At 38.7% G+C, this 72,089-nt stretch overlaps 1 protein-coding gene and 3 long non-coding RNA genes across 5 annotated transcripts in view; 2 read left to right on the forward strand and 2 right to left on the reverse strand.

The window, feature by feature from the left end:
• The window catches only part of CAMKMT (calmodulin-lysine N-methyltransferase), a 223,457-nt gene extending 219,481 nt beyond the window's left edge, over window positions 1-3,976 (forward strand). The window contains exon 11 of the mRNA XM_054064258.1: window positions 1-3,976. This exon is cut by the window's left edge and continues 3,950 nt beyond it. The gene's annotated coding sequence lies outside the window, so the exon portion shown is untranslated.
• A 16,426-nt stretch (window positions 3,977-20,402) lies between these two features.
• LOC128851795 (uncharacterized) lies at window positions 20,403-57,767 on the forward strand. Its single transcript, XR_008449246.1, has 4 exons — window positions 20,403-20,582; window positions 32,939-33,047; window positions 53,703-53,828; window positions 54,052-57,767. It is a non-coding gene; the product is annotated as an uncharacterized LOC128851795 (long non-coding RNA).
• LOC128851796 (uncharacterized) lies at window positions 30,116-46,929 on the reverse strand. Of its 2 annotated transcripts, none has more exons than XR_008449248.1 (5): window positions 46,797-46,929; window positions 36,090-36,596; window positions 34,762-34,899; window positions 33,938-34,081; window positions 30,116-30,623 (listed from the first exon to the last, which is right to left on the reverse strand). It is a non-coding gene; the product is annotated as an uncharacterized LOC128851796 (long non-coding RNA). The 2 variants fall into 2 exon arrangements; XR_008449247.1 differs by lacking the exon at window positions 46,797-46,929 and adding an exon at window positions 44,097-44,200.
• A 9,000-nt stretch (window positions 57,768-66,767) lies between the features above and the next one.
• On the reverse strand, window positions 66,768-70,761 carry LOC128851797 (uncharacterized). Its single transcript, XR_008449249.1, has 3 exons — window positions 70,522-70,761; window positions 69,602-69,715; window positions 66,768-67,881 (listed from the first exon to the last, which is right to left on the reverse strand). It is a non-coding gene; the product is annotated as an uncharacterized LOC128851797 (long non-coding RNA).
• Window positions 70,762-72,089: the final 1,328 nt, after the last annotated feature.

A 72,089-nucleotide genomic window follows, 5' to 3' on the forward strand; every position in this document is an offset into this window, starting at 1 on the left:
TTTCAATATTATTCTCCTCTGCACTGCAACAGCACTTACTTAGCCCAGCCAAAATGAAATCACCCTGGTGCAAAACCCCACAAAGCTAAAAGAAAACCAATACATGACTTAGTGAATTTGCAGCTGAATGTTTCAATAAAGGGGATGACTCCTCTAAATCATGCCTATTAACCATAGAAGGGGACCTGAGGTACACACAGTGTTGCTGTATCCTTTGCCTATAACCATTTAAAAAGCAGACAGTACACTCTAGAACTGACCCCAGATTTTGTGAGACTAAGTGCAGCATCTCTGCAACATCCATCTCCCTCTCCAACCTGTGGACTCTGTTCAAACAGCTGAATGTAGCAAACCTAACTTTTATTTCCCATTTTTTAAAGGGCTTAGCCTATTAAGGCTCTTTGCTTAGTCAGCATCTGGCTTGCTGCCAAAAAGCCCAGCATTTTGTTGTGGCTGGGTAAAAGCTGGATATTTTCCATCTCTGTCCAACAGCGGCATTGGATCTTCATTGTCTTCTTGTGTGTAAAGTGTGTGTAAAGTAGAGGGAAGATGCATGGAGCAGTAGTCCAGATGGCATTCCACAGCCTGAGAAGAAACATCTTGACCCTCGAATCTGGGTTAAACTCAACAGATGCCAAGCCCCCAAAAACAAAGAGCTGTCATGGCTGACGACAGCAAAGGAGCGATAGGCCTTCAGTAACAGAACGTATCTTTTATTTTGGATGCATTTCCCTGCAGAAACCCAACACAGTGTCACTTGTGGAAGACTGCTGATTAAAAAGATGTGGAAAAACAAAAGTAATGATTCTCTGCGTTAGGCACCTCCCGCCTTCAATTGTAAAATGTTGCCCCTGGGTGATGGGTTACGCTGGCAGAAGAGGATTTGAACGCTCGGCCTGTGTTGTGCCCTGCCAGAGCATGCATGCTAAAAGACCTGTTATTTTTTCCTGACTCTGACTTCAATTAATGTACTTTTAAAATGATTAAACATATCATGCTGTGACTTCTAAAATGTCAACAAGCTTCTAAACTTGGGAGACAGGAATGTAATAAAATAGATAATAGGAGATTCAATAGTTAATAGAGGCCCTGAAGTGTGAGTGTATACAGTAGCTGTATATTGGAAACTGTGCAAATGAAGATGGCTTAGTATTGCAAACTGAGGAAGAAAATTGTTTTTAATTAGCACCTTCATAAGAACTGCTGATTAATACTGTTTGGTTTGGTGAAAAGCTTTCAGCTGAGTAATTTGTACAGCCATTACAACAGTTTTGTTAGACCAGGACTCCTGTTGTTAAACACAAACAGCAGATGATAATGGTGGAAGATGAGTTTGTCATGTAACAATTTACCTTATTGAAAAAAGCTTTATATAAAACCCAATACAGTAGGTACCAGCAGAAATCACATATTTAAAATCCTTTCAAGATTGCAGTGTGCGATGCTGGTGTGTTTTTTCATGGACTAGAAACAGATTTTATATCATTTATAAAATTATATATACAATTTAAAGGTGTTGTAGCATGGACAGACCACTTTACTGGTAATGCTTTACATCAGGACAGTAAAGTGCTGGTATATTCAAACACTTCCTAAGTATATAAAGTAGGTCTAAAAATTGAAAGGTAATTAAGTAGTATTGTTCACATGCAAATGTATGTTTGTGCATTATGCACTGAAATTACGTCTGCTGTTTGTGCAATGTCTAGCATTTATACCTAAGGTTTTAAGGAGATTTCTCCCAGGTTAGCTACTGTTTGCTGCTTTTGCTTCCTGTTCTTTTCAACTAACAACAAAAAATTAAAACCCGTTATCCATGTCTCCGTAATGCAGGAGCATATGTGTTTTAGTGGCCCAGATAGGAAATTTAGTGCAATCTATAGAAACAGAGGGATTTTATTAAACGTGGCAACAATGAAGGAATATCTGAACTAAATTATGACGCTAACCAAGGATGGTAAGATCTGTAAATTATTGGAGTGCTATAATAGAACATGAGAGTTTTCCTTTAGACAGGCCTTCGGGGTAATAACAAGGGTTGAGACTCACGACAGTGCCAAATAAGCTTTAGACAGCATAATAGTCTGCAAAGAAAAGCCACAGAGCACTAATGTAAAAGAAGAGCTGTCCACCACATGCAGTAAAAATCACCAAAGGTCATTTTATGGTAGCAATTGTGACATAAAATTGGTGGTCATGCTACATGTCTAATACTCAGCACAGCTTTATAAATGATGGGCCCCTAGCGATGGCTGTCATTAAGTGCTTTCATCATAATAAACTTTAAACTGTTGGCTTTATGAATCGCCAGCCAGCTTCAGCTGTTCGTTGGATGGAGCTTGCAGTGCCTTAAGTGTGACAAGGCCTATTAGGAACTGCAACCATGTTTCAAGCGTACTTGGCTTTCCCACTCCTGGGGTGATTGCTGCCTATTAAATGGCATCTGGGAAGATTTTCCTCCAGCAATCTCTGATCAAGAGCTTTTTTGGGCTTTGACCTGCATTTCCTTCAAGACTTTCTCTGAGGAGTTTTATAAGAGCAAAACTCCAGAGGATTTATAGCCACTTCTGATTAATACCTTTTCAGTTTTTCTAGCAACTCTCCCACTGCTACATGGAGAAAAGCTTTCATTGTTCCTAAGGTGCTTATTTGTGACCTTTTCTCTGCTTTCTGATTCCCTCTAACATGTTCTCAGTGAAATCCTTGGTGTGCAACCAAGACAGTTGCTGAAGTTGCTGAAGCTTTGTGTGGAGTGGCTTTGATAGTTAAAAAAGAAAATTAATCTAGAAGGAACTCCTCCCATTTCTATTTCAACAGTGGTCTTGCAGCTCACGGTTAACAATTAAATGCCAATGGTAGCGATTTGCTGTCATAAATAGTGTACATGCCATTTAAGGTAGAGAAACTGCTAATTCCTTAGGACTCCTGCTGAGAGGAATGCTGCTACATAATTATAACAAATTTCTTCCTCAAACCATGCCTCTCAAACCCCTGCACGGAGAAATAACCTCTGCAGTCCGTTCACAGGCGAGGAAGTGAGCTCTGGCATAGCACGGCCGCATTCTTCCTTCCAGCAGCTTCCTTTCTTTGTAAGGAAATTGCCTCAGTCCCGCATTTGTTTGCAGCCCCTCACTATGTCAAGGCGACATACGCAGAGGAGCAAAACCTGATGTGTGCCCAGCTTTGAAAAAGGTCACGCCAGCACCCAGAAATGCACAGCCGTCTCACTGGCACAGCAAGTCTCGGTGGAGACCCCTCATCGAGCAGACTGCCAAGAGCTGAACCTGCTCTCGACTTGGCACAGGCTCGAGGCACAGCCCCCAAGGTGGCACATTCCTGGAGCACGGAGCATGCCTGCAATAACTGTACTGCTGAAATATAAAGTTTTGCATATAAAGATTTCATGAACTAGATTATATTTTCATCACCCTTATGCATATGAAGTCTTTTAATTTCTATAAATCTTACAGTGAGTTGGAATTAAATCGTATTAGTGTGAATAATAAATGTTTAGGGATCACTCATCTAAGAACTTGTAGTATTTAATTTACAAGGACTATACATTTTTCAAATCTCTTAACACAGAACTTTAAGCACTTCTTGAGGTTTTTTTTTACAAAAGAGGATCTGGAAAGCAAAAATGCTCTATTTTTCCCAGGATCCTGAATGAGTGACTTAGGAGGTATTGTAATTGCAAAAGCTCTCTGTGTGTAAGAACCTGGCTAATACTCTTATTAGCATCTTTTTTAATCCAGGTAACATAATAGTCAAAGTGTCAGATGAATGTCTCAGAGGTGGACTATTAAAAAATAAATTGCAAAACCTTTGAGAGATTAGCATTTGAATCCATCCAGGAGCTCCTTCAGTTCTTGGGTGTGGATCAGAGTCCTTAAAGCTAAGTTGCTATCACAAACCACATCAGCCTCCAAGTTACTCTGAATGAGAAGACAGCAGCCACAGTTATTAGACTTAGCCCTAGACTTGTTTCCTCTGGGAAGCAAATATACAAAATGAGGTTTTCATTGTGAGAAGAGCTTTCGTTTTCTGAAACCTTTCATTTCTGAAGAAATTTGAAAAGCCAACAACAAATAAAATACATCAAAACAATATTTTCAGAGGAAGTATATATTATTTAATCCATAATAATGATAGTTAGTCCTTAAACGGGGTAGCGCTTTGCATGTTCAACATGTTTTTAGAGTCATTACTCAACTAGCACCATGGGCTGATAGAATACGAAGTGGTTTCCCTTTTCCCATGTCAGGAAACTGAGGCAAAGACATGAAGTAACACACAGAGAAAGACTCCGTGGGAGGCAAAATTGCATTTATAGTCCAAGTTTCACTCAACAACTGTTCTTACACAGAACACCTTCATCCATCTGGCAGACTTTGTTTTTATGCTCATTGTTGGCATACCCCAGGAACTGCATGTTTTACATCATCAAATATCATTTGAAATTCCTTGAAGGGGTTACTGTTCTTTCTGATGGATGGTACCAGTACTGGATTTTTCAACAGAAGTACTGAAACACAGACAGGAACCTATGGTGTACAAGAAGTATTTTAATTTGTCATCTCCCTTCCTCTAACGCATTTTAGCAATAAGCTGCTCATTTTCAAAAGATGGTAAGAGCACTGAAGAAAATACATAGAACTCTGTCATATTTCTATAGGAGAAAAAGGTTGCTTATTTGTTTGGAGGGAGCACTGACAATTGTTCCTACAACTTCTTTTTTGCTGTTTTACTCTTTGTAATGTTATGCTGCTTGGGGGGGGAGTGAGAGGTTTGTGCCTAGCAGCATTGACTCTACATTAACTCTTTCCTGTCTCATCAGGAATTTACAGAAACGCTTTGGCCATTTTTTCGAGACTGGTACTTCCACAATTCTGCAGGTAGTTGCTTTGCTACTGGAAGCTTTAGGGATGAGAACCACACTTAAAGAATTTTGCAGCGTTAACTTCAAAAGGTCACAGCACAGGCCTTAGAACTGTGTAAGCGTATTCAGTAAGTGACGCTAACAGTTAAAATGATGACACAACAAGAAGCAAAGTGGCTATTTAACCTTCTGTTCCCATTACAGGGAACACCAGTGGCTCAATAGATCACTACGGAAAGGGCAAGTGTGTTTTTCACAACAGTACAACAACTTGTGCCAGGTTAGGTGCATCGGTGCTTTTCTGTGCCCACCCTGCAGGCAGATAACTGTGTGGGGAATGGAAAGGAATTATGTCACAGGCACCAACACCTTGGGCATCTGCCAGCTTATGTAGTGAGGTAGAAATATTAGCAAACGTGGGCAAAGAATCCATTATGGAAATAAAGGGCATGGGAGAGCACAGAAACAAAAACCACATTTTTGTGTGGTTTATAGGCTGTAGAGAAAAGAAATGGGAGGGAAGAGACTGGATTCTCCTCATCTGAGGGGCAGATGCTCACCACAACAAAAACCATTTGGGAAGGCGTTCAGCTCTGTTAAAAGAGCACTTTTGAAGGACCTTCAGAGTTATTTTCAGCTGCGAGCAAAGTAGAGGAATATTGCCACCGGGTAGAAATTGCTGCCAAACAATGATCGGTAAAAAGGATGCCTACTGCTGAACCCCAGCCTGTTTTAGATCACTTTCGGCCTGCTCTTTCCTTTGTTGTAAGGCCATATTATGGCAATAATGATTACAAAGCATGGATGGCATCCCACCCTGCTCCTCCACACCAGGGCAGCAAGAGTACAAGGCTCGCCTCTGGGGTGAGGACTGAGCATGCGCTGCTTAACAGCACGGGGAATGCACACCTTATCTTGGATCATGGCACTCAGAAGACCCTGTTTGTGCTCAAAAATCAGGAATGAGAGCAAAACAGTTCCAGTTAGGTTCATCACAGAAAGGGGATGGTGCATAACCCTAGCAAGCATGAAGATCAGATAGGCCTTGAGGAGGAGCAAAACAAGTGCAGCAAGGAGTGCAACTAAAACTGAATGGCATAAAAACGTCTACCGAGTGAACATAATCTGTAGAATTTTGAAGCTTTCCTGTGCTTGATAATCACAGGCACAGGAACCTGCAGACCACAGATCCGCAAACATTGAGGAGCCCCTAGTTGTACTGCAGTGCATCTGTGGGACCATGCTGTGTGTCTGCCCTCTCCAGGAAGGGTAAAAACTGAAGAACCAGCAGGACACGCTGAGTGGTGGGAAGTCTCAGCCTTGCAGTGTGTTTGCTTGCCTGGACTCAAGAGCAAAGCGTAAAGACAGAGTATAATAGTGAGTGACGTATGGTTTTGCCTTTCGAGCAATCTACCTCATGCTAATGAGGTGATTAGGAATGTGTTTTCCCTAGGTAACCACGGTTGCCAGCAGTCAGGGGGCATTTTGTGGCCACACAGCCATGCTCTTTCTGCTGCTGGATGAGATTCCCCTGTCCCAGAGCCACATTCCATTTTAGCTGGTACTCCAACACACAGCACCTCCCACCTGCACCAAACAGGGTCAAGCCAAAATGAACATTGCATGAACAGTTAAGATCATTGTACAGACAGATATTTGAGTTGCAGAAGCACTATAGATTTTCCTACTACTATTTAAAGGCTCTCATGTATGTAGCCTTAACAATAATTTGTTTATTCATCCGTTCCAGTAGCTTTATTCCTGCTGATTTCTCTCTAAAGGGTGATGTAATGCACATTTTATGAGCTATAAGACAGCTATGGCTTAAAATGAATCCGTATGTACCAGAATTTGGAGGGGGGGAAAGGATTTTTTAGAAACTCATAAAATCTCCACATCTAAGTCGTTGTTAAAATTTCCCTTAGCTGGTTTCTTACCTTTTCATAGCATAGAAAGAAGAATAAATTTGGTACTTAGTGACAGATCTGGGCATGTTTTCAGTGTCAGGAACATGGAGGGAAATCAGAATATTCAGAAATCTGTGAGCTAGAGGACAGCTTTTCCCAAAGTGTTGAAAAAAGCTCTTTCAAATGAGGAGAGAAATTTCACTTTAAACATTTTAAATATATTGATGTAGCAATGTGGTGCTCTGCAATGCATCTTTTATGTTTAAAGTGGAGTCATTTGTATATTCCCAGATTTCTTTTAAAAGCTGACTTCCAAAGGCAGGTGGTCCTGCAGTAATATTTAAAAATACTTGTGCTTCCACGAGGGATGTCTGTAATACTTTGAGCCACAAGCTGGCTGCAAGCTCAGGCTTGGTGTGGCTGCATTTATGTTGACCTCAGCATGCTAAGCCAAGGAAAACACTCTAGCTACTTGCACTTCCTGCCCTGGCTCTGGCCATCTGTATTATGACCAGTAAAAGTCCTATGGTTTGGCTTCAAATGTCCAGCCTTGGCCTAGATGAGCTTTCTTTTGCAAGGAGGAGCAGCCTAAGTGCATGCTGCTTATAAATCCAAATCTTCCAGTGGGTAGATTCAGGACTGATGAGAAAGTTGTGTCTCCACATGCTTTGGTGGGACACATGGAAGGCAATGACACAGTTCTTCTATGCCATAAATCTGTCCTAAGCAGTACCATCATAGAATCATAGAACAGTTTGGGTTGGAAGGGACCTTAAAGATCATCTAGTTCCAACCTCCCTGCCATGGGCAGGGACTGAACCTTCTCTCTTAGTGTTCCCTGAAGGTTGCTTCTAGCCTGTGTTTGAACATATATTCTCCCAAGGTGGGCTTGAGTTTGTGTACAATATAAACGTAATCAGTCACCTGCAGGTTCTCCTGTGCTGGTCCTGTCATTTTTCTCAACAAGTTTAGGTGGGATTTAACTTCAAAACCTCTGCCCTGTACTGGTATAGGGAAAGATATTTACCCTCCGAAAGGAAAACATAGTTGTGCAAACCTCCGTACTAGCTCTTAAAAGCTGATAAATGTCTTTAAACCAACCTGAAAATGTGAAGCATTGGAAAGCATTACACCAGAGTCCATTCATGCTGCTTATACAGTAAAAGTTTATTTGTACAAACAATTGTAGTGTCTATCTCATTTAGACCTTGTAGGACCTTCCAATATGGCCCTCTGACTCCATGAGAATAGAGGCAATTCTCTCTGGGCAGCTATGTATTACAAAGGAAGCCACCACCACTATGAGTAACATTATCTTCACAAAAATATCCCCACTGTTGCCCAAACCTTGACCTACTGTGTAGTTCTTTTTCTGTTAACATAACTCACTTGACATCTTTACCTTTGTATACCACTTTGCTATGATTCCCTATGACCCTTTTAAAGAACTACACTGGTGGTAGAGCTTCATTGCAAAGATGAACTGCAAAGCATAGCCAAATTTGGAGGGTCTGGACGCAAGGACAAAGGGTTACTATTTCGTATACAGCCCGCTCCAAAGAAATAAAAATAAAAGATATGTGGCAGTGGCAACAGCGTATACCCTCTGTCCTCTGTACGATAATTAAGTGAGGCATTCCACACAGAGCTGCCCTTTCTGAAATTTCACTGGTTAGTTTTATTGCATCAGGGAAAGTAAAACAACAGCACTAAAAATTGTGTTTGATTTTTCTACCCTTCTAACATTAAAAACCAGCTACTTCTGTCTTTTTTTAATCTGAAGGATCTAGGAAGGTTTGATGCTCCCAAGTCCAGACCATGGTCTGACATGCATGATATCACTATGCAGTTTTCTAGGGTCTTGCCAGGGCCCAAGAAAGATCAGAGCAGAAAAGTATCAGATGCTACATTTCCCTTCCTTTTTCTTCCTGGTTATAGTTGTGATATTTTGGCTTTCAGTCGGTCTGATCCACCTCTGTTTCCAAGCTGCTTGCATTCATTGAGAACTATGGGCTTTTATAACCTCCATCAACAGGAGAAAACAAAAGAGTGTTTTTCTAGGGAGGCAGAATGGTGGTGCACAGGCAAGACCAGTTTACAGGATGTTCTACTATAACTCAACGAACAAGAGATGGAACATACAGAGATTCTTGGATGCTCTCACTTTGCTGCCTCCTCAGTAAATCCTTGTACTCCTCAAGGGCAGTGAGGAAAGTTGCATCTCCTTCTTTCAACAGGATAACAGCCATGAGGTTATCCATACTGACCTGCCCCTTCTGACCTTTTAGTCAACTAGCAAGCTTTATTTTATAAGATGAAGCACAGTTTATTTTACTCTCCTGCTGTTCACTGGTACTTAGATAGCTGGATAACTTAAGGACTCTGGAGCACAACAGGAGTTACAATTCTGCTGGTGAGTACAGAAAACATGCACACCCATGCTGTGGTTTTCTTTTCCAAATCCATCAGACACTCATGTAAAAGATCTGGAGTAGCAAGGTGTTTGCTGTCACCAGCTTCTTCACTTGTCCTTTTATGTGAAGTCCTGCACGGTGAGACAGGACCCACACTCTCCTTGGGACCTGCCATACCTTTAGGGTTCTCCATCCTACTGAGGTCAGGCCTAGCCTGAAAAAAGGGCACATCTCAGGCTCATTGCAATATCAAATGCAAATGCAGAGCCCTCCTCTGGAAAATACTATGTCAACATTAACCAGCCAGTTCTTAGAGGGCCTCCCAAGTTGCGTGAGTAACCTTATCAATTGAATAGGAAGAAGTTTCTTACATAATTTGCCCTATGTTGTTGGGTCAGAGAGAAAAGCTGAAGGGTTTCTGGCTTGAGGCTCAGGACCTGATCCATCACACGAGTTTGCAGGTTTGCACAGTGGACTCCAGTTCCCTCAGGGCTCCGCCCTGTGTCCCTGCAAGCACAAGTGTCACACCCTAGGAGTTGAAGACTGTCCTGTACCCCACCGCTGCAGATGGGTATATCATGTATATGTCCCCAAATGCATGTTTGGTTTAACTGGACTCTACTTTGCTGAGAAGTGGGAGGGTACAACCTTTTCTGTCTTTGTTGTAGGACACAGACCCTTCCCTTGCCATGGTCCCTACAATACAGCTCCTCAGGCTGTGAAACCGGTGACATAGCCTAGTGTGGTGCGGGCTCGGATGTCAGGAGCTCTGTTTAGCCCTCCTGCAGGCAACATTGTCCCCACCCCATCTATCCCTAGCACGGGCCTTTGTTTGCACCCCATGGGAGGAAAATAATCCCCTTGCCTCCTACCACACCTGGATATAGCCTCTAATTTGGCACCTTGAAAAGTGGACCAATTCTCTAACACTCTTGTCAGGACTGAAGCCAGGGTGAGTGCAACTAATTCTCACCCCCCTAGTTAGGAGGTGAGTTAGCAAGTGGAGACCTCACTTGTTAGAAAATTCAGAAAGAGAGAGAAGAAGACAGAGAAAAAGAAGGGGGGGAATAAGACAAGCAGAAAGTGGGGCAGAAGGGAGAGAAAAAAAGAAAGAACAAAACGAATTTACTCTCTGAAACAGAAAAAAAAGAAAGCACTGAGCACTTGATAGCTGTAACTGGGAGAGAGGCTGGGAACAATCCCTTTCCTCGCAGGTGCAGGGCAAAAGAGGCTGCCCTACAGGTCTGGGGTCTGAGCTCTGGAGAAGCACCGAGTGCCTGGGGCAACACTGACGAGCAAATGCATTGCTACATTTTCTGGCTTTCTTTGGCCATAGGTCTCTGGGGAATCGTCACTAGAGAGAAAGCAAACAAAGGTGTTCCTGTTGTTACTCATGGGAATTCATTGGTTCAGAGAAATGCCCTGAAAATATGTTGAAATCCAGTTACACAGTCTCAGACAAATGGAAAAAAAATCTCCAGTAGTGTTCCACCAGCCCTGGCCAAAAATCAGCGTTTTCCTTAGCTTGTTTAATAATCAGGTGCCTTTCTCCTCATTCCTCCTAAAGAAAAAAGAACCATCTGCTCTAGATTACTTGAAATAAAGGGGGCCAAAACCTGTATGTATGGTTTTCTCAGCTTCTCCTACACGGTGAGCCAGGGCCATGGAAACACCAGACTAAGAGGCTTAGAGTAAATCCTGGCAGTCTCAGTGCTAGAAACTCTCCCACTGATAAACAAAGCCTAATAAATAAGTTTGAGAGAAAAACTAAATGAGAGTGTGTCATTGTTGAACAGTTAATTAGGATCCCTCCAAGCACTCGTGCTGTAGAGAACAACAAAATTAAAGAATATAAAAACATATGTTGGCAAGAGTGAGAACACGCTAAAAGTAAACACTCCTGTTAGTATTATTCATAAAAATAATATTAATTAGTTGTATTACAGTAGCACCTAGTGGTGCTACTGGATCTCATTCCCAAATGAGACCAGGGTCCCCAAAACGTAAAGTTCTTAAATAGAAGTTCATATAGGTGCATTCATGTGCAAACATATATCACATAAATGTATAGACATGTACATAACATATAGATAGATGTGCAATTCAAATAATGAAGAAACTCCAGCAAATGGAAATCAGGCAACAGAATATTTTGTAACTTGGCTTCTCTTGTTCCTATTTTTGAATGTTGCTACAGTGCAGCTGTTTGCAATTGTTACTTATGATACAGAGAATGCAGGACTGTAGTCGTAGTGGAGGAATCAGAGTATATATATATGTCTCTGTGTGTGTGTATTAATATTCACACACACATGCACTCACATACATACAAAGTCATTTTTCTTCTAACACAGATGAGGACAACACAGAAAGCTTGGTTGAAGACAGAGTAAATAGTACGCCAAACTCTCTATTTACTCAGCAAGTATTATTTCTTCACTGCAAGTGAAAATGCCACTGTTCTTTCTGTGCATGCATGGATACATTCAAGAGAGTGGTATGTCTCCCTACTCTGCACCCTTAAAATTCACCCTTAAGAAAGTTATAGTTGAACATTTCCTTCAGCTAAGTTAATACAGCTTTGTCTCAAGGAGTACAGAACTGCAAGTTTCAGTTGTTGCAGTTGCTGCTGACTTCTACTAAACTAATCCAAATGCATTTTAAAACCCCAACTTTCCTTTTCTGATGTGAAATTGCACCGCATAACAGGGATAGGGTATAAGGACCCAGATAACACAGTTAACTGTAAGTCTGGATTCATTAGCACATGGGAACTAATTTAATTGTTAATGTTTTAGCGCCTGGTTACCTAAGAAATGAGTCCTTGCAGATTATCTGGATTCCTGTTTCAAACAGAATGCTGATGAGGTTTTTTTTAGACAATAACCTTGCTTTACTTTAAAATAACAACAGCAGAGGCATTGCAGTCTTGAGATTTCCAATGTGGAAATTGCATGGCAGGTCGAGGCGTCAATTTAGTGTTCAGAAACATGCTTTGTTTGAATGATAATTTCATTAGATTAGTTTGTAAACTTTTAATGCAGGTTGCATTATATGTCTAAGAAGAAACAATTTGTGTGACAGACTATCCTTCATAATCCCCCTCTTCAGCCTTCTGCTAACAAAAGACCCTTAATACTGAAGATGTTTTGTGGGAGGAGAAACATTTTCCAAACAAGTAGTTTCTCTATTCCAGCCCAGGTAACAAAGAAGCCTTAGGAATTTCTGTGGGCCTTGTCAGGACTAGCCCATTGGTCTTAAAGCCACCTGCTGCTTAAGCCATTGGTCAATAGATTAACTGCTGCTATTACTAAGTGTTTAGAAAAGTAAGTTATGTGGCAGAGCAAACAAAATCAACCTCCTTAACACATGTTAATTCAAAATTTAATAATTCTACACTGAGAAGAGTAAAGCAATCAAGGCGGGGGTGGGGGCGGGAGGTGTTGTGCACAGGAATGCTCTTTGCATGTGCCGGTCCTCCAAGCAAAGTATCACATAGCAGATAAAAAGTCTTCATGGCATTTTAAACAAAAGGATAATACTCTATTTGCTTTGCAAAACTCCCTTGACACTTCCCTCCACCCCTCTGCCTTCCTCCTTTTCTTCCGGTTTTCTGAAGCTGTTCTGTGCTGCAGGTTTTGGGCAATATCCAAGCCTCAGTCACAGACGATAAGTTCACAATAAACACTAATAATGGAGTAAATTCCCAGTGAAAAGGTGGGAAGCATTCAAATACCGGCAAAAGCTATGACACTCCACAGTCCCGCATGTCGTTATCATTCTGTAACGAAACACATGTTTTAACAGAGAACATCCCCCAAAAAAGAGAAAGCTTTGCACCTGCCTTTACATGCAATTGAGGACTTTGCATCACCATGGAGGGCCAGGAAGATTTTGGCAGGAGAGCTGAGGAGTTTCAGGAGGCTGATGCAGGTACTAAGCCTTGTGTGGGTGGCTTGGGTGAAGGCCAGAAGGGTGCTACAATTCTTCATATAAAATGAGCCATTTAAACCTCTTCTGCCTACTGCCCTATGCTATTTCATGAAATAAAAAAAATAAGACTTCAGAAAAAAATTTGGGGGTTGCATGCAAAAGAATGAGATCAAGAGATAACAGTTGTTGGAGCAAGTTAACTAAGGAGTTCTTGGTTTCCTGTCACAAGCTTCAAGCTCTTGCTATTTCTCCTATGGCAAACTCAAGTTACTGATGAGATAAACTTCTCATCATTTTTGAAAGATCCTCAAAAGTTAGGAGAATAAAGTTCTACTTCTGCAATGTATTTTCTGAACTCTTAACCTTTACAATCCTGTATTTCGTTGGTAAGTAATTTGTTCCACATATGATCGGTTGTGGCTTAAAACTGGAGCTCAGAATTATGGTTGGCCTTTCTTGGTTTATAATCATGGGACGGATGCTCCAGTACGGGAGCTGTGTTTTGTCAAAGGATGCTCAGGAGAAGAGAAAGGTCCAGAAGAACAGCAATTCAGATCACAGGCAACATCATGCCCACTGATGTTTTCCCACTGTGTGTTTGGGAGGAGGCAGGAATGGAGAAATGTGCCATAACAGGTTCCTTGTAAATAACATGCACACTTCTACCCAGGGTGAGATGTTGCAGCTGGCACTGGTCTTTTCTTCAAAAATATGGTTGTTTGTTACTACAGGGTTTAGGGTCTGAGTCTTTCCAGAGTCCCCACAAGTTTAATACCAATTTAGCCAAGCACATTTGATTGATTCTGCGGTACACATTGGCAAACAGGTGCAGTATTTCTATTAGGGAAAAAAGGCATCTCCCAGTCAAGTTTTCAGAGTGAGTTCCCCAGGATGCATTGGCTGGATTGTGATTTCCCTGCAGATGTTTAGGTCTGGCCCTGGCAAAGCTTCTCTTAACCAGAGGCTTAATAAATGCTAGTGAACCTCCATGCTGTTTGGAGGACAGGCAGCTTCCCCTTCACAAGGCTGCAAATCTCCTGAGAGGAGAATGCAGCAGTAACTCCAAAATATTTTCCTCGCAGACCTGTCATGCTGTTTTTTCCCCCTGGTAGGGAAGCATTTATACCTCTATGAACAGGATGATAAGAGAAATTATTTATTGTGGCATGGAAGATATTCCTAGGCTATCGGCTACCATCATGGAGCCCATGTTGATGGTTGTAGCAAGATATTAGGGGCTATCTTTAAGAAGGACATTTATCTCAGATTTCTAAAATACATCAAAGCTCCTTGCGTGTCTGGGAATATTTGAGGGTGAGTAAAATGCTAAAGACATTTCAGCTGCACTGCTATCCATCCTTTCCTTCCCTTCCCATGCCTAAACACCTTCCCTTCCAGCAGTCACAAGATTGTGATCAAAAGTTAAAATCAGAGGTCCATGCATAATACAAATTGCCTGTGTTGCATTCTGAATTTCTTTGACTCCAGGACCAGTTTTCCTGACAAGAAACAGCATAGAGAAATCCAGGTCCAGCCCTATACTTGTGCTCTGCAATGAGTGCATGCAACACGTCCATACACAATATCTCTTTCCAAGAAGGTGGGCAAGCATCTGTCTTCGCAGCTGACACCAAAGCTGGTTTTCAGCCAGCTTCCTGCAAGAAATACTAGTGAGCAGGACCCCACTGGAAAGCCATAAGCTATAGGTGGTTTAATGTAATGCAGTTAAAATTAAAGCACTTGCCTTGTTTGTTGTGCAATGTTCTCATATTGCCTCTGCCTGGCAAGGTCGGACGGATAATATTAAAAATGGATACTCCCTGATTCTTTTTCACTTATCTTTAATGTCGTGTTGCTTTCTGTACACATATTAATTGTATAAGCCAAGACAAAATGTGGAGTAAAGGAGTATATTTTTAGACGTTGCTTTATTTGGAAAGCAAGAGATGCAGTCTCTTCTGGGGTTTGATACTCATGAGATGAATTTTGCTTTACTGCTGTGGTATGGTTAAATCAAATAATTTACTTTCTGCCTCGTAATGAAGAAACCTAAGCTCAACTATTTTTCCCCTGTGAGACTAAGAATTCTAACTCTGTTTGAGAAAAGATTTTTGTTTCTGTTCTGAGCATACTAGGTTTTACACAGGGTGCAAAGGCAATGCACAGTGTAGCATGACACTTTAACTGTTATTACATTATATTGCATTTGGGAAAAAAATCTTCAATCATTCATCATTAAGCTAGGAGAGCATTTTTCCCAATGTGACACTTAAATGTTTTAAAAATAATGGAATGATTTTTTTCTTTCCCCTTGAATATGAGGCAACGAGGTTAGAAGGGGAAGCAGAGGGAGCATGAAAAGTGGCTTATATTGTCAAGGTCTCCTTAACAGTTAAGCAGTGGGGGAAAGAATCAGACTGCTTTCCTGGGTGAAAACAGAGAGATATTCTCCACTGATGACTGTCCTTCTAAGCCTTTCATATCACAAGCTAGCAGTTAAAATAATACTCACCTACTGGGCATCCAGCAGAGTTGATCTACCTTTTCTGCTAGGAGGTTCACGTCCAGTCAAGCCTGATTAATCTGTTGCAAGTCTTGAATGATCCCAAATATAACACATAACAGCTACACCTGTTTATCAAGTCAGTTCATTTCCCTTCCCCTATTCCACGCTGAAAAGGAGCATTAATTAAAACAGTAAACAAACGAGCGCCTATTCTAAATCAGAGCTGCAGGCAAAGAAGAGATAACTTAGGCTCTTGAGAAGAGGGATTTTCAGTTAATTTATGGAATCTACTGTCACTCTCAGGGCAAGGGAGCTTACGTAGCTGGGAAATTGAAGCAGACAGGCTTTGTCTAAACACTTCTTTTTCAGAGAATATCTTTTTATTCCCCTATTTTAATTTTTAATCAAGACCTTTTTTTTAAGAAATTGCTAGATTTTTCCGGTGTTCTGGTGACTCATTCAGCTCCTGTGAGATCCCGAAATGGCAGAGGAGAGGAGTGAGGAGGAGAAGCAGGGAGACGGGCTTTAAAAAAACGGTGTGAGAAGATGAAATATTCCACTAGCAAATTATTCCCCAGAAACTAATTGCAGTGTTTCCATCCACTTTGGTTATTCATAGTTTCCCCAGCATTTTGATCTAGGGTCTGCACTCTAGTCCTGGACTGGCAGTGGTGTGAGCACAAGCTTTTGTCCGTTCAGGGAACCAGTGACTGCAGGGAGGCCACTTGAATGAAACAGTTGTAAAATAGTGTTAAAAAGAGAAGCTCTATTGTTGTACTGAGAAACTGTCTAAAGCCCACCTGTAAGAGCTGCTGGGTCTGTGTAATATAGAAGTGAGCACATGAGCAGCCTTACAGAACTGTGACAGAGACCAGTTCAGCCTGTAGCCATCCCCAGAGACTGCAAGGGGAATCAGGGACATGAAGCCTGGGCACCCAGCTTCTGGTGGTGCTTGAAGGATGCTGTTTGCATCCATCTGCTTGACTCGGCTGCAGGGTAGGCTGCCATCCCCATCCCCAGCTCTGCCTGAGAAGTCACACAGGGAATTGTCCAGATGTGGGTGCTGCAGGGTCAGGGCTTCCACTTCAGTATGGGTTTTGTCTTGCTTTGGGTTTTCTACTGTGTTTTTTGGGGGGGAGGCATTGTTGGTTTTGGTATTTTTTTAAGGGATGCACATAGGGATTCATTTTTTATACAGGGGAAGAGAAATCAAATTAATGGGGGACTGCCTCAGTGCTGCAGCAGAAATGAGAGGCAGACCCAGCCCCCAAAAGCAAAGGGGTGATGTGCTCTGAATTCCCCCTCATAAGCACATTGCTGAGCTAATTGAAACTGGCTCTCCCACATCCCCGGAGAGCACCCTGACCTCCTACCTATGGGCAGCTGGGGGGGAGGGCTGGGAGGCAGAGAAAAACCCTCTCTCCCTCACCCTCTCTTCCTTTCTCCCTCTCCTGCTTCATTTTTTAATCAGCAATCCTACCCTGAGAAACCTTCCCTGCTGTAGCTCCTGCTGTACACTCCCAGGACAAGTTTCGGTTTCAACAAATCACCGTTTTCTGACAAAAAATTCGTAACCTGTTCTTGTTATGAGCTGCTTTTCTATTCCAGCACATAGCTAAAAAGATTGCTGCTCTGCCCAAAATAAAATACTATTGGCAGGGAGACAGTTTAAACTCCTATCAGCCAGGATTTGTCATTATGAAGGCTGCTTTTTTCAGGAATCAAACTATCATTTTGCTTACAATACTGTTGGGACTCTTCTCGTTGGAGTAATTAATATATTAGACTTTTTATTTTATTTCAGACTGAGATTTGGAATAATTCAGTTTGCGAAATTACATTGAAATTGTAGTTTTCATAAAATTACAGACATACCAAAAAAAGTTCTCTGAACCTTTGTCATTTCAGATACAAGCCTCTTCTAAAGCTACAGGAATGTCTTGTACATATTTCAAGTCATCCAGCTTTTCCTGGTGGCATATCCAGTAATCATGTTGACAAATTAATGGTAGAGAATTAGTTGTACATTAAAGATTTAAATTATATTATGTGGCACATTGTCATAAGATGATATAAAACAATAGGCAAATAAATGTAAATTAATTCCAGTTACTGACATGTAAGACGCAGAGTGACATCTGTACACTTCATGACTTGTGCAGCTGCCATACTTTAAAAACATAAAGCGATGGGGGAAGCCACATGGCATGATGGAGCAGGAGGCAGGGGATGGGGTCAGGACTGGTGTTTGGGAATTACGGTGGGCTGGGCAAACCATACCTCTGCTTCTAAATAAACAAATCTGTGTCCAGCATCGCCCCTGTGTACCCCTGGAGGGACACTAGAAAAGTTGCCTTTGTCAAGCGGGATGAATACCTTGTCATGACAATACTCAGGGTTTTGTATTATCCTACCCTGACTGAAAACCTGCGAATTTCTATCAATACCAAAGCGCAATTGCTTCCCGGAGCACAACCCCTGGACTTTCAAGGGCTCACACACTACTGTGTTGGCTAATTATATGGATTCCGTTTCCTGGTATGAAGGAATGCATTACCTGCAGCAAAGGATGCATAAAATATCGGGCACGAGAGGTGCTAGGAGGAAGCAGAAAGGCACCATGAATTCAAGCCCTGGCTCTGGGTTTATACCCACAATCCAGACCCATGCTGAGAGCTTAATCACTGGGCCTATTCTTCGGGCTGTTGTCCAATCAGTCCCTGAATAGCAAAACCCCACAATGTGAAGTATGAATTAGGGGAGGGGGAAATAAACGTGGGTGCAGACTTTTTTTGCAACAATACCTAACCAGGCCTTTCAGCCAGGACAACTCGGAGACAAAAGCGCGGCGGAAATTGAAGTAACTTTTGGAGGCCCTCGGCAGTAGGAGCTAGCTCGACCAGGGTAGCGCTGGCTTCTTTTTGTGTAGACCGGATCAATTATTCACTGGGGGGTTGGGGGTGGAAAAAGAAAAAAAGTCTTAAAAAACATGAGACATTTGTGTCGCACTGGCCTTGGAAATCATGGCTGTGTGCTGAATAAAATCAAATATTTTTGTCTTCCCCCTCCCCTTGGTGGATGCTGCAGTGATTTAGGGGGTGGCTGGCAGAGTGCTCGCATTCCTCACCCTCCCCCCGCCCCACACACCCGAAGAAGAGAAAAGCTTCTTGAGCTATAGAGATGTCAGGTCCATGTTTTAAAATTTAGCTTTGTTTACCCAACAGAACGGAATTCATTACTGCGCGAAAGCAGTTCAATTTTCTGACCTTTTTTTATTCAAAATGTTGGAAGTAGCAAAAAGCTCATTTGAAGGTCACAGGTTTATGTATCTATTCTCTTAAGTGTTTTAGAAATTCATATGAGGGACACTAAAGGTGGAATATGTGAAAACACACTGTTCATTGTTTACCCTAACCTTGCCACAATTATTAGATAAATGAGGGAAGCAAAATGGCATTAAAAGCCATTGTTAACAGTGAATTTTTTTCCCCTGAAGACTGTTCATTTTTGCCCCCGATCTGCAAAGGTCATTTTCTAATTCTTTTCCCTGAGTAGTTTATATAACTTCTGCATTTCAAGTCTATAAAAAGCTTTTGCAGACTTTTCATACTGTAAGTAGTAATTTGTTTCATTACTGTTTGAATTTTTATATGTAATTCCTACAGACATTTTGATGATATTGTCAAGCTTAAAAGCCAAGAGGCTTTTCATTTCTTTCTTTTTTTTTTTTTAAGCCCAGATCCATTCTATCTGGATAATTTAAAATTAGTGGAATTAATCAGTCGGCAATTTAAAACCCAAATTTTGTGGCGAAAGAGACTCAGAGCAAAATGATTTTATTTTTTCTACATCCACAACTGATTTGAAAGGCCTTTTCAGCCAGTTATCTGAAGCTGATATTTAACTGTTACTTATTCCCCTAATTTCTGTCCTTTGTCAGGGGAACTTTCCTTGCTAGATCTTGTTGCTCGGTTCCACGCTAATTGCAGCTTACATTATATAAATGGCTTTGTAAAGAAAACTATAACCCCCAGCCTCGAAAGTTGCATGTTTCTATTTGCTCAAACTTGATGCACTTATTTTGAGAGGGTCATTTCGAGGAAAGCTGTGTAGGCACTGAGAATGTCCTGTATAATAAGCTTAAACAGAACCTTTTGTCCAGCCTAGTCTTCTCAGGCCCGAAAATTAGGCCTCCTTTTTCTGGCGGGGGGCTGAAGTGGTTCATTACTGCAGCCTCCTCCGGCAGACCTTGGCCCAGCCATTCCCAGTACTCGAGCTCTGTAACTTCCTTAGAAAGGATGAAGGAAAACATGGCACACAAAGGTCTTGTTAGCACTTCCTATGTGAAATTAGCAGCTTTCTAAAAGGTACAACTCCAATTACCTCACATTGTGGGGACGCGCACAAACCCAACAATGAGCCCAGTCTTGCAAGTGACATGCTGTCTCTCCAGAGTTACTTCCCTAATTAGGGATGACGAAGCCCCATTCTGGCGAGTGCATCTATTTACAGTGGGCCACAATGCCTTAACTCGAGCATCCTCCTGAAAGGCCAGTGTTAAAAAACACAAGTGCTCTTTTGGCGGAGCCGTCCGTGGGGAAGCGCTGCATTCCTCACGGCTACACCCTCCCAAAAAGGGTGGCCGCTTTCCCTGCATTGTTCACACTTCAGGATTCATTTGGGACAATAAAGCTCCTTCCCCGTGAGCGCTGGGAATTACAGTGGACAATGGGCAGGCTTTCTTAGCAGGGTCTAATGATGGAAAAAAAGAAAAATATTTATTGCTTTTGACAGTTTCACAAGGGGCAAAAATCCTTGTCATGGCTAAAGTTTCCACAGCTGTTGGAGGAAGGGTGGTCATATGGACTAAAACAGTTCAGCTCCTTTGTTAAGAGGCTGAGCACAAGGGCCAAGCTGTGAAATTAAAGATTAAGTTCATTAAGGTAAGATAATTGCGCTTGCATCCTTGTTGATACAGGTGTATACAGGCATGGCCTGATTTGCTGGACCTATTTATTTACCTCCCGGCTTCTTGTGAGACAAATTAGCTTGCAAAGGAGAGGTGCTGGAAATGTGTGTTGTTTGCTCAGCCCAGGATGGGGCTGGAGACCTGCAACCTTGTGCACAACAGCCCCGTCAGGAGTGGGAGGAGGGCAGGAAATATCTGTGGGCATCACGAAACACACCTTTGCTCAGAAGAGAAACCCACCCTGATTTCAAGCTGGGGTACGAGTCGACTTCTTCCCTCGGAAGAGAAATGCCTTGAAACACCCGTGGTGTGGCAGTGAGAGGAAATTATTAATTCCCCGGTTGTTTGTTTGGCATAAAAGTGTTACTCATTATTAGTTTGCTGCTGCTAAGTGTTTGGATTCTTCGTTATTATTGTGTTATTTTCATTGTTAACAGTTCACAAGTTCAACAGTTTCAACTAAATTGCACTATAATATTAGGGTTCCAGTATGGAATTACTGCAGTTAATAATAAAATAAGACCTTTGTGTAGGTATATAGATAGCTTCCCAAATTCATTTAAAAAAGCCCTCATGAATTAGCACAAACATACTGCTGGGGGTTGTGCTGTTTTGGTTCAGCAGATCAATTATCTATTGTGCTATTTTGGTGACAAAGAAGGATGATAATTTTGAGTGATTAAAGACGTTGCAATAGACTTTCCATTTTATTTCATTAAAATAAACATTAAGCGGGGATTTGCACTAAGGAGCCTGGCAGTTCACTTTTGCTGGTTTACATTCTCTGGCCCAGCCACCTCCGAGCCCAGCATCCCACTCAGACCGCCACAAATGCATCGCATGTAGCAAGGAATCAGCTGAGAAGAAGCAGCATTTCCAAACCTGATGCATGAAAACTGTGCCTTGCAGGACATCTCCTACAAGGGAGCACAATTTAATTCACTGTTGTTTCCCCTGCAAAGATTGGTGCTGTCTTCTGTGGATTTCGCGGTGCAAGGTAGTTTGTTATAGCATGCTAGGAAACACATCCTCTCTCTAATATATTTTATTCCACAGGTTTTGTGCAGATCGGTGTCAAAAGGTGGACACTAACAATTTTTGAGCAATCAGAAGTCCCACAACCTGATGTCTGTACTTCCCAGGATAGGCCTGCGCACAGAATTTAATTTTCTGTCCCACTCTGCCTTGGCAAGCAAAGAGCTTCTATATCCATTCAAGAAAAAAATATATGGAGAATACTGTAGACAGAAATTCCTCAAAGACAAAAACTGCAAAACTGAAAAGTTTGTATTAATAGGCACATGAAAAATAGCAAGATTCTTCTCTATAAAGCTAACAACACATTGGGCCCGATCCTGCTCATGTTAAAGAGCTGGTTTCATTATCTCCTGCCTGCCTTAATATGTTTTCCCCGTATAGGTGCCTATAGAAGCATACAGTAGTTCAGGTAAAAAATGTTTTAAGCTATGGATATGTGAAATATTAGAAGCCTTGCACTTTTTCAGAGACATCTGTTCGTACAGAAATTCTCTCTTTCTGTTCCTGGAGAATATAAATAACGTATCAGTGGTTTTAGAAAGCAAATCATTCAAGTAACAACCAACCTCCTTATGACATCTTTAAAATATAGGATAAGGTTTACTATTGTGGCATAGACAATGAATTCTGTTTGCTGGCTAGAGAGGAAAGGTTGTTACATTGCTGGAATATATGTCCTTTTACAGCTAACACAATATTTCATCGTTTAAACCATTTAATAATTACACGGAAAGTTGCAGGCAACTTCTCAAGTATTCTTAGATCTCATTTTATATTTTGGTCCTAGTCAGAGCAGTCATTAGAAGGATGATTTCTAATAAGGTAAATTTTTTTAATTAATTTATTTTAATATCAATATGTTTTCCTGTAAAGGGCTGTTTATTAACAAAATAAATAACATCATTATAAGCTAAGAGAATAATTTTTAATGTAGCCTGTGGAAAAAAAAATGAAAAAAAACCTTAAAGTATAAATCTTCAGCTCTTCTGTTACAATGTTTTTTTTTCATAGGCTGTTGGAAAATACTTGTAAAATATAACTGAATAGTCCATGAAATAATCTGTTTACAAATCATTAAGGACAATTTAAATTAGCTTTGGTTTCCTGCATGTGCTGAGGGAAGTTGAAGAATTCCAATGTTTATTAAATATATCACAGCCTAAAAAATATTGTTTTGTTGAGGTGGGTAAAAGAAAGTGAAGAAAATATTCACTTCAGTTGTGTTTCTCTGTGTTTGCGTGTGCACAGGATAGAAACACTACAGCATTATATTTGAAAAATAACATCTCACAGGTAGATTGTGTTCAAGAGGAGTTTGTTCCCTGAAATAATTCACATGTTGCATGTATGAGTGTGTTTCTCTCTCTGTAATATGTGCATGCATAGCTGTATTATAGGCATTAGTGAATTATTCTAATATGTAAGTGGGGATATGCATGAAGATAACAGTCTATGTATATGAATACAATTTCTACAGTAGGTGTATACATATAAATTAATTCAAATACTTTGTCAAATTCATATCACTTGACATATATTGCTTGCTAGACTGATTGTTCCTTACTATCTTTCCTGGTCGGCATAAAGATATAACAGATCCAGTAATAATTAAAAAATAACTTTACTTTGAGGTAAAGGATTTACTGTATTGCTGTTTCCATTTTTTTCTGCTTTGCCATGATGCTGCCATAAAATAGTAGAAAATTATTTAACTATTTAGAAACCCATGTCAAATCTTTTGTCTTAGGAATTATGCACCGGATTTTCACATGTGATTAATGATTACTGCCTTCTCCTTGTTTGATGATTGACCACCTTTTCTCAGAGAGTATTTCTCAGGAATACGTATAAAATTTAAACAGTACCTTTGCTTTCCTAAACAAGCGATTGAATGAAATGCAGTTCATGCAATAATTTCTGCCTTTGTTAGGCTCTAAAGGTAGAACTACACAGTTGCAGGGCAGGTCTAGGGCTTATGAGACGATTACAATGTGAACACAGGATGTTTATTTCTGGTTTATAAGGCAGGTGGTTTTGACTAACCAATATACAGTGAATATTATCAAGAAATCTATGACGCTGTGTTTGCCTGTGTCCTCTATAGAATGTCCTAAAATTGTAATCTTACTCAGCCATCGAGTCCACCTCCTGTTCTCTGTGGATTAGTTATTTAGATTGGGCATTAATTATATCAGAAAAGCTTAATCTAAGAGTCATTATATGTGTTTTAATATTAAAATTTATCATTGCCAAATCAAATTGTAATATTCTAAAATATGTTCATCCCCTTTAATAACATGATTAGCAAATGTTTTGCAGGGAAAATAGATGGACAGATTCCGTATGTGGTTTTCACATAACATGTTATTCTGTACTGCTGGAAGTAAAATGATCAGAACATTTTTAATGTTGTGAAGTGTTTTTTCAAAGGATTAGGTCAATATCTCTGAAGAATCTTGTGTGGGCTAGAAAGATTGCCACTAAGCATCCATGCGTTTTTTGGCAAGACAAATTAGTCTCCCTCGTGCTCCATGGTGAGCTGCCTATGCAGCTGGTACGCAAATTAGCAAACATAGTTAGACTTCAGTGCAAGTCATTTTTCCTGCAAGTTATTTCGTGCAAAGTTAATGTTACAACTCTTTTTATAAAAGATCATAAATTCTTGGGCACAAAATCTTGCAGGCATCAATGGAGAGATGCAATCAGCTTATGCACAGGAATATGCTGGCCACCTGACCTTCTCTTCAACCCCCTAGCATCTCCTGCATGAATGCAGGTAGGCATCTGAATGGGCTACAGTTCCTTCTAGTCACCTCTTTTATAGAAAGTGCAGGAGATGGAGAATTAGCAGATTACAGACAGAGCCTAGAAGATTACATGCCTAATTGATGCAGTGAAGTCCTTCATTTATTTTGCTTTAGAATTATCATAATGTCTCTTTCTCTGCAATGCGTGGATTCCCAAAAATGGGAAAAGTCGTTTATTTTATTTGCTATCGTACACAATGACTATTCCTTCTAACAGATCAAAAGTGCTTGTCCCTCCATGATGTATGTTTATTCTGCGGGGCTACAAACTGTAAACTAAACAGCCTGCTTAAGGCACAGAATATAACTCAGAAGCACAACAATCTTGCCCACTTGGGACTTTGACCTCTTGGGGCAAGACCACTTCCAGGAGCTAAGCAGGCATGTTGCTCCACAGCACTGCAGTCTTCAATGTGGAAAAATTCTTAGACAAAGAGTCTTCATCGTAGCCAGAAATGAAAGAACCCTATCTTGAAGAAGCTCTGTTGTCTCTTCTTTTGCCTTTATTTTGCTTCACTTCACAGCACATATTTTGCTTCTGTGGCTTTGGGGTCCATTCTGAGAGGTCTTGAGACTCCAGTTCTTGAAGTCAAGCGGTGCAGAGCGTGGATGCTGTTATTCATCAGGTGGGATGCTATTTGCTATCTCACGATCTGTATTATCAAATTATAATTCTAAATAGACCCTGAAAAATACTGATGATTTAGTACACTAATTAATTTTAAGTATAGAGTTAATATACTTTAATTTTCTGAAGAGTCTCAGCTTTCTGATGCGCTCCTGCGTCATGCTGTTCCTCTTTTTTCTTATCTCCTTATGAAGAGCTGGAGTGTGGAAAATGATGGTCAAAAGGGGCTCAAAGGCTACTTGAGGGAAAGCAAAGACTAGGGACATGGTTTCCAAAGCAGGAAAAGAAAAAAAAACCCAGATGCTACATAAGATCCAGAGCAGGAAAAAGAACTCAAAGGAACCACACGACATTAGACAAGAGAGTAGATTCATACAGTGGAAGAAAATGAGAGGAGAAATGCTGATGAGTATGCAGAATTTTAGAGCACTACAGATAGGGATGAGGTGTTTAAAGGTCATATGATAAGAGACAGGGAGACAAAGGAAAGAGAGAAAAATAGTCCATTATATTTGTTGGAAGAAGGAGAAAGAAAATTGATTTAGGGGTCAATTCAGAATGTTTTTAGAATACAGTTGAGTGTAAGAACGTAAATAGCTTCACAGAAATCAAACAGATGACCTGTAGTGGAAGCCATGTGTGCATCCATGTTCCCTCCTGAACTTGAGCTTTTAACCTTAGCCTTTATGCTGATTTCAGTGAGGGTGGAGCTGGACAAGAGAAGGTTCCAATAAGCAAGAAATGTGGCCTAATGCAACCTGAGTGCTAAAGATAGCATATTTTTCTCTATGATCCAGAGCTTCCTACCAACTTATGTTCCACACCCTCTATATTACTGTTATATCAGACTGACATTTAACATTAACCTAGAACTTCAGGCCTCCTAAGTTCCTGCTCTGAGGATGTGCAATGCTGTAGCTGTAATATGTAACCCTTTCACTCACCTCTTGCATCGTTTCAAGTTTTCTTGAAAGATTCTTGAACAGGGAGAGCGATCTTTTGGCACTAGTATGTCTGTGGCTGCAGCATAATACTCAAGTGTAAAATCCAGGCACAGATCTTGATGAAGCTGTAGTTTTAGGTCTTTTTTTATTATTTCTAGCACAAATGGCATCCTACAGACAGTGAGTGAATGCCTTCTAATATTCTGCAGTTTATTTTTCACAACATATGATGAATACCTCTCTTCTCCCACCCTTCCAGTTTTGTCCTGCTACTATCACTATATTTACTGTTACCCAAATATGTGGTTGGTGTTTTGCATGCAAAAGTAGAGCGTGCCTAAAGACAAAAACTTTAAGTGTTGATGTAAACACTTGTCTCCATTCCCTTAAGATGTATGTCAGTGGTGGATCTACCAAGACTCTTTATGTTAGTGAAACTGAAACACTTCAATAAGTGTTTGAGGAATCAGGACATGACCAAAGATCCAGAAAAAGTGAGACAAATGCCATAATAACACTTTGAGGTTTTTGTGTAGGTTATATGTTTTTTAGTACCTTTTGGTTTATAAGGCTTTAATTATTAATGTAATGCTAATAATAACAATATTTTCTAGTCCCAGACTATTGACTTCCTATTTTCTCTGTAGCCTCTTGGTTCTCATGGTATCATCACTTCATTTTTTCTGTCTCTTTTTTTATCTTCAGATAGCAGTCTGTGCCTCTGAGAGGAGTAAGAGTTCAAGAAAGATGGTCTCTAGTGATGTTAATGAAGTGTGATGTTTGTGATGGTGTTAAAAGGTGTTTCTTCTACTGTCATGGAGCCCTTTCCTTTTCAAGAAACCCGTCTGGTTTATTAGCTCGGTAGATGGTGGTAGGTGTTTGATGTAACCATAACCATGGTTGTTGGATAACTCTTATTTAATGCCTTTAAAACTGTCGCTAGCTTTTGCTCATGAAGCTGATAGATCAGCACAGAGATGCTATTGTTAGGTGAAACTTCAGTTCCCTGCGACTCTAGCAATACCCAAGGCACAATAAAGTCTATGGAAAATATTGATTGACTTGGATAAGTCCGGGACTTTACTATCAGTATCCAATTTTTACTGTAGTTATGGTCCTCCTCACAAATGTACTCGGTCTGTGGAAGAGGCTTTTTGAAAAGCTTTCAGACAAGCCTTTCCATCACCAGAGTGGCCACAGATCAAAAGCTTGCACTGCTCTGACTACATCATAGATTTACACAGTAATATAATGAAAGCACTGTATTCTGCATCTGGAAATTCAGCTGAGAGACTCAATCAGATGGTGCTGAGTTCTGTCGTTAAAGAAAATGCCAGCCCTCCCCCTCACCCTAGGAAGGCAAATTAATAAAAAGGCCAGAGCTGGTCAAAAATTGTAGATTTTTTTTCTCAAAATGTCATTAATTTAAAAAAGAAAAGAAAAAGAGAACATTTCAGCCTGATTTAGTAGGAGCACTGAGCACTACACATTCCTTAATCTCCAGATTTCCTGCATCCCAGCTTCCACCCAGCCAGGGCTACTTTTTCATTGGGGCTTTTTTCCCAGCATGCTTATACAAAACTGATCTTTTCTATTCGACAGAGAAAGGTTTTACATTATGTAGCTGCTTTCTGAATCATCGTTTTTAGGGTGGGTAAGTTTCTCTCACGTTTTTCTTCCGTAAAATAAAAAAGCAACTTTCCTATTGGCCAGGAAAAGGAAAAAGTCAGACCTCAAATTTCCAGTGTTTCCATAGTGGACCAGTAGATTCTGCTAGGGAAAGTCTTTTCAGATGTTTTAGAAACAGTCAGATTTAAAAGACGGGAAGCAAAACTTTCCCCACCAAAGCTGATGCCACATCTATAGTCAAACATAAAAGTTACTTTCACATTATTGGTAAAATAGTATTAAAATTACACTCAAATTCAAGAAGCAAAGTCTCTGAGTCAACTAAGGCTCTGTAAACCAAATCTGAACTTGGTACTATGGCAAAAATACCCTAGCGACATTGTGAGTGTCTAAAAACAAAATACCATGACTGTGTGCCAAAGTGGTAGCATAAGTGAGACCTCATTAAAATACCTTGTCCATTTGGCTTCCTCTGATTGTCAGTCTTCATCATTGGGAAAACTGCTGTTTCCTAATGTTGGTTACTAGAGCTCTGAACCTCTTATTTCAATGTCAGGGCTAAAAGTTCGGAGCCTAACTCTGGTGTCAAAGCAATGTTAAATTAATATTAAAGTTCTGCAAATCTGAACTCTTTTAATGATATTTCTCTTAACCTTGCCCACTAAAATCAACAAGAAAAGACATCCTAGTGGTCTGTGTACAGAAAATTCTATTTAAAAACTATTATTTAGACAGAAATCTGAAATTAGGATTTTTAGTAGAACTTCCAATTTGAATTTAGCCTGTGTTAGGCCGGTTTCTTGATGCTTGGATTTAGTTGTTTTTCACAGGATTGAAATTTGCTTCAAATAATGTGATGCATACACAACAGAAGAAAAGATGAACTTTGCAGAGGTAACCATAAGTCTTAGTACATCTCAGCAGCTAACATTAAATATTCCACCAAAACTAAGCAAATAATATATTATTTATGCATATACATATATATTTCTAATTGGGTGCAACACAATGTTCTCTTCTTCAAATTACCAGCATGATTTTTTTATCGACCCTGAGAACTTTCCCTCTGCTTTCGTACCTGCTCATGCTATGTCAGTTGTCGGTATTTGTAGTGTTTGACATTGCTGCTGCCATCGTAAATTGAAAGATGGAACCATGGGCCAGATTGCTTTTATCTGTTATCCAGTTTTGATCTTTTCATCTGCTCTTTGCCAAGTAATGTCAGCCACGATTATTTCTAACTTGCCAAAATTCTGAACAGCTTTTAAACAGGTGACATTTTCCTATAAAAAGACTCTACCACAAGCATGTTTCTTTTTCCAGCCCTGAATGTCACCTTTTCTCCCATAATTACAGTGGTCTAAGTGACACATTTCTGGACTACTGACAGTTTTAAAGATTTGCTGTTTGTGGGTATTGCAATTACTGTGCATTACCTTCTCCCTTCTGAGAGGAGTGAAATTATTTCCATAGATGTTGCTGCCTTCACAGTTTTGCCTTTGATTTTGCACAGTTGGGTCTAGACTAGATCTAGATTTGGAAGTAGCTGGGAATAATTTAATATCAGGCAAAAAAATAACTTTGGCCCCAGCTACTGACATTACTTAGATGAAATATTTTCTAAAAATTTCCTTCTTGCCTGGAAGAATTTGTAAAACTTTATACCCTGGGTAGAGTTTGTAGCCAAATATTTTTGTGCCTAGAATTACTTATGGATGTTAATGACACCTCTTATTACAGTAATCCTTTTGTGTGGGTGCATTGCTTTCAAGTGTCTGTCCTGCATAAGTGCAACCTCATGTGATACTCTTATCCCATGGGCCAAAGATGATACATGAGGCCCATGGTATTCCACATTTTCATGTAGAGAAAGAGAAGGCTGAAAATTAAGTCGATAAACTGAATTAATTCCGTGATTCTATGAAGCTCTCTGGGCAAGTTTGACTTTGTCATTTCCTCGATCTGTCTTTCTGTTTAAAGCAAACAAAACACAGTGACCAACAAACATTACTGACTTAGACATCACACAATTTAAGTGACATGAATTGTAAAAAAATTTAATAGTTCCTTGTCTCATCTTCTCTCTTATTTCAAAATAAAGCCTTGGGAAACACCAGCGACACAAACGAGGGATCTATGTATCAGTGCAAACACTTCCAGGGCAGACTTACTCAAACCTTCTACAAACTCTAGAAGGGGAACTCTCACAAACATATTTGAACACTAGCTACAGACTTTAATATTTCAGATTTGAATGACTAGCTACATAAAACTATTAGCTGGCACTGTAGCTCTCTGGAACAAAAGGAAGAACCAGAATATGAATTTGTAAAAAAAATGACTCCTTTATTGATGACTTTTGGACAGTTGTTTTTCTATTTTATTCACCTTTAAACATTTACATCAAAAAATTACCTACATATATTAGGAGCCTGAAACAGGAATTTAAAGGATGGAAAGAACAAGAGCAACAATAGACTTCACAGTCAGTCTCCTCTAAGTCCTTAGTGTAGTCATGAAGTTAAGACACAAAAGCATTTGCAACAACAACATAGTGGGCAGAGAGTATAAAAGAGAGGCCATGCAGCCATTAAGGCAATTAAGAAAGATTAAGATTGCTTGTGGTGGAAAGACCCATTAATCAATAGGCCAGAAATCACAGCATGTTGTAGAATATACTTCACAAAAAAAAAAAGCAGAACAAACAGGCTAAATATATCCCATACCAAAGGTTACAGATTTCTCATTAATGAGAAATCATATTAATCCCTCAGATACTGTTGGCTCAATAGTTAGGTTTTTCCATTTGCACACACAGGAACAGCACCGATGGAATGCATCCTAACTGATGCAGAACTACTGCTGAAAAAATACCCGTCCACAGCTGGCACCACAGATAGATCCAGCAATATTTGTGGAAGGAAAGCAAAGCTGACTGAAGAGGGCATGGATGGATGCTGCTCAGTGTTCTGCAGGAGAGAGACAGTTATTACATTTAGTCATTGCTAGCAACAATGATGCGCAAGCCCCCATTCACAAATCTAAAGCTGCTGTACAAAGACAACACGATGCCTGTCAGAAGGACAGAAGGATGGGTAATTGAAAATCCCTGCACTTGCAAAATGCCTGTGGGCATCTAGTGCAAGGCTTCATATGGTAATGAGGAAAGGAAGGAAAGTGGGAGGGCTACTGCACGTGTTAAAACTTGCACCTGAAATAGTTGAAAATTGGCTTAGATGGGCATGTACCCAGGCTGAAACCAGCTCCAGGGCACACAGCTTCATCTTCAGCAGCAAGGTCACCACCCAATTTCAGGCCTAAGTGTGGTGTCTGAGTGAGGAACTACAGGTAGGCAGAAACTGGTTTGCTACAGGGTTTTGCAGCAATAGCTACAGCTGGTTGAGTGTGGATGTTTTAAACAAACTGAAAAGCAAAAGTGGGAACAGGTGCTTTTGGGGGGAAAGAGGTGGGTTTCAGTGATTTTTGAACTTGAAACTAACTCCTAGAACTGTTCCTCTTGAATATTCTGCGTCTTGGTATAGAATGAATTTTTATTTGTCAATCCAAGCCAATAATATATAAAAATAATTTTAAATTATCAAAACTACTGAAATGAAATATTTTAATAATCCAAACCATGCTGATTTGGTTTATTGGTTTGCAAACACTCTTGAGATGTGTTGTTATTTCAGGAAGAGATTTGTTTTTTACTTTTAAGTTTTCTAATTGCCATTCAGGTGAGGAAAATGCTTTCTTACAAAAATGAACATGATATTTGGAGTATATAGAAACAATGGATGAGGCATTTGAAATAGTCTTTTGCATTCATAATTTAAATTGTCATTTTGTGGGGGGTTTTATGTAGTCAGGATACGTTTCTTTGATTAACATTACTAGAAGAAATTGTCAGAGGCATTGTAAGAGCCAGGATGACTCAAGAAAAGAAGTCTGCTGTCATGCTTACCTCAAAGTAGTTTTGCTGTTGGGCATGTAGTGATAAATATGGAATAAAAAAACCTGCTCTACTACAGATATTCTAGGCAATGTAGATGGCTGCTTTCCACGATTTCCAGAGAAGTCAAGTGTCCACAGAGTCTCCTTAATTTCAAATAAGGCCACAAATATTTGGTTCTGAACTTAATATACCTCATTTCTTTGTTTAGTAGAGAGCAACTCATATTATCACTAGAAATGCAAGAAGACTTAAATAATATATTTTCCTGAAGCAGTTGATTTTTGATGATCCTGCTTCACTATGAAACAATGCGATCTGTTATAGGACTCCTCTACTCTAGCTTCTGCTGGCAAATTATGTCTTTACAGAGGTTCGTTGTAGTTAACAAAATGCAGTGTGGTAGCTTTTATCTGAACAAGGAAGCCTGAGGAGTTGGCTGTCTCCTTGACTGCAGAGAGCAATAGCCTTTTCCCATATGGCAGTCCCACTGTGCTTTTGAAGATCTCAGAGTCTATTTTGATACTATCTATGTGTTATTGTTTTAGAAGGCAAATGTTGGATGGTGTTTGTTGTCTGCAAAGACAGAAAAGCCTGGAGTTTCCAGTTTTCTTGATCTTAGGGCTAGATCTTTTCTTGATCTTTATATCCTAGTAGACGAATATTTTATTGTTGAAGTGTGAGTGTTCATCTGTCACAGTGGTGTCTGAGACTATTAGCTAGTTTTTAGCTGCTGTACATGTGGTTTCTGCCGTTCCTGTTCTGTATACAGTCACCTCACTCTTCTGCTATTGCAGCTTCTCAATTTTACTACATAAACACATCTTCTATCATATTGTTTATTCATGCATGGAGCAAGAAAATAATCTGACTGCACCATTCTGGACCTCTTGACATTTAGACCATAGGAGAAGGATTTGCACTATTCAAGATGCAAAGTAATTAAGACATAAACAAGGACTTCAGCAGAAGCAAGGTCAAGGTAAAGATGAACTCAAGCAGAATTTCAGAGGCTGAAATAAGGAGGAGAGTGGGAAAGGTAGTTTGATGCAAAGAAAAAGCAGTTTATTGTTTTCAATTTTGCACTGCTGGGATACAGATATAAGGCCTTTAATATCCTTTAATTGTGCTGTGCCAGTCAGAGTATGGAGATGCCAAACACAGTGGCACAGTGCTGTAGTTTTCTTTGCCTCGCTCTAATTTCTCTACTTTTCCCTCCTTCCAATGCTTTTCCTTGTACTCTTTTGCTAGATGTACTATTTGAATATTTTACATATACAAATCTCTTTATTACAACTTGCTTCTGCAATTTTAATTTATTTCTTTTCTCAGGAATTCAAGACTGCTTCCTGATGTTGAAGAAGTCACCACAGCCTCTGACTCCCAGTATCTGGTACAACTGAGAAACGACACTTTCACGAAAAAAATGTGCAGTTTCCAGGTCAGATTTGTTTTGCTTTTCCCATTATCTATCCTCCCATAATGGCTCTTTTATATGCTGAGTAGCTTGTGGGTATTAGGTCTACTGGTGGAAAAACTCTCGTCCCAGCCACTGGCAGAATCCCCAACACCCACAGTGCACTCATACTCTATAGAGGAAACTAGAAAGAGAAACAACAAGGAGGGACGTTAAGTGCAAATCTTTGTAAGGGGACATTAGGGTTGATGGATCTTTCATAGTTTGACAGTCCCAGCTATAGCAAGATTTTCTTTTTTGCATTAGCTTTTGGTTAAAAATTCTCAGTGCAAGGTTTTTTCATGCTTATATGCTGATTTCACTGTGTGCATAAGCCAAACTATTTGGCTTCTCATACTAGAGAAATCTAAACAGCTGGATAATAAAATGGAATTGTTCTACCTGCTTCATCACAAGGTCCTACTTTTTCCAGTTCCTGCCTCCTACTTTCTATGGCTCACTTTCCTCCACTATTTATGCATAACACTTTCATATCTAGAGATGATCTGTACTTCTGATAATGGAATCGGTTAAAATAAACCAACATTTTACTCAATAATTACACATCATTCCATCACTCTGTTCACACTTTGTACTATACAACTAAAGTAAATGCAATCAATGAAAATCAAAGTGCTTTATGAAGTTATGTCAATTTCATGAAAGAATTTGGGAGAAAAATTTTGCTTAAAATGTCCTGGCATTGCCAAAACATCTTGTTTTGATATCTTTCAGACCACAGTATTTTCACTTTCCTCTTTCCATTTTTTTTCTTTTCAATGTGTTTAAATAGTGTCTTAGGTACTGTAATATGATGTAAAAGTTAAAAGCTAATGTTTAATGAAACATTTTATTTAATTGAAAGTAAAACTTACCTTTTTTATTTATGGTGCTCCTATCTTAAAAATGTCGGCATTTTGTTTGTCTGGAGCTTTAAAGCCCCTCATAATATGAAACCTCTAAAACCTCGACAAAATTGATTTTTCATTTTCTTTGTGGCTTTTACTGGCTCTGGACACCTGCATCAAGAAGGAAAGCATTTTTGAGTCCAGGTTCCTGATCTCATATCCTCCTTTAGGTTAAGCACCCTCACTGATTACCACTGCTCCATTTAAACAGAAGGGAGGCAACCTCTTCACTAGCTGAATGCCATTTAGGGCTCTTAGGGTGGATGCAGTCACTGTCTTGATGAGAGGCAGAGCGGGCAGCACAAAGTTACCCTTTCACACGTTACTGAGCATGCGCTATCCTGAGTCTTCTTAAAAGGGGAAGAAAAGTACCTCCCACTCAGCTCCCTACTCCACTGATAAAATTGCCAGCAAGGCTTTAAGCCAACAACCTTAAATGGCATCAGGAAACTGGCTGGTGGCCATCATAGGCCACAGTGAGATAAACTGTTTTGCAGACCTATCACACCACTGACCGGGGTGACTACTTTGAATTAGAGATGACAAAGGTATATACAATGGTAATGAAGTTCATATTTGAGAGAAAAGGTTTCATCATGGACCTAAGAACAGAAACTTGTATTTTAAAACCAAGAACAGTTACAAAGAAGTTGTTCAGCTTTCCTTTGCTCCCTCCCAGTTTTCTATCATCTTAAAAACCTAACCACACAGACAGGCTGCCAACACAAATAACAAAGGGCCAAACCATACTTCTCATTCCCTTCCATAACATCTAATTCTTTCTCACTTACATGAAGTTCAGCTAGTGAGCTGCTATGCATATGTAATCCTCCGCTGGGTGCTGGGTTACGTATTCCACTTCCTCAACCAAAATGGAAATGGAGTTGGACATGAGAAGTGCTTCAAGAAATTGTGAATTTCTCTGTTACCTATTAGATATCAAACACAGGGCAGGTAGTTTTATAACATCTGTAAGAACTCCCACAATGAATATTAGCTATTGCTCCAAATAGTACCTTAGTGACAGTTACCAGGGGAATGGGCCTGCTGATTTTCATTATATTTTTCCAAGAAATAGACAAATTATTTTACTATTGCAATCATATCCATCTTGGTTGTAAATTCCACCTCTCTTCCAGACATTTTACCCACTAGTAGGCTTTACCTACTGACTTGATCAATAACAGCAGCCAACATTTTGTATCACTCTATCTTCCCTATCATGTAAAAAGGTCATTCCCATTCTGACTATTTTTTCTAGTTTATAGTGGCAGACAATATTGATAATTCTCCTTAGGGGGATGTTTAATGGGATGACCTTAACAAGAATAAAGTAGCTGGAAATGGGCTTTTTTTAACATTGTATTTATTTCCTAAAACATAAAAACTATCTATTGCATATTGTACATTTTTGGGGTGGTTTGTCCGTGGGTTTTCCATAAATCAGTTTAATTTGTTCACATAAACTTTACATTTTGTATTACGCCTATAACAGAAGAGGTGACAGAGGTAGTGAACTTTCAAAAACTTAAACAGTCTCCACCACCATCTCATGTATTTACATTTGCAGTTCAGAAGGTGTTCTGGGTAAATATGAGCAGAAAAGCAGTTCTACTGAAATGCCTGAAGTTAGAAATGTCTTAAAACATAGCATATCTGATTCATTCATGTTTGAAATGTCTGTGAAAATTTCAAATTTACTCTAGTAAATTTCTGGCTTTTCAATGATTAAAGTATGACTAATGGTGCGAATACCATCTGGTAAATTAATTTACTGTATTGATGTAAGCAGGCATTATGAAAGTTAAGATACATGGGAAATTAAAAGAAACCTATAAAGACAGTTCACTCTCAGTTATACAATGAAAAATGTCTAGTTATTCATTGTTCATTGACCAATATTTTTATAGCAAATGAAGCATAAAGAAATTGTGCACCAGAATAGTACTAGTAAAAAAGAAAAATCAAAAATATCCCTCACTAGATGTGACATTGTGAAATACTGTAGCTTTTTGAACTCCACATGTATATTTATCTGACTACTGTATGTATAAACTAAAGCATCAAAGAATAAAAGGTTGATATGCACAGCAGAGGTAGCTTTTCTGAGATGTTTTACCTTATGATGCACAGGCAATCTAAATATTAATATTCATCATGTTCTAATTTCCTTATTCCTATGCCAAGCTCAGAACCAGTTAGAATTAAGACTCTTCTGTTTTGCTGCTATTACATATTGTTTTGTCTGATTTCACTTCAGCTTGTACGGTTCCATCGAAATAAGCAACTGTGCATGATTGCTTTCCAGCTTCAAACTGTGATTTGTGGAGGAAATACAATTCCCAATGCATTTCTGGTAACAGATGATATCTGCATGTCCATTTTAACATATGATTGGACACTTATGAGCCCCAAAATCTCAGTCTTGCAATTAGATCCTGTTGTTCCTGTTGCCCTTTTTCTGGATATTTTTAAAACCTTCTGTAAGGTGTCTTGACCCCTTGATGCACATTCTTGTTTTCAACACGTCTCAGTTTTTATTTGCTGTGTTTATGAAGATAATTTCCTCTTTTTTTCCTCTCTGCTCTTCCAGATATACATAAATTCTTATCTTTTCATGTAGAATCTGGGGAACAGAAATTGTTGTAGGCAGTGTGAAAATCAAGCTTGATCATCATCGAGAAATTCAAAACATTTCCATAACCCATATGCTTCTCCAAAGGATTTAATTGATGAAGAGGGCTGAGCTCCATCTGGACAGACATCATTAAAATCGTGTCATTCTAAAAATTCTTAATTCAAATAAATATTACAAACCAGCAATTACTTAATTCAAATAAATATTACAAACCATTGTAAGAATTGTAACAGAATTGCCAATGTGTGGATGAGCCTAGAGTCTGGATCTAAAGACCTTAGACATCATACATGTTCTGGTGAAGGTTGCAAGTTCATGAACAGAACTATTCTGACTAAAATCTCTCAGGACTTCTGACTCAGGAATTCTTGATATTAAGTCTTGATGGGGGAAACATGGTGCAGAGAATTGTTTCAAATACTTTCTTAATCATCTATTTCACCTGAGTCTGTAGCATAGATTGGCTAAAATGTTTTTCAGAATGAAAATAATCCCTATCCATGCAGAGAAAAAAATCTCTATCCATGTAGATAAAAAAATCCTGCAAAGGTCTTAATGGCAGGAAAATCAATCTTCTATATCTGGTGCCAGCACAACTTCATATACTGGTGCTCGCACTTTTTTTCATTAATTTTTCAAATCTGAAACAATAAAGAGAAAAGGAAATTTGCTGCCGAATTCAAGAACAACTGAGTGTTATCCAGAGGCTAAATTCTTTTCCTGCTTAACATAAGAACATAATAAGAACATAAGAGGCATACGGGTTCAGAACAAAGGTCAATGTAGCCCAACAATAGCCATAAGTGTCTATGCAGGGAAAAATAGAGAACCAGCCTTGCATATCTGGTGCCTCTCCCTAAGTATTCTCTCAGTTCTCAGCTACTTTCACCTGAAGAATTTCCTGAAATGACTGTAGTTCCAAAGTATTTAAAACTCTATAAGCTGCTGTTCTGTGGTCTTGCCCAGTCTCCCCTTGGCTATGTAAACTTACAGTATCTAGTAACTGATGTCGAAAGGGATTTGGGCACATGGGTTTTGTGACAAAAAGCAAACTATGTCATTAACGACTCAAGGTTAATACTTTCTTTCTATCTCCATTAATACAATAGTTCTAGAACAAATCTTGTGATTTACGGGTATGTGATGAGAAAAATTGAGGATGTGTTCAAAATCTTACTACATTTTCTTTAAAATATCTATGCGAGTATTGTGAACTGAGACACAAAAAAAAAAAAAAGTGGGTTTTGCTAGGGTAGGACTCTAATAAACTGTTGATAAAAGATTAGCCTATGGGCTGAATGGAGAGATACTCAAACTGTTCAGGCAGGGTGCTAGAGGCAAAGAAATAGGTGATTACCTTTGAATTACACAGTTCTGAATAAAAGAAGAATAACTGACAGAAGCCCATGGACATTTTTCAACCTTGCCAAGGAGAGGGCAGACATGAAATGATATACTCGTTCGGTGGCAAATTCCAGTTAGATTGTTCTCAGACCAGATTACGATAGATTCTTGCATCTATCTTCGTTGATTTTTTAAACGTTTCCTTTTCTTTTTTATTTTCAGTGAAATTTGTCCAATATTTACAATGATATAGATTAACTTTCTGAGACTATGCTGCTCATTTACATTTCCCTGTATTTGATGAATATGCAAAATGAATCAAATGCAAAGATATACACAACAAATCTTCCTGATAGTAGGTGCTTGCAAACAACAAAGGCACTTGAATATTCTGATGACAGGGCTTGTAAAAGGACTTGCATAGCTAAACAAAGTGAATCTTTTATTTTCTGACCCTACTGTAAACAGCTATATCTCCTGCTGTTCTGAATCACTAGGTTCAAATCACTGGCTTCCAAGAATCCTGTTGTTGGAAATGTTGAAGACAGAAAAACTCTAATGGGTCATTTTGGACAGCCTCCTGCCAGGACATGATTATTCCCTCCAGAGCTATGTTAGTGCTTGATGAACAGCAACACTGTCCACAAATAAGGCAGTGTTGTCCACAAACATAGAAGTAGAAAGATGGTACTGGTGAATGTCGTCAACCTATACTTTCCTTTGTAGCCTGTGATTTTATTCTATGTTCTCTTTAATTTTATTCCTTGCATTGGAATGACAGGAAATGAAAATCTTGTTTGAAAAGCCCCAGGAGACACCAAACTGCTGAATTTATGAATTGTGGTTACTATCATTGCGTTTGAGTAGTGAGGAGTACTCTAAGGTAACCACAATCAAATGCTTCTCAGACATCTGTACATTTTTCTAACTTGTCATGGGGTTCTTTTCTGTGAGCGTATATTTGGGTTTTGTAGGGTGGAAGATGTTCTGTTACTAGTTAGTAGGTTTGGTGCATGCCTCAGAGGATGTCTCATTTGATCAACAGATTGCTCCTGGTGCCTGATAACTTATGAATATCACTGATCACACAACTGGCTATTTTTCCAATGAGAAGTTTTAATAAGATTGTTTCAGTCAAGGTAAAATCTGTAATCTTAATTTCTGGGACAGTAGAGTCATTTTTTTGAGTGATGGTAAGCATTGGGTTTTTTACCTGAACAAAGCGTTAAACATGCTGGAGACATTCTTAAACCAAACTGCAAGAGGGTGCTGGACCCCCTCTGTAGTTTGTAAAATTTTTTGATGGGGTAAGACATATATGCAGGAAGAGAATTGTCAGCACTAGTCTTTCATGTTCACTTTTAATGAAATTTTCCAAGCTTTTAGTATCGACATTCTTGATCTGCAAGTCCTTTAGAGTCCTTAGTGGTTTCTGCCTATGCCCAAGGCGGTAGCTATGAATGTTTTTATCTAATCTACTTGGTGATGAAGCTATATTCAGTTTCATCTCATGATTAGATCTCTGCAATGCATCCACATCTAGTTACGCCATGAGACCAGGGCCAAACTTCAGCTGTGGTTTATTTATGAAGCGGTGTTTTATGAGAAGCCTGCAATGTGTCCACTCTGTTACCTGAAAAGATTTTTACTGTGTTTTTTCCTTAAATAGTTATGATCCTTGCTATAGAAACCACCTCCTATTTTGTGTGATTCTGTGTCAGTGAAAATGAGTTGATGGGTCTTGAGGGATCGGGAATGTGTCAACTCTGATAGATGGCTCCTTGGCTGGTGGAGCTATGCATCTTACAGTCTATGCCGAGCTGTAGGCTCTCAGGTGACACTGTAAAGCTCAACTTTAGCCAGGCTTTGGGAAGAGGGAAGAGATGCCAACAGGGAATGGTTACAACTAAGCATTTTTATGTTTTGAACTGTGGGGATTTAAGAGTATCTTTACTCTGATCACAGTCAGTGATGACTGAACGTGAGTCTAGAAGGTTGAGTTTTTATATTCTGAAATAATAAGTGAGAGACGCTGTCTGCCCAATCACAAACCCTCCTCATAATCCAATTTCTCCATTCTTCCTCTTAAAGAACTTAAAGTTCTTGGATTTGTAATTTCATGCATATAAGTAAATAATTCTTAAAGAAAATCAAAATGCATTTATGTGAAAAAGAAAATCAAAATGTATGTGTGTGAAATATGGTGTTTTCTTTTGTTAGATAGCAAGATTTTCTAGTTCTCCAGTTCCAACTTCAAACATCTACTGCTTCTCTGGGCAAATGGTTCCTCTGCTTCTCCATCTTCACAGTAAAAAATTTCTTCCTAACATCTGATCTAAATCTCCCCTCTTTCAGCTTAAAACCATTACCCCTCGTCCTATCACTGTACTCCCTGATAAAGAGTCTCTCCACATCTTTCCTGTAGGCCCCCTTGAAGTACTGCAAGACTGTTCTGAGGTCTCCCCAGAGTCTTCTCTTCTCTAGGCTAAACAAGCTCAACTCCTTTCCATACCCTAAATATCCTACCTTTTATTTTTTATTTGCAGGGCATACATTTAAAATGTACACATCAAGTTACATATGTCTGGTATAGTGGCAGCACAGTCTGCTCTGTTAATAATAATACTGAATATGTAAATCCCCCCACATTTTATAATGAGTGCTTTAGGTTGCATTTACTGTAAACAAAGATGTATTTTTGGGGGCAGTTGGTTTGAGTTTATTGTTTATGTAAATCTCTCAGAATGTGACATAGCCAGATAGCTTCCTATGTTGTGCTGATCCACATTTTAGGCCAGCAGCCAAAGTATTTTATCTTTTACTTCATTATAGTGATCTTCCAATTAGCTGTGGTCTGTAATACCCTGATTTTGGTGGCAGTGGTTTGGGGAGGATTGTTTGATAGTTCTGCTCGAGAGGCAAAATGAGGGGCCTTATTATAGAAAGTGCAGAGGTTGTGCAGTAGCTGAGTTCTGTTGCAAAGTTTGCCGATAAGGGAAAACTGGCCCTTGAGCATCCATTCTATTCTGTATATTAACACTTCTAATCTGCACTGCTGATAAAACTGCAAGCCATTTGCCTTTGGAGGAATTAGTTCTGCCTCACTTGTGTAACCAGGCGATGGTGATTAACCTTTAAACTGTCCAATATTCTCAGCAGACTCCTGCTCCAGATTAGAAACTATTTAGTTATGACCAACTAAATTAACAACATTCCCTCCTCTGAAGAGTAAGATTTGGAAGGTGTGCATTTTAAGGTGGAATGTGGCTAATGTCCTCATTTATTCAACGCTTTTGCTACATAAAATGCATTTGTCATTTAAGATGAAAAAGAAAACAGAGAGGGAGATTGATTTCAGATGGAAACAATCTACAATTAGTTATGTACAGGAGGCTCCTTGGTTGAATTTGGCTTTGAGTGCTGCTTTAGATGGCTGAGACCTGTTTGTGATTTTTCATTCCTAAATAAAATTTACAGTGCAGGGGATAAAACAGCTCTGGTGTGGGCAGCAGTTTAGGAAAAAGATTTCCTTCCTTTGAAAGGAAAGGTAATTATCTCAATTCTTTGGGAAAGTAATTTTTTTGGAAGTTTACTAACCTTCCTGTCACAATCAGGCAAAACAAAAGGTTTTGTACGTGGTGGTTACAGATCGACACATCCAATGGACTTTAGCTGCTGTGATAACCTAGTACTGTACCATTGTATCTACATATTTTAAATGTGTAATTTATCAATTGAAACATACCCTTCAGTACATGTGCCATAAAAGAAAAGAGCAAGGGCAATTATGTAATAGTATAGTGTTTGTCTGACGTGCCTTAAATCCCCATATTGTTATTCCTTACTGAATAACAAATACAAAATCCCTGTTAGCAATGTTTTCCATTTTACCAGTTTTATATTAGCTGCCTCCTTAAAAATTGCTAATCTAGATACTACATTAGTAGGATGTCAGTCAAACTGCAATCCACAGTGAAGCCTTCTTCATATACCAATTTAAATCATTCATGGTCCTTTCTTTGGCATTATTCAAAAGATCATAATAATTTTCTTGTGCCCACAGCACAAAAAAATCAATTATTTCCCCACAAAGACTTGAAAGTACTTAGCGAGTCCTGTAAGAAAAGCTGAGGGTTATATCAAATTGAAATTGCACTCATTACACACAACACAATTAGTTGCCACTAGTCTGGCCGGTGCTTTAATTCTGAATGGCATATCTTTATTATTACAGAAACAAGCATGCAAATGGCATTGTTCAGGATTTGCAGAAATCAATAGGATATAGTGCTGTGTGTTTGGTGGCCACTGTCACTCAGTCTGCTGTGGATTTGAGATAATGTGTGTATTTGAATTAATGAAGGGAACGTGAGACATCATAAGTGACACCCAAATAAAAGAAATGGGTACATGATATTTGTAATTATTCTACTTGTGTTTTTGTTGTAAATACTTGTGCTTTTTGTTTTTTAATCAAAGGATTAATTGCATTTTAATAAGGCATTATGATTTTCAGAGCTTTAGTTAATTAAAACTTGTAGTATATAATTATGAAGTGATGCTGAGATTTGTCTAAAGATCACCCATATGTTTAGAATATGTATATTTTTCCTTGTTAAGCAGTTGCTACATTTTGGGGGGAGGATGAATTATATTAAATGTTTGAAAGAAGAGAGCGGTTCCAAATGGATTTCTATAAATGGCAGCTAGAAATGTAGATTATGTTGTTGGACAAATTAAAGTGGAGGAACTAGTGGGGTTAGAAACACTTTTTGGCTCTACTGCTGGAACATTCATTTGCACAAATGTTAGCTTGCAGCAGCAGGAGTAAGAACAGATGTATTTGTTCAATGTATCATATCATTCCGCCCATTAGGTCCCAGTGAAATTGCTGCAGTTTGAAATTCTGAGTATAGGCCATAAATACTCACTGGTGGTGCGTGGTAAAGATTATTTTCCATGTGACAAAGGGTTTCAAGAGGAGGGAGAAAGGTTGGGGGGGGGGCGTGTGTGCATATATGTGTGTACAGACAACTCTGTGTATCGACTTGTTTCCTTAATAGAGATTAATATTTTTGGTACAAAGGTTTAATCACTCACAATCTAACCTGCGACATACGTATATAAAAAAAGACTATTTCCTGTGGGAGTGTATTATATACAGATTGATAGACTAATTTCTGGATAGATAAAACAGAGTTAGAGTAAAACAGTCTTAGAAAGTTAAAATCTAATATTAAAAATGAAGATTTCCTTTGGCAATATTTTTTAAAAATCTCCTCTCATATTTATTCCATTTCTTGTGTAAATGTATACTGGAAATAAAAAATAATTTTGCTCTTATTTTTTTAATATAAAGAGGAAAAAATTTTTTTTGCTGTTGAATGGTGAAGGCTTTTTGTTTGTTTCCTTTCAACTATAAAATGGAATACATGCTCATGCAGAATAGTTCAGCACAGTCATATATGCCTGTCACAGAGCCCCATGAACTAGAAAGAATTTCTAATGTTCTCTCTTGAAGGAAGGGTTTTAAATTAGACCTCAGCATTTCCTACTTGGAAACTTGGCTCTTGCAATGCACGAATATTTATCTATTTATTACTCCTTGGCTTGCAGATACTTTTTGAGACAAACCCACTCAAGAGCTTAAAATGTTCCAAGTAAGGTGGGGAGATGAAGCCTGCAGCAATGCAAAGTAAAGAATTCTCCAAAATTTACATTGACTTCAGCACTCAAAACAGGATTTTATTAGGTATCTATAAATGGATTTTAAGTAGGATTTTCCCATGTTTTATCCCAAAGCTGATTTAAAATCTAACATTATTAGATTGGTCACAGCCTTCATATTTTAACTGTCAAACCCAAAGCCTGAAAGGTGATTCATTCAAAGCTTGCTAAAATATTTGCTCAGCAGCACAATAGTATGTGATGGAAAATAAACTCCTCTAGAGCATCTCACCCTATCAGCCATGGCCTGCAGCAGGAAAAGAATGAGGGAAGGTCAGTCAATTATGTGTGGTAATCACCGTAAGCATATTATCTGAGACACAGATGTCTTCCCTGACCCCACACGACATAGCTATTAACCCCACAGTAGTATAAAAATGGGGAGGAGGAGGAACCGGTCCCCTAGGTAAACCAGACCTTTTCAGTCAAGGCTTGTCCAGCAGCTCGGTGGAGTTTCATCAGCAAGGGTGCTGTGGTGGGGATCCGGCCCCGTGCAAGGCAGGCAGTGTGGCCGCCTCTCCTCTTTGCGGACTTTTCTATAGACCAAGTCATGTGAAATAAATAGTTGCATCATCGGAAAAATGAGACTGGCAAATTGACTCGTGAGATATTTTGGGAGCATAAACAGCCCTGGAATGCCAGATGCTGCCCATGTTTTTACAGGAACAACTTTTGTGTTCCTCAGTACACTTACATAGTTGATGTATTAGAGCTGATAAGGTGTAATACCACTATCATGCAATCATCTAACGCTTCTAGAAAACAGAGATGGTTTTCTCATTACACTGAGTAATGTGCTGATTACCACATACGGCTCCTTTGGAGTTCAAGTTCCTTCTATATTTACTTCAGAAAAATGATCAGCTGCTTATTCAAGTGAAAGAGATTTTTTTCACTGCGGTTGTTCAAACACATCAAGTAAGCAAAGCAGATTTTTGAACTGGGTCTCTAAACTGTTGAAGTTGAAGGCTTATTTAAAAGTTTGCAAGCAAAATTTGGCTGCTGTGGAGCAAACATGCATTAGTAAGAGATGCCGTATTCTTCACCAGCTCTAGTCTTTCTAATACCGAGCATTAACCCTGAAAGTAGGTCTGTTTGTTTCTTGTAGCCTTTGGAAAATCTATCCTGTAGGTGATGCTTTGTTACCTTTTGGGAGGCCATTTTGTATTTTTCTGCCAAAAAAATGAATTACTATTAAGCAATGGAAGCTATTGTGATGCTACACTTCACACAGTGCAAAAGAGTCCACAACCGACAAGATTTGTGAGATTTCTCCTTTTCAAATAATTGATTGTAATGGTATTCTGGTTTTGTGGCATTCTTGTAACTGTGATCAGCCCGAGCTCAGTGAATACCAGAGCATGAAGGGAACACTTTGCTCGTCAGGCTTGCTGCGGAACATACCAGAGGAATCCTTGGGTTTCCTTTCCAATGAAAGGAATTATTAAAAGATATGCTCTTTGATACTGTCTCCTTCCCCAGGGTTAATCACCATGTAAGTGAACATTTGCATGCATTGCTGAGCTATAGGTTACAGACAAGGAAAGTGGTGGTTTGAGCACGGGGATAAGCCTGATCTTCGGACTCCCAGGAAAGGAAAATCTATTAGAGAATGGGATTTTGACTTGGTGCAGTGCAAGCACAGATTGACTCTTCCGCTGACCGCAGGAATGACCTCAAGTGGATGAAGAGAATGGTGGAGACAATCCACTACGATAGCTGGGCTGCAGGGCACGTTGCAGGGTCCCATCACAGCCACTGCTGATCAAATTCAGCTGGAGTCCAAAGAAGCGATTTGGGCTATCCTCCCCATGAGTAAATCCCCTGTGGGAGTCTTGGCTATGTCGAAAGATACTGTTTGCACTTCATTCTATCATTGTGGTCAGTCTTGAATTATGATCCTCTTGTAGTCCCTTATTAAACTTCCATCCTATTGTTATTTTAACCCTGTGTCTAAATGTTGCTAAGTAACCTCCTGTGTCAAATACTTTTTCTGCTGGGAGAGAATCTTGCATCTGTCACCTATTGTGACTGCCAGATTAGATATCATAATGTGCTCAACATGGGATTGCGCTTTACTTCTATCTGGAAACTGCAGCTAATACAAGATTTGGCAGACTAGTTGTTAAGCAGCATCTTTTCCTTGAGCATGTTAAAGCAGCCCCAAACAACTTGCACAATTTGTTTACTGGTATCTGGGATGATTTTGAAATGATGGAGATTTAGAAGCTAGGGGATTTTTACCATTTGGCTCTAAATCCTGCACTTTTGAGTGAGCAACACTACTGATTAACATATTGTTATATTTGCAGAGAGAGAAGGCTTGAATTTAAGACCATACCTCTGAAAGTGTGTGAGCAGAGCATACCTGGAGCTTTAGCAAAGCATGAATTCTACAAGATTGTTGTATCATCTTTTCCATGGGGCCAAATAAAAGCCAAATACTGGCAATCACTTGCATAAGTAAAAATCAGAACCAATGCTATTTAAATAATATGTAATTAGGCAACAGTGAGCAAGGCTGGAACTTGGTCATATTTTGTTAGTCAACATTTTCTTATGTGATAGTATATTTTTGTAGAGGAAATATTCAATAAACCCATAATAATTGTAAACACACTGTTTACCAATGTTAATACTTGACACTTATCACTTGCTCTTTAGTTCTTCCTTGTTGATATTGTGTTAAACTTATATGTTACAGTAAAAGCAAGGCATTTTCCATAAAGATGTGGGAAGTCAGAATTGACTTTATTTATTTAAATTGACTTTTCTTCTCCAAATTTTGTCATGATTACAAACAATCGTAGCCAAAAAAGTAAATTTTTAAAAAGCCAGATTTGCACTGTGGTTTCATCATTTGCCTGAAACTGTCTCCTGAATTAAGAGAACGATCTGAGAACTGTTGGGTTTTATTAATCTCTGTAAATCTATAGCTGTTTTTAATTCCAAGCAGCCCAAAAGTACTGATCCCTCCATGGTAGAGAAGGAAAAAAGATCTCTCTATACTTGATAAGTATACTGGTTGCAGGGAAACTAATCACTCACATGTGATGACTTAAGGGTAAGGAACTACACTTATGAATTGCATTAGGTACGTGTATTTGACCACTTTACCTGCACACTGCAACCCACTCCTCCTGCAGCATTACTGGCCTTGCTGAGAACCTTCAAATACCTGCAGTGGAAAATACAATATGAAACATGGTGTCCTGCCACTTTCACTAATTGCACTAGTTTGAAGGACAACACAAAAACAGGTCAAGTTTGATTCAGTGACAGATAAGCTGCACCTTCACCTGCCTTTTTCTAAATATAGTTTGGGCTTCCAAGCCATTTAGATGCTTTTTTAAAGACTAATGTAGCTCTGTATGCCAAGAGATGTGGAAAAAAAAAAAAGATTTTTTTCCCTAAGTGCTACAGTATAGTGATGAAAAGGTTTTATGCAGATTACAGTGGTGTTTGCCTGAAGTTTCCAAACACTCAAGAGGAGGGAATTTTTGTATATATATTTTTTGTATTGGATCCTGCAAGATATACAAAGCATTTTATAAGTGAGATGTCCCAAACCAAACACAAAATTTGTGTTAGCTATACCTGCAGTGTAAGCAGGAGTTTCTGCAAACTGATGTTTACAATTCTACGAAAGGACTGGAAATATCTCAGAAATGCATGGGTAATTACTGAACAGAGGTCTGTAACTAGATGAGTTTAAATATATGTATAAACTAAAACATAAATCTTTGCACCAACACAGATTTTCCCTGTGTTAAATATTTCTGCCTACATCTGTCAAATTATTTGAGTCAAAATGTATTTTCAGTATGCCTTTAAGTTAAAGTGTAAAATGGTGAAGTTGCCATCATACCAGCTATATGCTGACTCTTCCATTTCTATGACATCTCACCTGTGTTCTGATCTGCAAACATCTATCTCAGAAAGAAAAGTATGGCTTGAGTATAAGAAATAGGAATATTTTTTAATCTCCTACTTATCTGTAATCAAGCATAGTAAATACAAACATTTGGTCCAAACCTCCTGTGACATTAAATAAGATTTTGATTGTGAGTTAGACTCAAAGTACCTAAATTTTCTTCTGTGAAAATGTTGTTCCACTCTTAGCCAATTGAGTAGTTTAAATGAAGTGGATACAAAGTGTTATTTGCTCTAAAAAAAGGGGGGGTTTGACATGGTTCATTTGGGATTTAAGGAACATATTGACAAAAGGTATTGTATTGTTCTATTTGGTAGGAAGTACAGACCGGAGTACCTGCAGTTAATAGCTTACCTCAGATATCTCAGGTTAATTTTCTTCTTCGCCTGCTGAAAATTAGGCAGAAACAATGAACTGTGAAAGCTGAAGTTCTAACACAATATGAAAAAGAAAAAATATTCATTTCCAGGACTGTTCAATGCCCCGTGATGGCAGAGGCTCTCTACTACTTTTGAAGAGGTCTTTTCTATTAGCTACATAAGTAATGATCTTAAAGAGAGTACACACCTGCAGAAGAAAAAGTCTGGAAGAGAAAGCTTAGAAAGAGGAATCTTGGTTTTGCTTGCTGTTTCCTGTCTGACACTGTCCAAGAAACAGTGAATTGGATGCCAACTCTGCAAGCTACTGACTGAATCCGAGAAGTGTGCAAACATACTGGCTTTGAACTTTAATTTCGAATCTGGACTGTCCAAGACACCAAGCAATTTGTGGAAGATCCCAAATAGTTTTTACTGACCCCTGCTTTGCTCAGAATCTTGTAGAACACTGCTCCCAGAGCTCCAAGAGATTAAATCCTCTTCATCACAAATGTTTGTCACTGTCATTTAGGCCTGTTTAACCCCCTCATGCCATGATTTTTGGCACTAGTGTAGCATACATGTTGGGTTTAATATACTGTAGGGCATGGCTGCCAATACTGCTCTCTTGCAAGCTGGCGTATTGGCCATTTTTTTGTCCCATCATGAACTGTCACCCGCTCTGCTCAAGCACTGCATCCTTTGGGGTTTACTTCACTTCCCCGCTACCTTCTCCTCTCATTTTATTCCTTGCTTCCAACTGTGTCAACTCTTGCTCACCGCAAGGCATTCAGACTCAGACCTCAGTCTTTCCACGTTTCTCTTTCAGGTCCTTTGTTCACACTGAAGATGCAATTTAGAAAAGCATCACTTCTATTCTAGAACTCACAACTTGTATTTACATCCTTTCCCGTTATTTGTCTTGCACATCCAATCGCTTGCCCAGATGCAACCCGCGCAATTGCTCCCTCCCCTGTGGATGCCTCTCTTTCTCTGTAGCTTTATCCTGACTCAGCTGCAGAGGCATGCAGTAAAACAGCTGGTTGGTTTTTTTCTCCTCTGCCTTTAGCAAACCCTGGATCAACTCTCCTAATCCCTACAAAGGTTACATCCTTTGCTCTTTTCCCACAAAGCACTGCTCGTTTCTGACCTCTCACTTTCTACATTCCCCTCTATGACAAGCACCTCATCTTGTTAACAGCTTTAAGCAAAAATAGTCTTTTTGCCTTGAGGCAAAAAAATATCAAAAAAAGCTCTGCTAGAAATATTTTTATGGTAGAAAATCACAAATTTACATTTCCATTCCTAGAATATTTCCTTCGATCATTGCTGCATTTCAGTTTGTCTGCTTGTCATGTCTTTTGAAGATGTTTTATTTCAGCTTTGACTTAGCACGGTCAAAACTGAGCTCTTGTGCTTTTCTTCTGTACTCTTACACTACTTTGACTCCTGTTCTAAGTTACACTCACCAACATTATTACCATTCCTGTGATCGTAGACCTATTAACGCACCATTTTGTCCCTCCAGGATAGTAGCCAAACCTACATTTCTTCTGTGGTAAAAGAAGGATATCTCTCATCTAAACCTTTGTAGTCTCTTATACCTCTTTCTTTGTGATCTTTCTTGCTCTTAAACATACATCTACATCGACTCTCTTTGATACACACAGGAAACAAGCCCTAGTCATGCCCATTACTCCAACTACTCAGTCCTGCTTTTAACTCCTCTTATGCCATCCCATTGCTCTTGCCTTCAGCTCTACCAAGCAGCTGCCTTGCCTCCTAGCTGTCATCAGCCTGCACACTGGTCCTGGTTATTAGCTTGTATGGACATCAACATTTCTTTTTAACAAAAATAACACCCAGTGGGCTCATTTGTAACACTGTCATGCTTCAGCCATTTCTCCAAAAGCCACATCTGCTGCAGCAATGACTGTTGAAAACACCCTGGGGTGGTAGTTGGCACATAAGGTTTTTATACTATCAGGGGAAACGAGAGGTCTAGGAAGGTGCGCAGGTGCCTACAATAAGAGTGGACACACATCTTTTTGATTTTACAATTTTTGTTTTCCAGCTTCAATGTATTGCCCAAATTATTTGATGATGAGCTCTCTGGAGCTGGGATTCTCTGCCTTGAGCTGTGTGCAGCACCACCTCCGTGGGCTCCTAATCCCAGCCAAAGACTCTGTATATCACTCCAGCAACCTCACAGGCCCTTCATGGTGATGTGCATTCTGGAAACCCTATGTGTTCCCATTCATACTCCTCACCCTCTTTCCCATGCTTAATGACACGTCTTTCTCCAGCAACACAAGATGAGGAGCTCCATTAAATGCATCAGCCTCCAAAAGGCTTATGTTTAAGATGTGTATGTCACATATGTTTTATGGAACTTTCACAGTCATGATGTTTATCTTAATTTAGTAGTACATTTTTCCTCAGGAAAGCAGGAGCTCCAGGACAGAGACGGACTCTGGCAGCTGTAAGGAAAGATTACTTTCCAGTTTGGCTAATGATATAATTCACTGTGGTTGCAAGTCTTGCTATCCTCTTTAGATGATGTCAACATTTCCACAAGCTACATGTGTTGTATTCATAAGTGGTACTTAGAAATATGTGTTCTGTAATCTCCTCCTTATGCCTGACACTTTACACATGTGTTTATCTACAAGGAGTGATGATATTAGCTTGCTAATTTTGCCAGTGTACTGCACCAGTGAGGGTGTGAGAGACTCAGAATGATATTTAAACTGGCAAAGACAGAATTATTGACATTAGCTATGAGTACTTTGTAAGACTGCTTTGGAATGTCATTTGTTAGAAAATCTTTGCTCCTGAAAGTCATCCATCATTCCCAGACAGAGCTGCAAGCCTCACAGAAACCACTCTTTCCAGATCCCACTCATTGCCAGGGGTTAAAAGTACTCTCAATAGACATTTGCAAATTAGATATACAGATATTACTCCCTGAGAAGCAGAGTGTGCAAATGGTATGATAAGATATGTTTTTCTTGGCTGCTGAATGGGTTTCAGTGGTGAAAAAAATGCTTATTTGCCAGAACTCCACCCACATTGCCCTGTGTGTCCAAAGAACTTAGGTTTTCTTTATTAACTAGACTGTATGCACAATATTTGCATGATGAAGATCCTCAGCAAGAGCTCATACTGCCCGTATAAGTGGTTTTTTTAAAGAATCAAGCTCTTGCCTCTCAAAATTATATTCATATGGCATTGTTCAATATATGTGGCTGACTACTACAGAAAACAGCAACAACAGGGTACAATGCACTAATTTTATCCCACTTTGACTTTGAAAATATAATCGGCACTTATAAAAATTGTAAATAGTACAGAATCATGCTAGTAGGATTATTCTAAAATGGAAGTGCTAATACACCAAGCAAAATAGCTTTGCTAGTCCTTACTGGCTCCTATTATCACCATTATCAGAGGAGATATACCTCCAGCAACAAAAATGTGCTGGAGCACAAATGAACGTATGCAAGAGAGCAGAGAATTAAGGAGGTGTTTCTTTCAATCTTAAAATGAACTTTGTTCTTTCAAGTACCACTGTTGGAGTAATAGGTGCAAGTTCTTATGTCCAGTGGCCAAGTCTCATCTAGCTAATGAAACAGTAGCCCAATTAAATACACGTAACTATCCATTTTGGCAGTACGCTATTTCTCTCTGCATTAGGCAACAAAATACAATCACTCTTGATGCATTAAGTATTTGTATTACCTATAAGTGCCTACAGTAAATAAGTTGTTAGATTAACAAACATAGAATATAATAAAGTAATAATTCAATCAGTCGCTCAATCATAGTCATCACAGAGTCATTTTTTTCCATATGAAAGACAATGCCTGAACTGAGGGTTTTTTCATTAGGTTATACTATTGAATCTACTTTTGCATATCACTGTTCTGAACTGCTTATTATGAGTAACTGCAACAAGAACAGCATAGTGATTTGGACATATTTTGGGGGAGAAAGGACTGCATGGCAACGTTCAATTTCAACTGAATTTAAGATGACACAAATATCGTTGCTTGGTCACCCGTGATTGTCTTGGTCATTTGCATCATGTCTTTTTTCATGAAGTTTTCAGTGGGTATGTTTCAGATTGCTGCAGCCTGCTCCTGCTGGCCTGAAATTTGTGCCACTCTCACTGCCTGCTGAAATAACTCTCTACTTAAGTCTTACACCTTACCACAGCAGCAATGGATATTAGTGCCTCTTTATTCCTAGTGAACAAAAAGGTTAAATCTAGACATTGTCCCTTCTGTAAATACCTTCTGAAGCAAAATTTAATTAGTTTGTAAGTAGTCTGGGTTGATAGACTTGCTTAGTTAAATGCAGACAGGATATGTGAAATGTGCCCAAGTCCTGGCAAGATCTTCATTCTTATAGAAATAGTAGTAATAGTGGAAGTGGTGACAGAAGAACGTAAGAACTGACTCACTAGCAAGGTGGGTAAGATGAAACAACTCAAATGATTGTATAGAGAAATGCAGACAGTTTCAGAGCGTTTTATATTCTGCCATGCAAGTTAGTGTATCGAGTAACAATTAAAGTTCTCACATTGTGTAGTGAGTTCAAGATCTTTGGTTACTGATTGAAAATGATCTAGCATTTACTATGGAACAAGGTTGGAACTGCATAGCTGAGATGTTTAGGTGAGATGGAATTATATGTTTTGGTGTAATTAATACCACATAGGAGTGCAGTGTGCATGAGAGGATTCTACTGGCATCGGTGGATGGATTAAGTCTCTGGCTTTCATCTCATTTCAAACAGAGCTGGTTACCAGCTTAAAAAAACAATCTGCAAGGAGATGCTGCTGAAGTAGGCAAGTGCTGGAACACTACTAGGGCAAGACATATGTGCCAGACAACATCTGTTTTGATGGCTCCTGCTCAGTATTTAATAGACACCAAGTCGTCCAAAATGCCTTGAGGTAAAATAAATTGTTGCCAGCAGCCTACTTTTTCGCTGGTTTAGTAGATCTTAATAGCAAGCTTTTGTCCTCAGCTGCAAGGTGATTCCAAAACATGTCATCCAAGGCTTTCTTTGCAAAATGACAATCAGTAATTTATACAATAAATGTTTACATTATTTACAGCAATGGAGAGCACTGGTGATAAAATTACTGTGTGGAAAATAACTAGTTATATCATAGAGGCACAATTTGTCAAATAAGCAAATTAACGTGTCTATGCCCTCTACAAAATCCCGATGAGTGGATTTATTTGGGTTGGTGGACATCTGGTTAATCCTAGCTGTCTTCACTTGGCTGCTGATGTGAATTCCTCACATTGCGAGGAAATTTCTTGTTAGCTGTTAGTTAAAGCCAATGAGATTTGACTGAGCTCTCCATACGCGTGGAAAGCAGCCAGGATGTTGTTTGGAGAACACGTGAGGTGCTTCCTGAACACTTCTCAGCTGTTGTACAGGCAAAATCTCCATGCCATAACTGATAGGGTAGATTCATGCCCTTTTGGGTGGAGAAGACCGCCAAGTCGTTTTACTTTGATACAAGCTCTTCAAATAGCTGTCTGCTGCTTGCTTTAAAAGAGAGATATTTGGCACTTGTTCTAGTAGTAAGTCACTAGCATTAGAAATATCTCTCTGTCTGCTTTGGGGCTGGAACATGAAAGGAGAAGCATTGAAAGTGTGAAGAACATCTTGAACACTTCAGTTCCTCACTATTTCCTGAACTTTGTCTTTCAGGATGGTGACATAGATATAACCGAAGCAGGGCATTGCTTCCCTGGGCATCCATTTCCCCTCTACTGATGAAGATCCACAGGAATATGCTTCGATCTCAGAGCTGTTTTCATTACTGAGAGTTATGAGGTATTGCTGAGTGGAAGTGTACAAAATCACATTCTTTTCTCTTCAGCATCAAACAAAAGACAATCTTGGATAAATAATTTCCCTTTCTTGGAACGTTTTACATGTGTTGTAAAGCTAAGGTTCTGTGTTTCTTCAAATTCTGTGTAAGCTTATTAGAAAAAGAAAACTTAAGTGAAAAGCTTTCAGTGTGCTGATCAGTCTTTGTCATATGACTTTACTTCAGGTATCCAAAGAATTTGACTGAAGATCTCTACACAGCCTAAAAAGGCTGGATTCTAATCCAGATGAGACATTCTGATAAATATGATGTAACAACCATAAATCGGGGGAAGAAATTGGAAGAACTGACTGCTGTTAGATCATTCCACTTGGCTGAGTGCATTTGTTTGTTTATTACTCATATTTGCAAGATGCCAGGACCCCACTGCATTGAAAATGTGAGATAGTCTTCTGTCATTCGAAAAAAAATCCCTAAAAACATTTGCTTTAAAATGTTACTGATAACTGGGTTTGGAGTTTAGAAATTTACTGGTGCAACTGTTTGTGAAGTAATAGTACTAAAGATGTCTGCAAAATATGGACTTGAGATTGACTGGAGTCTGACGGAATCAATCCTGTTTATTATCTTAACTGTCGTAAACACATGCTAAATCTGTACTTGCTACTTATTACCCTGGTTAATGTTAGTGAAACATCGGTGTCTATGACATGCTCCAGGAAGGCAGCAAGCTGTAAATATATTCTGGTTATATTTGATAACCAAGAGTCTTTGGGTACAAAATTTGCACATGAATTCTAGAATTCAAATCAGGATTTGGGATTATTTGTTCCGATTTACTTATGACCTTTAAATAAGTGTTCTCCAGTCCACGTGTAATAGCCATTAGCCCATAAATGATTAAATGTTTAAAACCTATAAGGATTTGAAAACATTCAACACCTTTTAGAGTGTGCTCAGCCTTTAGCTGAATCAGATTATTGAAGTAGGAAAATACATCTTCTTTATGCGGTGTTTCTTTGGGAATATCACTTTTCAGAGAAATCTCATTGCAGTTTACCAAAACTGGGGATGGAGACAGGTAATTTAATAACTTAAATTAAGAATTATTTGATCTATCTTGTCCTTTCAAGACACACATATTGTTTTGGTGTAAAAGAAAATACTGTATAGCCAATCTAGATAAATGTTGAGGTTCTTCTATGTCAAGAAAGGGCTGTCAGAGGTCCTCAGCATGTGCCAAGATCACATCTCATATCCACAGAAAAAAAGCGTTACTTAAGCAACGTTACAAATGTACATGAAATGCAACAAGTCACCAGTTTGCAGTGTAATCCATTTGTACATAAACACATAAAACAGAAACAACAAAAAGACTGACAGATTTATAATTTTTGTAGAATAAAATAAATAAGATTATGCACAGCAGAATCTATACATATAAGCAATTATATCTCACTTCCTGGTTATGTATATATGAAGAAAAATCCTTGTAAATATCCATTGTATATTCTTGGAATTCCTGGCCAAGTAGAAGGTTACAGTAGAACACAAAATCATCTTCCTGTCTGAAGTACTGTCACAATGGAACAGATTGGAAAAAAAATTATTTTGGGTAAAGCAGTTGCACCCTGCTGCACACACGGATGTCTCCTAAAGCCATCAAAATAGTATCTGAGTATGTAATCATAGCTGAAACAGTAAGGAATCCTCTTTTCTGCAACAACCAAACAGTACATTGAGCCCACAAAGACACAACCAACAGTGTCACTCAGCCAAAGTTAGAAAAAGATTCTGCCTTATGGCCTTTGAGATATTTTTTTCCCATATGTACAAGCAGGAAATTTTAGACACAACCTTAGCATACTAAATAACTCCTGTAGGTAAGGTTAAAACTGCAAGCTTTGCAAGTTACTAGAAATTCCAGAACAGGACCAAAGTGATCTCAAATTGTGTTTAAGTATTTCTAGATTTATACAATTGTTCGTCCTCTAGGTTTTTTTCCAAATCTTCTCCTGTGCAAAGGATGATGGATTTAGCCATTCTTAATGTATTTACCATGCTAAAAAGATTTAATTGCTTCAACCAAGTTATGTGACTATATATATTTTATTTAGAATTACTATATAATTCGTGTATAAGCATAATTACTCTATAACTTGTGTTTCTAACAGTAAAGCTCTGTTTTGAGGAAGGCAAAGTAACTTTCTTTTAAAGGCTTTATCTTGCCCTATGCACCATAAAATCATCAATGGGTGTTCAGTGCTGCGCAGGAAGTGCACAGTTGTTGACAGTATCGTTGGTTCAAGGCTGAGTCAAATCAAGGGGAAAGAGCTCCCAGTGACTTCACTGAGCTTCAAATCAGACTCAGTCTCTTTGCAAGTGATCCAATAAGGTAATGTGGTATTAGTGAACCACTAGAAGTATAAAACCCTTCTGTAACCACAGTTTGTCAGATGGAGAAAGTATCTGAAGAGTGATCTACAGTCATAAGGAATATCACTTTGGGTCAGGTTTTCGAGTTATCGGTGACCCACAAAGTTTCTATTTTTAATGTCAATTACCCAGCAAGAATATACTAGGAGAATTATGACAATGTGCAACATACTTTCCAACACTTTTAATGCTTAGTGTTAAATACATGCTCTAGTTATATTTGGAAAAGAGGTAACTTAAAAACTAATCTGGACTCAGAAGAAGCATTTGATACTGCCTTCTGACCTGCACCAAATGCTGATCCTGAGACACAGAAAGAAACAATGCTCTCCAAACTGGTTGAGGAGGGTCATGGTATTTGAGAAAAAAGGTTTTCCCTGGAAATATTTTAGGTCATATTGATTCTACTTGTCCTGAAGAGGTGCTGGTATCCTGGCAGGGTATTTGTTCATATATAGCATGTTAACATTTGCTGTAGAAAGCTCTGTAAAGAAATACTGTGATATGAAATTATAAGAAGACTTTGCCCAAGGAATATTTGTTTATTAACTTTCCACCAGCAGCTTTCTGCTACGTAAAAGTGCCAAAGCTACTACACATTTTGGTTTTGGAATATTTTTCTATTGTTGTTGAATAAATTTGTCATTTTGGTCAATTTTGTTCAAAAAAAAAAAAAAAGCAAACACAGCTAGGAGATATAAGTATGACTTTTCTATCACCATATTTTCTTGCTTACGGATCTAATTTTAATATGAAGTGCTGAGATTTAGTTGTTTTGCTTGTAAAGGTAAGCTGAACATATACTGCATTGCAAGAAATCTGTTGGTATTTACTTCTGATCACGGAAGTGATTTGCTATTTGTTTTCTCAATGGTCATTTTCTAGAAAGCACATTAAAGTGCAATTTATCCAGTTTAGAAAAACACTATATAATTTCTGTGTTTAGCATTGTGTTCATGGATGTAGGACTCTTCTACAACAGAATATAGTATTTACTGTACAGGCAACATATTTTCTACACTGCCAGGCTACCTGTAACTAAGAAAGATGATGAACTATGAACAATTCTACTGTACCCTAGCTTATTAGTACAGTGCAGTTTTATTTCAGAATAAACCGGCTGGACTTGCAAAGCGTTACTTTGTTGATTTGAGTGACCTCTTGCAGCCCAGTTTCTGAGCCTTATCAGTTCTGGACATTTACGAAGCAGGATGAATTATTTGCCTAAACAGATTCTAGGCCAGATTTTCAGAAGCACATTGCTAGAAACGTTGCTGTCTAGCCAAAGGGAAAGGGGAAAGTATCTGCACTGGCTCAGGGACAAGACAGCAATCAGAATTGTTTGAATGTTTTGATGCACAGTATGTACTTCTAATAACTAAATTACCCATTAACAAAACCAATTACCTACAGTGGTCCACTATAACCTACCACTAGTGTTGGAATTATTTTGCCATTAACATAGGCAGAAACAAGCATGAATTAACACTCTAAGACAGACCAGATTTACATCACCCTTAATATGCTGAATGTAGCATCGTATAGACCAAAACTAGTCATTGGTCCAATTCCCCACAAAGCCAAGTGGCTACAATTTGTAGCCTCTGCCTCAAAACACTTCAGTTACTTCTGAGACTAGCAGACCACAGCAGTGGAGGCACAAAGCATCCAAATACTGTCATTGTAGACAGAGTTCCGAAGTCCAGCTTCCTTCAGGGAACAGTTGAACAATAATTTTTCTACTTCATTTGTACTCGTAAATTGCTTGGATTTGATCAGTACCTCTAAGTCTTTACCAACTGTTGTCTTGACTTTAAGGGCTATAAGTGCTTTTCATTCCAAACAAGAGAAAGTTCAGTTGTGTGGTTTGATATTTTTAGGATCTCTTCCCACAAATATCAAGAAACAGAACATTGTAGATAGAAGATGAGAAGCCACAGGATTATGCAAGATCTGTACTCACGCCTGTCCTCAGCTTCTTATTTATGAAACATTAGATATTGACATGTACACTGGAAGGCACCCCCCACATGTAGAGAAAGGTGCCTTAGAAAGCTATTGAACAGTGCATAGTTTTTAAAAGGACTGTATCTGAATTGTGTCTTTATGAAAAATACTTTGGTTTCACACAAGATTTTTTTGTTTTGTGACATGATTATTAATTCATTAACAGCACATCATAATTTTTACTACAGTCACAAGGAATTGGACCAGACTTGTTGGGCGAGATTGCACAACCTTGTACAAACAGCAAAACTGAAGGTCATACAAAGTGATGCCACCAAAAACAACTCACTGAGCAGTAGAGAGTCAGTAGTAATTTAATGAGCTGCTTATAGTAGTCAGCTGTGTAACTGCAGTCCTCACAATTTCCAGCACAAGTGTAACACCAAAACACATTCAAATCTTCAGGATTGCGAAGTCTAAAGGCATTTGTTTGCCTTTAGTAACATGACTAATAAATAGCACAGAGGATGGGCTCATGATGGCATATATTTATTATCTGATATACACTTACCATGTTGAATTTTTAAAAAAGAATACAGATGTGAACACAATGTAAGCTTTTTGCTGTTGTGGAATGGAAATCACAAGGTAACTGTAGACTTTCACCTCACAAAAGTGTTTTTACAAGACTTTTAAACGTAGACGTGTTCTCTATAGTGAGGAGGTGGGAAAGCAAGTTATCATCATTGTAAGGGCTGAAGAAGGGCAGTAATATTCTTCATAGCAGGAGCAGAGATGGAGGCATGGAGGGGACACACACTGTGGCAGTGCCTCATGGCAGCTCCTGGGCAGGCTGTGTTTCCTTCCAATCCTTGGTTCTTAACACTACAACCTTAAGAGCCAAAGAGGGTTGCTGTGAGGTATGCTGCTATTGTGTGATATACAACAATAATAAACATCTTCAAGAAAAAAAGGAAGTTTGGTTGGGCCATTTTTCCCCCAAAAATCTACCAGATTGGTTTCCACTTAGTGACAGCAACAGTCTCAGGTGAGCTCTGACACAGACTGGCCTTGTGCTAAACATACAACTTAACATGTTTTTCTCTTGTCCTTCAGATGCTTCTCAGTGGTAAAAATAATATTGCTCCTCACAGCCCCCCAGACTCTATTGCATGCTGGGGAGCTGCAATTGTCACCAGCAACCATGAGTGATTCATGAGTGTGCAGCTCATTTTTGGAACTAATTAATTATGTCGTGGAAAGGGGATTTATTCTTCCCCCTGCTTCCAGTCCCCACCCTCCCCAGTCCTTGCTAATCTTGCTTTCTGGATAACGGGGAAAATGAGGAAGGTGTTTAGCAGTCTCAGTTGTCTCTGTGATTCAAATCACAGAATGAAGCCAGACAGCAAAACAAGTGCAGATCAGGCAAAGACTGTCTGTTCCGCTTGTGCTTTCTCTGCAAGAATCAGTTTCAAATATTAGGTGGATTTTTTTTTTCCTGTTGCAATTAACTAAGAAAAATATTTCAAAGCTGTATAATTAAAGGCCAGCATTTTATTAGGGTTTAAAATAGTCTTTATGAAATCTACTCCTGCCACTGGTAATTACAATGTACATCTTAATATACCTCTGCTAGGCCTGAGCTGGAGATAACAGTCCTGTGTGTATTGCATTTGGCTTGTGCATAGAAGGTAAAATCCTTTATCTTATCTCAATCTCCACACAACAACCAGCCTCTCTTCCAATTCAGCCCTAATCTTCTTAGTAAATAATACTGATATTTTTCACCATAACAAAAATGGAGCTGCCAGATTCAGACTGATAACACCTCTCATTTACACACCATTCTCTGTCAAAATCTGCCTGATTTTTCTTAATCTCTTTAACTCATCAAAAAATACTTTTTTACATTCAGCCATGGTAAGTTTCTTGCTACCAAATAATATTATAAATAAATCCGTTGACTACAGCTGTCTCTTTGGATAGATATTGGAACTCCTCTCTTTCCTGGCTTGTTTACTTGAATGATGACAAATTATTGTTGTCCAATTTAATTTTGCTGTAAATGACCAAAAAGGAGTGTTTAACAGAGAGCATGCCCAAAAGGCATTTTTTTCCCACAGGATGTCATCTCAGTTCACTTCTCTTGAGAATGCTGTCTTTGCACTCCCATCCTTTCCTTTGCAATGGCTTATCTTTAAAACAGGGAAATGATAACCTAAGTCCTTGGATTTTTGTAGCCTATTAATTATCTCTGTATGATTTCTAAAATTGCAAAAATATACTGCGAAGAGAATGGCAGGAAAAAAAGCTGGATAGCAAGATTTCTGCTTGCAGTGATCAAATTGAAATAATATACTTAAATGTGACCTGTTTATTTCAGCAGCATCCTGCCCGCTGAGCGACACAGTTGTTTGGTGTACCTGTCCTAAAATGGCAAACCCTCCATGTAAGTAAACACTAGACTCAGTCATTTTACACCAAACCTGCTTTCATCCACTGCCATGGGACAGAGTGAAGGATATATCACACCAGCAATTTTTATGTTGAAATTCCCTTATCAGAGAAAACGATCTGAAAATCTATAGCAGAATACGGTCTGGAATTGCCAGGTGTTACAGCTGGAAAGAATAGATATTTGTTTTCTGTAGCCACTGTGGACCTGAAATGCTATTTCTATCCCTGGGTAGAATTCTGTGAAATTTCTTTAAAAATGTGGCAAAAAGGGGTCTGTTCCACTAACTTTCTGGAGGGTTTTTAGGGTCATTTTTACACTTATTTATTAAAGTTTGCAGAACTGTTTTTCAGAAGCAAGGCTACATATATTCATTACAAAGTAGTAAGATTATATTTTGAGGGTTGAAACCTTGCTGACATGTTTCCAAAGTCCTAATAGGGCTTTTTTAATAGTGAATCACCTACCACATCACTGTCCGTGTCAGGATTATGGAAAAGAGGAACTGTCTTGTTTAGATAATCTGTTGTCTTTGTACTACTCTGATAGAGGTAAGAGCTTGTAATATTAGTGAGTACAAAACTGAGGGGGGGAATGAGACGTGGTTGTCATGAGATGTGGGGCATTGATCTTAGCCAATAGATGACCACTGGCAGGGCCCCAAAACAAGTCCGTGACTTGACTGTTGAACACTGGCCCTGTAATTAGCCCACACGTTAGGACTTTTCTTGCCTTCTTTTACTGCTCTGCACAGGGAACAGAGTATAGCTGAGAAACAGGGCACATTGGGAATCAAAGGCAGAGCATGATTGATGGTGGTATTATTACCAGTATAGCTACAACTACTACTACTGTTGCTATTGTTTCCACTACTCCATCAATCACAAAGGTGTGCTAGAGTGCCCAGGTTCCTTAGGAAGAGGCACTATATGAAACTGGGACGAACAGAAGATTTCTGCCTGGTGGGCTAGTATTTAAGTCAAAATCTTATGCACACCAAGGGGACAAGTTCCCTGAAAGAAGTATGTAGTTCTCTGTGGTCTGTCCAGTTGTCGGCACTGACTACTGATAATATTCATCACACAGGAGACACAAAAAAAACCAGAAGAAGACCTGAAGAAGAAAACATCTGTCCTGAATATGGGTTAAGCTAAATGGCTTTTTTCTCATAACAGCCTCAATATTTACATGTATCCCCGAAAGCACACTTGTAAGTTTACTCTCTATTTTCCTTATCATTTTGGTTAGCCTTCCTCTGTACCTTGTCTGGTTTGCATTTATCGTGCCTGAGACTGTATAACAGGACTGTATCCACGCTTGTGGTGAGGTCTCATCAGAGATTTTCATAATGGAGCTGGTCCTCCTCTATTCGCCTAAAATATGCCTCCTGATGCATCTGTCATGTGGGTTTTTTTCCTGCAGTATCTCACTGATCGCTCTCAGCTGTACTGTGACTGACAACTAACCTGGGGTACCCCTCTAGCTTAGTCTTTTCTAACTGATTCTTAATTTTTGTTAGTAGTTTCCAAATGCATTATCTTCATTTGGGGATAAGTGACTAGCTTCATTATCTTCAAAATACTGCTTCTCATCCTGTTCCTATTACACCTGTCCTTACTGTCATCCAGCCTTTTTCTGCATGATATCCTTCTCTCCTGTGTATTGATAGTGCCAGCCGATGTAGTATCACCACATTCTTAATATTTGTGTCACGGTCTTAACTGAAATAAGAAGAAGATCAGATCCAAGACTGATCCATAAAGAAATCCACTGCTAACTGGTAACCCTCTCGATACTTTTCCTTTCAATGCTATCTTTTGCTGTCGTTTCTTCAGACAGTCTTTTACCTATCTTTCAGTTCCTCTACTAATCCCTATCCTCTCCAGCTTAACAAATAATTTCCCATGTGGCATCATACCATACACCTTACAGAAGCCTAGATAGATGAGATCGACTCCATTTCCTTTGTCTAGAAAATCAGCTATCTTATCAAAGCAAGCTATTAAGTTAGTCTGCCTAGATATCTCTTCTTTTTTTGTATTTCCTATTGCACTGTACCTAGTATTTCCTTTATCTCCACATCTTTATTTATCTGTTCCCCCAAAATCTTTTCGAAAACCTTGTGTACTATAGAGGTTAGTTTAATGAACCAATATTTGTCCAAATATTCTTTGTTCTTTCTCATTTACTATACTTTCTGTTCTCCAAACATATGGCACTACCTTGGCCTTTATTCACCTAGATTTTGTTGTCCCTTTTGCCTTGAAAGATAAACTTTCTGACTTTTTTATCTCCTTTGACTTCAAGACATTCAAGATCAAATTCTAATTCAAGTCTCTGAATTAATTGTTCTACATGATCTTAGTAACCAATTGCATTAATTTATTAATGCTTGTTCACTAGTAATGAGTGCAATATTAGTTACAACCTTTTCCAAAGTTCTGTCATTTGATTGAAACTGTATATTACCCACTTTTATCTTTCATAACCAGGTTTTCCATTGGCCCATAACAGCTTCGATGATGAGTGCTGGAGTCTTACACAAAGATGGAGAGGTATTTTTTTGCTTAATCCTTCATCAGTGATATGATGCAGACAACAGCAATTGAGAAATACAAGGGTAGTGGGAGTCTAACGGTGAAGGAAAGGGAGCCTAGGATTGAGATGTGATGTTTTCCTAAGAAAGCTGGAAAAACATTGCAGTTGGAGAGAACATTTTCAAGTTGATACTCACTTCATGCAATTGTTTAAGATTTTATCTAAAGCAAGGCAGGAACATAATTTACTGAACATCTGCTCTGGTGGACATTCATCTTTACAACAGCGAAAAAGGAAATCGGTGAACAGCAAATCAGGACTAACCCTGAGGTCTCAAATCACCTTACTTCTTTTTCTGACTTGAAAATTCCACGTAGGCAATTCTGGTTCAAATCCATGTGCAACTACGTGCTCTTATCTCACTCAGCTTTCACATAGTTTCTTTCCACTCTAATGTTTATGGAAGGTTAGCAAAGAGGAGAATAGAAATCATTCCTTGTTTAAGCATATGCTTACAAATATTTCTTCTTTTTTTTTTCTTTTCCCCAGCTACTCAGTTTGCCTAGTTTTATTGACCTCCTATCCTGCAGTAAATTGTTAATCAAAAACTATGAATCCCACTTCTCATCAGATGGTGAATAAAGTTTAGCTGGTATCGAGCCAGGGAGACACACTGCAGCAAAATTATTGCAACACTGTGCACTCCATGCTTTTTTGAACATCTCAGTATTGCCAAAATTAACTGGCCTATATCTGACATATGCCCATTTCAGTGGCGTGTGTGGAAGTATTCCCTCTTGTATGGTTAGCATTTTCAGTATCAAGCTGTTTTGTGACATAGTTTTAACAATTTGTATTTAACCCTTTATTTAAAACTTAAAGCACAATCACAGTACTGACAGAAATGTGGGTGTTGAGAAGTTAAATTCCTGACTAAGGGCCAAATGCTGTTTCTGACTCTACTGGCCCCATATTTTTACAGGGACTTTGCCAGATGTCAAAGACGACATTAACAAGCGAGCACGCAGCTTTTGCATAGACTTCCTGAACTTTGAAGTTTCTGCTGCTTTCCCACTGAGCAGAACACATTCAAGTTCAAGAGGGATATAGTATTGTTATTCAAATCTTACAGTCAAATTAGACCCTAGAGACATGATTGTATAGCGTTTTGTCTCAGTCCCCATGATGTTAAGTGTTCTCATATAAAATATGATGTGTTTCAGCTTACCACCTACCGCACAAGTATTCATCTAGTTGTTAAAAGATATCAGGCAAAGTGGCGTTTTATTTATTTTCATGTGTGTCAGTTATTTTTAGTGGTAATACTAATGTGACACTACTGCTTTTTCCTGCGAATCACACGAACAAGAAGCTGCTACATAAGTTCTCAGCCTCATTAATGATAAAAAGCCTCCAGCCTTTTCTTAAAGATCAGGATGGTATTTTTCATTGCATATGGCTTTTGAAGAAGAATATTTTGACCATGAAGTACTGCTCTCAGGAGAAGTAGGCTTTCTGAATGCAAGTTTCAATGGTGGAGCAAAGGTGCAAACGTCAATGAGACAGCAGAGCTGCAACACTGCAAGCTCAGTGGGCAGAGAGCACCAGCCCCATGCTGAGAGGGCTGATGCTGTCCAGAGTGGTCTGGGACAGAGGGACATCTGCAAGCCAAGAGGGATGGGACTTCATGTCACAAATCGGCCACAAGGATCTTTAAGAAACTATCTCTTTGAGAAGTCACGATTCTGCTGAAACCAAATTGAAGAGCAAACATCCGACTTGATTTCACTTGAATTTTCTTTCAAAAGGAAACAACTGATAAAATGTCAAAATAATCCATTTCAACATTGCTGGGGTTTCATTTTTAACTTGGGATTATTTTTCAGTTTTTTGTTATATGTTCTCTAACACAATAGATTATATATCACAGTACAAAATAAAACATTAACATCAAAATGGGATATTATGAATGACCTTGAGAGATTTTAAATAGTTCTTTGTGAGAAATTTTGAAATACCCATGTTTTGTTTTGAAACAGTGTGTCACAGCGCAGAATGCAACTCTTGTCACCAGAGTTCCTTCTGTACAGCCTCAGAGCAGTCTGCAGCTGATTTTGGAAGTAAAGACTGAATTTGCCTGTCTGTCTCTCTGGATGTGTCAGAAACACTTGTGTTTCTGAAAATGGTTTCTTGCATTTTCTGTAATTTCTAAGATGACTTTGTCTATAGCCCTCTAATGTCAGCTTTTCCCTGGATGGAGTTTGGGCTGTAGATAGAAATTTATCTTTGTTGTATGCTTTAGTAGTGTTACTATCAGTATTTGTGCCTGTATTTAGTAGGGTGATAGTGCCCTTAGGATACTAGGTAGGTGAGTGTCTCTGGAAGACATTTTTAGGCAGAAGTTACTGGAAGGTGAGGTGAGATGAGGGTCCTTCTGGTCTTCATATTGATTACAAACAAGATCCAGACTTCCTAGTCTTCCTGAGCTATTAAAGCGGTAAATGGTTGTGACTGCAGAACTCCTTCCCCTTAACTTTTTTGTAGTGATTTTGCAAAGATGTATTTTGCATTAGTACTTTATTGTACACTGGTATAAATTATGCTGTTGGGTAGACAATGTTTTTTAAAACAGCATAGCTGTCAATTGCTTTTGTAATGGCACATTTTGTGACACTATCAAATGACATATAACTTGTTAAATTACATTGAAAAAATATTGGAGAGAATTGCACTATAATTAAATGACAATAATAATGAGACCAATATTAGCTGCTGCCATAAATTATGTAAGACTCAGCATTTATATATATTTTTCCAACAAGCCTTGCCTATGGTGGCAAAGACATTTCATTGAAAACCCTGATGGTGCTTTTAACATTTAAAAAGATGTTAACCTCAGAATTCCCATTCTGATGTTTGTGTCGTTCCCACAGGAGAACTTCTACGTGTAAGAAGATTGTTAAAGCTCTGTGATGTTCTTTTAAAGATATTTTATTTATCACTTAAGTATTTTGCATTTTTGATAACTGGTTTTGATTGTTTTATATCTAGGTAAATAACAAGTTGTTTAAAAAATTAAGGCCTGATCAGCTGAAAAAGCTGCTTTCACTTCCATATGAATGTTTTGTTGACTACTGAACAATGTTCAAAGCTATTGTCTCTTGGTGAGGGCACATCTCTTCAACATGATCTTATTAATGTAGTTCTCAGGCAGCAACACTGTTGCTAACATTTTCATGGTCTTACATCTGAAATATTAACACCCAGTTACTTCAACACTACAGCAAATATCTTGCATATTTAACAGACAGTCTGATTCTGCTTTCATTTGCACCAGATCAGCACCTGTAGGCATAGGGTCAGAATTATTACTGTTTGCACTGCATACGTGGTCAGGAAGCCAGTTTTTGCAAATCTGTTCAAGTCTTTGCTGGAGCTGTTAAGTATAAGAGGTAGGAAAAGAGTTTTATCCCCTTATGATTAAAGAGTAAGGAAAAAAGTGTGGGAATAACTGTTAAATTTGCTAAATATAATAATATTTCTAGTGAAGTGTCATAGAGACTTATTAGTAAATCATCACATATTTGTAAATTATTTAGTAAAGGGGTGGATACTAAAGTGTCAAAGCAGGTTGTTGGTTTGATTTTTTTCAGGAATGTTAAAACAAACTGTATGTGAGGAGCTCATGTTACCAAGTATTTGGGTAATAAAATGTTAAAGGAAAGTTGGTCCTAAAAAATATAAAGTGATGCACATAGATTTCAAAAGCAGTCCTGACTCCACATATAACATGATGATCATTCAGTTGTGCAGTGAACCCATGTGTACAAGCACCCTGAATAACATCCATGATTTTGACCCCCCAGCTCACCTGTACCCAGTCTAAGGGAAGCAGACAAAAGGAGCAGAAAGGATGATTTAAGAGTTGTGCTGGAACAACTAGAAATAGACTGGGATTTCTCAGCCTAGGAGGAGATAACTAAGGGGGATGTGGTGGAAATATTTAAAGTTACAAATGTTGTGGTGAGTGTTTGTGGTTTTCGATAATACAACAGCTAAGGGGAACACATTAAATAATCAAATGGCAGTAGAAATAAAGCAAGAAGATACACTTTTTTCTTCTCAGTTTATAAACTGTTCTTACTCATTGCTGCAGTGTATTGTGGATAGACAAACAGCCAAACTATCAGTCCAGGAAAAGCTATTAAAACACAAATGTGTCACCTCTGGCTCAGAAGTCACTGAGTGGCAAGTTTCTCTAAGGTGAGAAAGTACATCAGGAAAGTAATGCCATCACCTTACACTATGTGAACTGGGAGGTGCCCAAGCAACCTCAGGGAAAGTGCCAAGGGAACATCAGTCAGTTTGACCTCCACTAAACCTATTGAAGAGCTTTTTACACATTCTTGTAGTGTTGTCTTGATGGAGCAGGTAGGAAAGAACAGGTCATTTCTGAACCAGACTTCAGCAAATTAGCACAGTGTCTGATATTAAATATTTCCTGGCCTGAAGAAGGTGAAATTTTACTAGCTACAAAAACATTGCTGGGCACAGCAACTGCACAGCTTCTCTGTTGTCTTTGTTCTGCACTGTCTCCATTGCACAACTTACCAAGGCTGGTTTCTCTGTCTGTAGATGGAGCAGGACAGGATGGTTCAATATATCATAAGTCAAGTTCCCTGAAATGTAAGAAGTCATAAAATTTCAAAGTAAGAATAAAGAGAAGAGAAATTAATTCTAAAGCTTAAAAAAAAAAAAAAAAATTTCAATAGGCTACTTGGAAAAATACAATAAAATATTTTGAGCAAATTTTATGAGCAAATTTCTTCCATAGTGGTGTTATGCTCATAGTATGATGATAGCATGAGGGGAAAGAGTTAACTGATAGACTTGCAGAATGCATTTTCAGAGGAATACGTGATAAGGAAAAGGTTAGGTGTTCCTCTTTAGAGCTGTGGAAGTGGCAATAAAATGGCAAATAATGAAACTCAGCGTTGATCAGCATACAGTGATACACATGAGAAGAAACCATCCTAACTTTATGTATGCAATAAGGTAACTAGCACTGAACGGGCAGCTATTAAAAGAGGGAAATGCTCTTTTGAATCGTAATGCTTTTCTCAGATAAGAAATGTCCTTAGGTAACATTGTAAATGGAAATAAATTAAAACCTGACTATCCAAATGTTTTGCAATGGTAAAGAGAGGAAAAACAAATAATTGCATGTCAGGATGTTCACTCACTAGGTTACACAAGGAGCATGAGCTTATTTTGGAACCAGCCTGCTCTATGCCTATTATCTTCACCATTACAAATATGCAAAGTACTCCAGTCAGTGTTGTTTTTGAAGGATAGTTAAAGCAAATGGGTGAACTGGTTTAGGTGAAAATAGAAACTGGTTTCTAATCTGGTCCAGTTTTTTTAAAGCGCTCTCTGTCTGAACATATTTTTTATTAAGTTTAGTAAAACCTGAGATTCGCATGCTTCTGCATTTCCTGTTTTTGACCAATAGCGGAAACAGAAACACTGGAATACTGTAAGATGTTATTTTTAAAATATTTCCACTCAGCCAACCAGGAAGTTCTGGAAATCTTGCAAGAGGTCTAATCCTGTAGACCATGTAATCCAAAAATGGTCATACAAGTTTGTCAAGTTTTTCAGGTATTTATAGTCTTATCTGGTGAGGATCAAAAATATATAGAGAGTTCTCTATTAGTGTGAAAAATATTTTGCATGTGAAATTACAGTCGCCTCTGAGAAGTTTAATTCTCTAATGGGAAATATGCAGTAACCTGAGCTGCCAAAAGCCAAAGGGCCATGGGAAGTGGTGAGGGCTGAGTTACCACACAGAATGGGAAGGCTGGATGGAAGGAATTGTAACTGCAGCTAAGGGCTTCCACTGCTTTTTGTAGGGTGGCTGGGACAATGAGATATCATTATGGGATAGACAGATAGATGATTATGTGGAGCCTCAGTAACAGGGTTGAGAAATGGTAGAAACTAGAGAAACCAACAGCAGCAGTCCAGACGAGGAGATGGTGTGATGAGCAGAGTATATGCATGAGTATATGCAGGGAACAGTAAGTCCATCCATGTTGTTTAGAAGAAAGCAGGAGACACAGGGGGATGAGGAAGGTGAGGTCTAGAGAAAAGAGGATTAGACAAAGAATTCTTAACACCAGTGACAATGTTGCAATGTTTTCAAGGAGTGCCAATGTACAAAGGTGTGCCACAAAGTGGGCAATAGTCAGGCAATGAGCCCACAGTGAATGTATTGTCAAAAGTAAATGCGATTTATCTTGAAGTATGACAGAGACAAATGACTCAGAATGGAGCCATCAGTCCTATAGAAAGAAAGCAATGGGCAAAAGAAGAAAAAAAAGCAAGACCCATGCTTACATTGCAATTATTCCACTTTCACTTCTTGCTTCTTAAACATGTTCTCCTCCTCTTCTTCCTGTAACTTGCTGTTAAGAGTTATCCATGGAGAGCAAATGGTTGAAGAAGAGATGCCTGTTACAGAAAAGCCAGTGCCTCACTCAGTGAGAGGTAACAGATACGTGAAAACTTGTATTAATTTGCAACATGGCACTTAGCTTGTGATTTACACTTTAATTTAAATTTCATCATATCTGATTCTTGATGGTATGAATGTTAGCCTAAAACAAGATAAGGAACTCTTTGGATATGTTTAATATTTTAAAGATTAATTTGGTTTATGTGATTGATAAAGCAACTGTTTTCCATGCTGTAGAATATCATGACATGTTTTAGACAACTTTTTGTAGGACTGTATATAGAAATCTTCTCTGAAATAGCATGAAGGCTGGGTTTTTTTAGCTATGGCAGTAGTAAAACATGAGAAACTGAAGACACTCTGAAACCCAGAACATTTCATATCAATGACCAGGTGAAATTTTTAAACCTTTTAACATATTCTAGACTGAATATGTACATTCTGTCAGCTCTTATTATCATGCATTTTTGCTAGAAATCCATTTTAAGATTAATTTGTATAAACAAACTATACTGTCCCTCAGCCAGATATGTAATTAATAGGAAAGGGGAAAAGGAGGAATTGTTTCTTTGTTAGCTGTGTGTAAATAACTATAAGAGAATTTGAAAGTTCTGTGGGTTCTCTAAAACATGAGTAGTAATACAGCTGGCAGCAGGAACTCATCAAATCCCTTACAAAAAGTCCCCTGCTATTTCTCTAGGAAGAACTTCCTTGGCTCCCTCCATAGCCCTACTGAAGAGGCAAAGACCTTCCCCTCCTGAATCACGGGCTCCCTTACATCTTTCTTCTTTAGAGCACTTACTCTATTTTCTGCTGCATCAAAACTGCTTTTCGTTTCCAGGAAGTCTTCAGATATCTTGAATCTGTCATATTATCACTTAGCTCATCATTGTTAGTTCCTCATCAGATGATATCTTCCCCTATACATAGATATCAGTCCTTAATCATCTCTGTGTGTATTTTGCCATCAGCACAGCAGTACACTCGTTATGAATTCCACTGCAGAACAAGTCGTTTCTTATTTGGGGTGTGACAGACTGAAACCTGAAAAATTGCATAGCAGTGATAAACTGTTAGATCTAGATATTGTCCTTCCCGCTACCCAGTTGACTACTCATACCAACTGCTTCCAAACTATCTGAATGGGTGAAACAGTCACAGAAAATACCCTATGTCAAAAATGCAGGCTCAACATGTTGAACAACATTTGTCTTCAGAGATGCGTCTGTTAAACAGCGTGGGCAAGTTTTTCTTCAGTGTTTGTTAAACTTTATGTCAGTTCAAAAGCTTTTCTATAGTTTTTTTTTTTAATGAGCTGTGCTCTCAGCAAAGGAAGATTTTGAAAAATTCTGCATTTATGCTATTAATAATGAAATTAAGTACTACATACAAATGTGAGTAGTAACAGCAGTTCCTGTAATAATAAGTCTACAGATCTTTAATAAATACAAACACAAATATTTTTAGTCTATTCTTGTTGTTTGCTTAAAAATAAGATCTTAAACAAAGAGGTATTTATTTAAGGCAAAATACTTTGGGAGAACCTTTGCAAGAGATGACAAATGTAGTAACATACTAAGGATATGACAAATTATGAGTTGTATTTATGGTTTTATTACCTAATAGAATGGTATTACCATGTTCCTTCAAATTTACAAAATGTTCTCTAAAGTTACAGGTTCTACAGAGACCCTGTCACAAGGAAGATATATTTTGAGCAGGTGAAATGGAGAGAGAGATATGATAAGGCAAAACAGAACTATTACCAGTAAGTATGAAAGCAATTAGTCATCTATCGGTATGTAAATAGAGTGCCCCTATGTATCAAATAACCACGCCACAAATCATTATTTGCTTTTGTGCTCAAAGTAGAAGTGGGTAATGACTCTAAAGAATATTTCGGACACCCACTGCATGCAGAGAGGTAATCTAAAAAAGCGGGAAGGCAATGGCAGTAAGCAGTCAGTAGGGTACAGTGTGAGCAATGTAAAGAAATTAGGACAGAGAATTAAGAAGGATTGATTTGGCTCCAACAGCAAACTCTGGAATGACCGGAATTTGATATGAGGGGGAGGACTTTGGTGAACAGATTTAAAACAAAAACTACAGCCTACCAGAAGGATTTGCCCTGTGAGAACTGTCTTGTGTGATGCAGAAGCAGTGATTTGAATGTCAGGGGTACCAAAGAGGAGGAGGAGGAGAAGGCTGCAGTGAGTGGCAAAGCAGGTGATGGTTCAGAGTTTTTGAAGTGACGTTTGGTCACAAATGGAAAGATTTTGTATATGGTCTGGAGACAGATGTGGCAGGATTGTAAAGCAACTTGGATATGTGATTGGAGAGTAAGTCAAAGAGGATCCACAAGTTATAAAT

Source organism: Cuculus canorus, chromosome 3 (genome assembly GCF_017976375.1).
Source record: "Cuculus canorus isolate bCucCan1 chromosome 3, bCucCan1.pri, whole genome shotgun sequence".
Classification (NCBI taxonomy): domain Eukaryota; kingdom Metazoa; phylum Chordata; class Aves; order Cuculiformes; family Cuculidae; genus Cuculus; species Cuculus canorus.